This window comes from Lolium rigidum, chromosome 3 (assembly GCF_022539505.1).
Source record: "Lolium rigidum isolate FL_2022 chromosome 3, APGP_CSIRO_Lrig_0.1, whole genome shotgun sequence".
Classification (NCBI taxonomy): Eukaryota; Viridiplantae; Streptophyta; class Magnoliopsida; order Poales; family Poaceae; genus Lolium; species Lolium rigidum.
In genome coordinates this window covers 239,636,414-239,700,257 of record NC_061510.1, presented here as the reverse complement: position 1 = coordinate 239,700,257, position 63,844 = coordinate 239,636,414, and the positions used below count along the sequence as shown (strand labels likewise).

General features: G+C 44.2%; 1 protein-coding gene, 1 long non-coding RNA gene and 1 pseudogene across 2 annotated transcripts; 1 reads left to right on the top strand and 2 right to left on the bottom strand.

Annotated features, from left to right (window-relative positions):
- Positions 1–13,591: 13,591 nt before the first annotated feature.
- On the bottom strand, positions 13,592–15,898 carry LOC124696238 (annotated as a pseudogene).
- A 13,646-nt stretch (positions 15,899–29,544) lies between these two features.
- Positions 29,545–30,286, bottom strand: LOC124703188. The gene is made up of 3 exons (XR_007002976.1): positions 30,224–30,286; positions 30,029–30,153; positions 29,545–29,872 (listed from the first exon to the last, which is right to left on the bottom strand). It is a non-coding gene; the product is annotated as an uncharacterized LOC124703188 (long non-coding RNA).
- Positions 30,287–30,415: 129 nt separating this feature from the next.
- LOC124696237 (protein DETOXIFICATION 44, chloroplastic-like) lies at positions 30,416–38,555 on the top strand. Its single transcript, XM_047228993.1, has 14 exons — positions 30,416–30,815; positions 30,995–31,141; positions 31,229–31,389; positions 32,315–32,450; positions 32,570–32,666; positions 32,773–32,873; positions 33,068–33,231; positions 33,315–33,386; positions 33,477–33,593; positions 33,687–33,782; positions 33,869–33,990; positions 34,129–34,179; positions 34,266–34,339; positions 37,552–38,555. The coding sequence occupies exons 1-14, from the start codon at positions 30,416–30,418 to the stop codon at positions 38,271–38,273; spliced, it is 2,460 nt and encodes an 819-aa protein (XP_047084949.1). The 3' UTR covers positions 38,274–38,555.
- Positions 38,556–63,844: the final 25,289 nt, after the last annotated feature.

Here is a 63,844-nt window from a genome sequence, read left to right as displayed (position 1 = left end):
AAGTGAGTCTCCTATGCTGGTCAAATTTGTATATAGCTTATAGTTTGTCAATTGTGGCTAATTAATTTGGCAGTCGTGGCTAATTAACCCGATAACCGTGGCTAACTAATCTGATATTTGCTTTGTGGAATGAAATGATAATTGTTACATAGAATATTAATCTCTGGGAATCATGGCTAATTAATTTGGTATTGCTTTCTCAAAAGAATATGGTATTTTTTTACGTTGATAATTAGTTGATAATTAATCTAGCAGTCGTGACTAATGAATCTTGTAATTGCTTTGTCATAAAAATGTTCACATAGATAATTAATCTGGAAATTGTGGCTAACTAATCCGACAGCTATTACTAGTTAATCTAGTAGTGTTGCTACCAGGATAACCTCGAGAATTTCTACTTCGATGATTTTTGTAATTATTTCTTATAAAAAGTAAGGTAACAATTTACATTGAGAATCTGGTGATCATGCCTAGTTAATCCGGTAGCTCCTCTATGATAACCTAGTAAGTGTAGGTAATGTCATTATTCATAGCATGGTGATAGCTAGTGACCATGACTGATTAGTCTTGCAACTGTGTAAACTCTTACTCTATTAGCTAAGTTTGGAAATTGCTCTTGGTATTTGTTCAGGGAATGATGTTGGACGAGTGGGCAAAATCAAAGACCAGAAAATTTGATGATGTCCCAAAATGAAGCCATGACTGCATATATCATTCTTGATTATAGCACCACGATTCGCTCTATATCTACCATTGTCAATACAATTTTTTTCTGTAGTGCCTAGTGTAGTACGTGTTTAAGCTGATTACGGGGCTACGGAATAATGACCATGTACTACACGATACACATATATTTGAATTTAGATAGATCGTGAATGTTCGTGTGAGTGAAACAACATGCAAGACACATTCAGCTGTGGGAGAGTGTAACATCTCAAATTTTCAAACAAAGAAGAAAATGATTTTTCCTATTCCCAAAAATGAGAACCAACAAAATTTTTATTAAATATGGTACTATGCATAGTGCTCATACTTAATCTTTGTGTTATTGCCATGTTGAGAGTTTACAATCCTTGACTTGTGCCAAAACCCTAACCCTACCCTTCTCAAAACCAAAGAGGAACTTTTAGAAAGAAAACAAAATAAAATGTGAGGCATATGTGGGCTAATGGCTAATTCTCCAATAATTGGCCTATGCCCTAATTACCTTACCCAAATGGTCGGAAACCATGAGTAAACCCAACCAACCTCATTTGAACCCAAAACAATGATCCTTGGGATCAAAGAGAAAGAAAGAAAAATATTTGAGAATTTGCAAAAACCTTCACATATGGTTTTGGCCATTTTTGAAAATCTTTAACCTAGGCCAATTTGGCTTGTGCCATTGGTTGGAAAAGGTTACTAAACACTTAAGAACAGTATTGGAATCAAAGAAACCAAATTCAAATCAAAGGAAAAATCAAAAACTAGTTACATGTGATAATGGTCACATGTGACACTTTTAATATCTTACCCTCTTTGAGTCCCTGTATTTATAGATTTCTAAACCAAACCCTCACAACTCTTTACACCTCATCCAAGACCTTATCAAGGTGAACAACTTTTGTGTTGACCAGCTTGTCTAATTCTTTCTCCATTTCTTATGGTGATCAAGCAAAGTGGTGACATTGAATCAGATTCTAGATTCTACCCATTTTGGATTTTCAAAAAACAACCCCATTTTGGACACCACCACCACCATTGTATGCCCATGAATATATGAAGCAACTCCACCAATTTTCATTTCAAAATTTACAAATTAAGTTCTTGCGGCCATTTGGCCGAGCACCTTGTGTACATTATGCTGCCAACCCTAGACACACAAAAATCCAGCGGACCAAAGCCTCCCCCATCGACCCTAGGTCATCTCCTGTACTCCCCTGGACCCTCTGCACCTTGCCAAACACCAGAGACAAGAAGTGGTACACCAATTCGTCAGCATTCTGCCAAAACCTAGCCATGCCGTGGCATGCCAACCCCTTGATGTCTACGGGAGCTTCTATTCTTGTAGACAGTGTTGGGCCTCCAAGAGCAGAGGTTTGTAGAACAGCAGCAAGTTTCCCTTAAGTGGATCACCCAAGGTTTATCGAACTCAGGGAGGAAGAGGTCAAAGATATCCCTCTCATGCAACCCTACAACCACAAAGCAAGAAGTCTCTTGCGTCCCCAACACACCTAATAGGTGCACTAGTTCGGCGAAGAGATAGTGAAATACAGGTGGTATGAATGAATATGAGCAGTAGTAACGGCGCCGTGAAAATAGCTTGTCTGGCGTGTAGTTGATGGTGGTAATATGGCAGCAGTAGTAGCATGCAATAGAAACGAGTAAACAAGCAGCGATAGCGATATTTAGGAACAAGGCCTAGGGATTAGACTTTCACTAGTGGACACTCTCAACTTTGATCACATAACAGAATAGATAAATGCATACTCTACACTCTTGTTGGATGATGAACACATTGCGTAGGATTACACGAACCCTCAATGCCGGAGTTAACAAGCTCCACAATTCAATGTTCATATTTAAATAACCTTAGAGTGCATGAAAGATCAACACGACTAAACCAAGTACTAACACAGCATGCACACTCGTCACCTTCACACTATGTAGGAGGAATAGATCACATCAATACCATCATAGCAATAGTTAACTTCATAATCTACAAGAGATCATAATCATAGCCTACGCCAAGTACTAACACGGATGCACACACTTGTCACCATTACACCGTGCGGGAGGAATAAAACTACTTTAATAACATCACTAGAGTAGCACATAGATAAATTGTGATACAAAACACATTGCAATCATAAAGAGATATAAATAAGCACTTCACTATGCCATTCATAACGGTGAATAAGTATTCCGTGAAATATAGCCTAAGAGACCCACACGGTGCACACACTCGTCACCTTTACACACGTGGGACAAGGAGTCTCCGGAGATCACATAAGTAAAATTCACTTGACTAGCACAATGACATCTAGATTACAAGCATCATCATATGAATCTCAATCATGTAAGGAAGCTCATGAGATTATTGTATTGAAGTACATAGGAGAGAGATTAACCACATAGCTACCGGTACAGCCCCGAGCCTCGATGGAGAACTACTCCCTCCTCATGGGAGACAACAGCGTTGATGGAGATGGCGGTGGTGTCGATGGAGGAGCCTTCGGGGGCACTTCCCCGTCCCGGCGGCGTGCCGGAACGGAGACTCCTGTCCCCGGATCTTGGCTTCGCGATGGCGGCGGCTCCGGAAGGTTTCTCGTACCGTGGCTTTTTCGTATCGAGGTTTTAGGTCGAGGGGCTTCTTATAGGCGAAGAGGCGGCGTCAGAGGGTCGAAGAGGCGGCGACACCATAGGGTGGCGCGGGCCACCTCCAGGCCGCGCCGGCCTATGGTCCCGTGGGCATGTGCCCCCTCTCTGGCGGTTCTCGGGTGTTCTGGATGCTTCCGGGCAAAATAGGATGCTGGGTCTTGATTTCGTCCGATTCCGAGAATATTTCCTTACTAGGATTTACGGAACAAAAAACAGCAGAAAACAGAGACTGGCCCTTCGGCATCTCGTCAATAGGTTAGTTCCGGAAAACGCATAAATATGACATATAATGTGCATCAAACATGTAGATATCATCAATAATGTGGCATGGAACACAAGAAATTATCGATACGTCGGAGACGTATCACCCCTCTCCATGCCACTCCCCTCTCTGGTCGTTTCCAACGTGTCCAACCATGTCAAACCCACTCACCTCACCCTCCTGGACGTGCCAGACACGCTACTCGACAAAGTGGTGCACCACACGCGACGGCACGAACGCGCCCAGACACGCACGCGCACGCCAGAGCGTGCACAGACACGCGCCAGAGCGCGCTCGGCCACCACGTCGCCCCACTCACCTGCGTCATCTCGCGCCCTCTCTGCTCGCCACCAGCACCGCCACGACATCAGCAACGCCGTAGACACACCCACTGGTCCGCGGGAATGCTGTGCATGACGCCACCGTCGACGCCATCCGCCGCAGTACCGTGTGTCATCGTTATGCGCCCATCCACATTTCCAAATATCTAACTGATTATGCAGAAATATGATAGGGGTACTGTATATGATCATGAGCTAGAATCAAAAATTGGCTATGTAGTCAATACTAGCCCATTTAATTCATTTTCAAAGTTAAGATTTTAAATCTATGAGGTGTAGCACCTCATTTAAAACATCTTCCCAAGTGTTATGAAGTAATGAGATGACCCTTGTTGCATGGTCTCATACTTGCTCACTTGAGGATCTTAAATCAAAGTAGTATTTAAATTACATGAGATGATGGATCTCATTTAAATCTTTTTTCTCAAATGATAAATGTGAAGTATTGACCTTGGTCAACATGATCTCACATTTAGGAATTGAGGAGATTAAATCTTAAGAAGATTCAATGAGAGGAAATTATTTCTCCAAAGAAGTAAATAGAAACCCTAATCCCTATTTCAATAAGAAGAGTTGTTTTCTAAACCCTAAGGAAGAAACCCTAGTCTAATGTTGAGTAATGTAGATGATGATGCTAGATCCTCTTGAGTGAGCCATTAAGGCTAAAACTAGTCTACTTAAGTATTGTTTGGTGATTGTATCCTTGTATTTCGTTTATAGACGCTAGTATCGGAGACTATCAAGAGGAGGAGGTTTTCTACCAAGAGGAAGAAGAAGAGAACTTTGATCACCACCCCAATCAAGGCAAGCTAATATTCTTGCAAGTTGACCTGGTGCAAATCTCTACAAGAGCAAGGCACCATTACATATTCCTTTATGCATAATGATCCTATCCCAAGTTTTTACCTTACAAGTTTTGACTTTGGTTTATCAAAGTTTATTTGTGATTCATGATTCACTTGGTTTAGTTATGGAGTAGTACAAGAGCATCACACTTAGCCTAGAAAGCTATAAGCTAGTTAGCACCCCTCATGGTCGGTTGCTAGTGCTAAAATTAAAAGTGACTACTCTAGTCGGGAACTTGTGAAAACCAATGACTTTGAAAACCTTGGAATGATGAGTCATTCTATTGAAAGCTTTTGAAGGTGAATATGACTTGTGAATGACTTGGTGAATTTTACCAAAAAACTGATGGTTGGGTTCGGATGCGATACCATTCCAATTTTACAAGTACCCCCACAATACCTGAATCTGGGTAAGGCTTAACTAGAAACTTATGTATTTTAGTATGGGTTCCCTCTGAACAAGCGTCATAGGGGTTATGCCGAGGCTGCCTCCATTGAAAGTGAAATGACGTGAAATGAGGTGAATGTCCTACCCAAGCCATGTGCAGTTCCCGGGTTGGCGGTTAGCTCTCACCGGGAGGCCAAGCTCATGGGGAGAGGTGCCTTTACTAGGGTATATAAATGAAAGGTTAGAATTGGTAGTTCGCGCACTGAGTGCGATAAATCAGGGCCAGTTACCCCTGACGAACTATTGCAATTATTGTGGCACAAGTGTACGACCTCTGCAGAGTGTTAACATATTCGAATAGCCGCGTCCGCGGTCATGGACATTTGGAAAGGCCATACTGTTCCGTCATCAGAATTTTTCCAAAATATGAATGGTGACTTGTGACTTTAGATTGAAAGGTGACTTGGACTTTGAATCACAACAGACTTGTGGGAATGACACTAATGTTCCCACTTTAGTTAAGTTAGGCAAATGAAGAGTCTTGTTTACTAAATACTTATCTAATAAAACTGGCTTTATGCAAATGAACTTAGAGCTTAGCACCCCCTTAACATAGTTGAAAATACTTACACTAGTATTAGTTTGCGAGTACTTCTCATGGCTGTGTCCCTGGCTGTTCAAATGGCCAGACTATGAAGATGAGCCCCAATACCAGGATGAAGGCTAGCAGGACGTCTACGACAACTAGGACCACTCCTGACGTCAACAGTTGCCTGTGGAACAGATGGACCACAGCCGCTACTTCGCTTCCGCTATGTGTTTTGTAATTGATCACTAGATCAACTATTATTGTAAGAAATGATCATGTGATCCTTTGATGTAAGACAATTATGAGTTGTAATGAATGATGTTCTGTGATATCAATCTATTATGTCTCGCAAAAACAATATTCCTGGGATTACGATGTATGGCATAATAGGCATCTGGACTTAAAAATCCGGGTGTTGACAGAGAGCAGTAGTAATTTTTTTTATCTCGAACTGAAGTGCATGGTGCCACCTTTTTTTGTGGTGTAGCAGGGGCCGCACTGATCGAGACTGCACGAGAAGGTACTATTTCTGGACGGGTACGACCGCCGCACGGGATGGGGTCGTGTGCGGCGCCCCCGTGTAGTCTGATCCTTCATTCAATTAGGGGGGGGGGGGGGGGCAAAGAAGGTTTAATGAACTTATTTATCTTTTTTTTAAGGCAAACATAATTTTGATCCTTTTTTTTTGCTTCTGGCCATATGGAGTCTTACATGGACTTGTCCATTTTGTACATTTTTACTACTTCAAAATGATGGATCTGAAATGGAAAGTTGTATTGCCTAGCGTGTACTAAAAATGTGCTGATGTGTAGTAACACACAAACAAATACACTAGTTGCGGAGGATGATATGAACCCGATCGCGTTTCCATCTGCCAGTTTGGGTCTTCCTTGTAAGAATCATGCACCAGTTTATAGTTTTCTTTTTGTTATGGATCATGTTGTATGAAGTTGTGTACTACCGCTTTGCTTTTAATACAGCTTCGAGGTCCTTCAGAACCTCTCATGTGTTCGAAAAAAATACACTAGTTTGACCTTTTTCGGAGAGAAGGCCAACAATAGCTTACAACACATACCCCATAGTAGCTTACAACACACACCACATACAAGTTCCGTTCCCCGTATACAATACATTGTGCCCCGTCCCTTGCCATTCTTGGTGAGTGACAGTGCAAGGCGATCCTTCATAGTCATGTGTCTTGGTGTTGCGTTGTGAGCTGTGTATCGTGTAGCGTTGGGTGGAGTTATAGAATTCTTGGGGAGTATTATCGAAGAAAGAAAAAAGACAAACTAGTTACTTTCTACCTGTCTAAATGCGTTTCTCATTAGCAAGGCTAGTTTTGTGCGGAAAGTCCATTTGGCACATGAGCACCTGTGCTCCCTGTATTTAAAAAAACATATTTCTGTGATTTCAAAAAATCTATCATTAAATGTGCACAACCATATAAACATTCCGAATGTAAGGTCTAAATTTTGGATGAAAATATGTTCTACTTTGAGCTATACAAAAAAACAAATTTCCGAGAAAAATCTAAATTTTCAATCCCTATACACAGCCAAAAAATTTGTTATGTTTCTGTACGAAATTTCTACCAAAAATTTACACGAGTATTCAGAACATGTTTATGCATTTAAAGAATAAAATATATAATCTTTTGAAACTACAATTTTTAAAATTAAAAACATCAGGAGCACTGGTGTACCAAATTTGCTCTCCCTCAGTGTTACCACAAGATCGTAATTGGCACCACCTCTTTTCGCTCCCGACTTCCAGTTCTCTTGCTATTTAAAAAAATAAAGGTATTTTTACAAGTTATCAAAAAATATGAAAATAATTCTGATTGTTGTCAGTGGTACATCCCACAATCATGCAAAATTTCAACCCAAAATTCTTTTTATTTTATGCTAGACAAAAATGATAAAATCTGATATGTTTTGGAGATTTGAAAATGACTACTCAGAATCTTCACTTTTGTCATTTTTTGTAGTTCAAAATATAAAGTGTTTGAAATTGATTTTTTGTACGTTTGTGGGATACATCATTGACTATACGCGATTTTTTTTTCAGAATGTTCTGAAACTTAAAAATATGATTTTTATTTAAAAACGAGAACACTTGTACCCTCTATCCCACGTCTTTTCTCTTTTTGTTATCCCTGACATCCAATCGGTCTATTAACTGATCAAGAATCCAAATCAGCTTGTACTTTAGCTCTCAGTTAACTCAGATTTGGATAGCATCTATATCCAAGGATTTCAATTTAGTTCATTAGACCCAACAAATTATTTAAGATCATTTGGAGGAAGCTTGAGTAGGTTCTAGACAAATGTAGGCGGGGTGCTCTCATCTCCACCCCCCCTCCCTCGAGCGGCTACAATAGCTTGAGACTCCTCCACTGTCGGCCGGGCCGATCCAAGGCCCTCTCCACCGGAATAGCGGGCCAGAGTTGGTCAAGGAGAGGTGATGACCCACAAGTATAGGGGATCGCAACAGTCTTCGAGGGAAGTAAAATCCAATTTATTGATTCGACACAAGGGGAGCCAAAGAATATTTGTAAGCCTTAACCGCGGACTTGTTAATTCAGCTGCACCTGGAAATAGACTTGCTCGCAAGAGTTTATCAGTAGAAACAGTTTTATAGCAGTAGCAGTAGTGAAATATAAGCAGCAGTGTAATAAAGACAGCAGTAGTGATTATAGTAAACAGCAGGATTAAAATAGTGTAGGCACAGGGATGGATGAACGGGCGCTGCATGGATAAGATAACTCATGTAATAATCAAGGCAAGGCATTTGCAGATAATAATAAAACGGTATCCAAGTACTAAATAACCATAGGCATGTGTTCCGTATATAGTCGTACGTGCTCGCAATGAGAAACTTGCACAACATCTATTGTCCTACCAGCCGGTGGCAGCCGGGACTCTAGGGAAACTACTGGTAATTAAGGTACTCCTTTTAATAGAGCACCGGAGCAAAGCATTAACACTCCGTGAACACATGTGATCCTCATATCACAGCCTTCCCCTTCGGTTGTCCCAATTTCTGTCACTTTGGGGCCTCGGGTTCCGGACAGCAATATGTGTATACAACTTGCAGGTAAGATCATAAAATAATGAATATCATCATGAGTTAATAACATGTTCAGATCTGAAATCATGGCACTCGTGCCCTAGTGACAAGCATTAAGCATAACAAGTTGCAACAATATCATAAAAATACCAACAACGAATACTAGGCACTATGCCCTAACAATCTTATGCTATTACATGAACAATCTCATCCAATCCCTACCATCCCTACAACCTACAGCAGGGATTTACTCACACATGGATGGGGGGAAACATGGATGGTCGATGGAGAGGCGTCGGTGGTGATGATGGCGATGATCTCCTCCAATTCCCCGTCCCGGCAGGGTGCCAGAACGGAGTTTCTGATCCCGAGATTGAGTTTCGCGATGGCGGAGGAGTTCTGGATGTCTTCTGGCAAATTGGTCGAACCCCCGTGCGTTTTTAGGTCAAGGGCTTTAAGTAGTCCAGAGGGGAGCGTCGGGGGCTGGCGAGGCGGCGCCACCATAGGGCAGCGCGGCCCAGGGGCCCACCGCGCCGCCATGTGGTGGGCGCCCCTCGTGGCCCCCCTCCGTCTCGTCTTCTGGCTCCGTAAGTCTTCTGTGAAAATAGGCCCATTGCAATTATTTCTGGGGATTTCCTGAAAGTTGATTTTCTGCACAAAAATAAGACACTAGGGCAATTCTGCTGAAAACGGCGTTAATCCCTGTTAGTTGTATCCAAAATACACAAATTAGAGGCAAAACAATAGCAAAAGTGTTCGGGAAAGTAGATACGTTTTGGACGTATCAAGAGGTGCCGAAATATATCGGAGTAGGTTTAGGTCTTGATCTAGTCTAGTTTTAGGTCTTACCCATGTGGAGACTAGCATTATGTCTATGGGGGTTTGGTCGTGGTGGAGCTCTAGCTACTCCCCGTGGCTTGTTGTTTGATGGCTACTGGCCGTGGAGCTCCAATGGAGGGAGCCAGGGGTGGATGGCGGCGGTGCTTCTACAACCCTCTCAATAAAGCACTCTTGCTACTCTCTGGATCTAGGCGGCCCTGCCTTGGTTCTTTCTCTTCCAAGCCACCGTAGTTGTGGAGAAGAAGAGAAGCTCTGATAGGGCAAAGGTGGACGATCTTTCGATGGGACGTGGATAAATCGATTTGTTGGTGGAGTTCATGCTTGACGATCCGACTACACGTGCAAAGCTCGTGCGTCAATGCAATCGCTAGAACAATCTCCGTGAGTTACTGATCTTGCGGAAGCACGATCAGCCTGACCAGCGAGGTTCTTAATTCCTACCTGAAATCGAGAACAAGTAAGAACTAATATTCCAATCAAAATATTGCGGATATAGATGAAGCTTTATTGAAAAGGTGGGATTCCGAATAGTCGGTCTTGTTCTAGGCGTTGGCCTCAAAAGAAATACACGAGAGTTGCAGCAATGACTAACTTTTAATCTAATCAAAATTTGAGTCTAAACGTGACGGCTATGGGGGTATTTAAAGGAGGAAAAGGTGGGGTTTCGGCCAGCCATACGTATGGTGGCCGAACCAAACCCTAGAAGGCCTTTCCCCCTCCAATACGGACTCTAAACGGTGGCTGTCTTAATTCCTGCGAAAATGACATGGGCCTGACCCAAAACTAAAGATGACGCAGCATGTAATCATATGGATGAAAATATGAAGTGGAAAACTCTATATTTCGTCCATATCTTCATCTCTTCTTATGGTGGCTTCAAAGTTCTGAAATCTCCACTTGCGGCGTCCTCTTCAATCCTCACATGCTTGTTGCCATCTCCTCTATGTGCGATCATGCTCCAATGCTTATCCTCCTCATCCATGCTAGGTCCATCATTCCTAAGAATAACAAACACACTTGATTTAGGCAGCATCATATTCTCATGTATATGAGGAATTGTTCCAAGAAACGAAAGTACATGATAGTTGAGTTGTTTGGCACGAGCTCGAGTGATTGGTCCTTGTATTTGTGTGGCTGTAGGTACAGCGGTTGTATCAACAGATGGGATGTCCTCATCAAGCTCACAAGTGATGCGATCTTTGGTGGATCTACGGAGTGGCGATCTACAGATGGGATGTCCTCATCGTTGACCCCGCTTTGTGTTAAAAAAAGATAAATATAGGCTCCAGAAAGCAGCATTCCCAACATCAACAAGTAGAGCTATTAGAACTGGTGCCCTAACTGTCTTTTGCCCTTTTAAGATTCCAAAATATAAAGAACCAATTAGTTGTACTCCCTCCGTTTGGGCAGAAAGTGTCGGAGGCATAGTACAAATACATTTTTGCAAAAAAACCTCAAAAACTTTCCAAACGCTTCAAATTGGCATTTCAAATCAAATTCCAAACACCAATCTTCCATCTCCATCGTCATCAACGTCCACCGTCAATCGGCAAGCACGAAGAGGGCTAGCCAACAAACACAAAGATCGATCTGGAATCACTCGTCCCCGTCCTGATCGATCTTGTCCATGCTATCTTCTCTGCGCGCGGGCCTCGCCGCTGGACTGCTCGCGGAGCCGCGCCCGAGCTCGCCGTCGACCTCCTCCCTACGGCACGGCGCCACTAGTCCTCCTCGCTGCTGCTCCGTGCGCGACTCGCCGCTGCCTAATCACGGCCCCACACCCGAGCTCGCCGTCATCCTAGTCTCTGCGCCCGATCTTATCCTCGTTCTCCTTGCTGCCCCGCTGTTCCACCTCCTCTGCTCCACATGCTTGCCGGCTGCAGCGCAGCTCCGTTGAGTCTCCTCCTCGACAGCGTGCCGCCGCAGGGCCGCTGCTCCTGCTTGACCCGCTCCTCCTTGAACCAGCCGCACGAACCAAGCAAGACCACAAAACAGGGTGATCTGTTGGTCGTCCTTTGACCACAAACCAGTGGTGCCGCCACCACCCTAATCCTGCTTCTCTCCTGCTGCCGGTGAGAACTGCCTGAACTTGAAGCACCACTATGTAGTAAATCAAGCGAAAGGCGAACTGTATAGACAGAGTAACTTACAGGCCAATAGATCAGAGTAACATACATGAAGAACAGATACCACAAGAACTCGGCTACTATCCGTTCGAATCCAATCATTGAATAGACTTGCACGCCATAAATCATAGTCCGAACCATGACATATGAAAATTCAATTGCAACCTAGAAAAGATAATGCGCCATTGTTAGTTGCCGGATTGAAAGAACTTAACAATACTGATGAATAGCCATGATAAACTGCTGGCTCCATTTAATCGCAGCTATGAATTAGCAGCTAACACATAAAAGAATGGTTCGGTGCCCCAAATCGAAAAGGCCAGCACAACTCATAATTGCCATCCCTACAAGTTACTAACATAAAAGGCCAGCACAAATAAGATCCTCATGGTCAAAGTGACTCTGCACTATCACGTATCCCACATGCAGTCCCGGTTTCTTCGATTTGCCCCTTACCATCCCAGTATTTAACATCAAATAACCTGCCTTGGTGATTTGCAACTAGGGCAGATAGTGTTGCAACAAATTTCACCCCGCGTAAAAAAAAAACTATTACAAGCAAAAACTCTCAACATTTTAAAAAGTAATGTTACAAGAAAGGTTAAACAACAATCTTTTCTGCTGCAGATTTTTTTTTTTCGAACCATGCAGGAGAGCTGCATGTATGAATTAAGATAAGGAGAAAGCCCAGAAGGACAGTAGTACAACCAAAAGATACAGGATAACATGACCCGACCAGTACAACGAAGTAAAAGTCAGAGGTAGGAAAGACCAGAAAGATGGAAAAAGTGCTAAATCTAAATGTTCTAGCCTGAAGGTAAAATAAATCTGCCCCTACTGGCAACAGCCCATAGCCTTGCATCCACCTTGATCTGGTCAATAATCTTCTGAATAGGCTTGTGATCATTATCAAAGACACGACCATTTCTTTCACGCCAAATTCTCCACGATGTTAGCATAACCAAAGTGTTGAGTCTTCTGATGCTACCTACATCCTGGATATTAGAGCGAGCCTGGCTCCACCAACTGCATAGGGATTGTCCAATTGATGGAACGACCTGTGATAGATCAGCCCATATGAGAACCGCGCTCCAGATGATATTAACAACAGCACATCCCATAAACAAGTGGTTTGGGTCCTCATCCGCTGAATTGCAATAGACGCAACTATTATTGTGTGGAAGACCTCGTTTAGCAAGTCGATCAGCTGTCCACACCCTCCCTCGAATAAACAGCCACATAGCTAGTTTGCAGCGGAGGGGTGCCCAAGATTTCCAGATCGCCATCGCATAGTCACAACGCGTCGAAGCTGCAAAGTGAGCCCTGTAGACCGATTTGGTAGAAAAGTCTCCATTTGCCTCCCATGACCAGGTCCAAGTATCATCCTCATCTGGCGAGATATGTACAGAAACTACCTCTTCCCAAATTGCTAGCACTTGGAGGAAACTTCGTATTGTTAGCGGTTTCTTGATATCATCGACCCAAGCACTATTATTAAGTGCCTCCGCGACCGTCCTTCTTGCTCTTGTCAACGGATTGATAACTTGAAATATATCAGGAGCAATCTCTTCAACTGTCTTCCCATTAATCCATTTATCAATCCAGAAGTAAACCCTCATACCATTTCCAATATTTACTTTAGCAGCCGCATTAAAAATCATTCTGTCTAGATCCTCAGCAGGAGTTGCAACTGAACTCCAAGCTTTTTTATACCCTGTTCTAAGATTCCAGGACCATTTAACTCGTAGGGCGGCGTGCATGATCTGAAGGTTTAGAAGTCCCAGTCCTCCATTCTCTTTCGGATGACACACAGTCCTCCAATTAACCAAACAGTGCCCACCTCTTGCTGCATCGGTTCCTTTCCAGAGAAAAGCCCTGCGGATTTTATCAATGGCTTTGAAAACCCAAGGAGGTGGGTCTGCTGCAGATTGATTTAGAACAAAATCACCAACAATTTCAACAAAAATCGCAAAACAATACAACAAAAACCCATGTGTTTGCAGCTATCAAAAAATAGTTAAGCAACAAGAAAAATTATGCATATTGATTAACAACTTAGCAAAAGAAAATGACACCTAACTGAGTGGAAGCCAGAAAGAAGTAAAGATAGTAGTACCTCGTCCTGCCAGCTGGGTATTGAGGCATCTCCAATTCCCAGCCTGGTAGTGGAAGTGATTCCTGGAGTTCCTGCAGAAGGAGAAAATGTAGAGATAAGCATTAACCTACAATAATAATCATAGCAAAAAAAAAATAACTATGTGAAAAGAAGAATTATGTTAAGCACACTCCCCGCACCTGATCCAATGATGGTAAGCAGCTGTGCCACATTGTCATTCTGATTCCTCATTTTCCAGAGGAGAGAAGCTTCGGTTTCAAGTTGGGGATCACACGGTCCGCCTATCCATGGCCCTTCACCTGGTACAATCTCCTCGATCGGTCGTGATTGGGACCTAGACCTAGACCTTGTTCCCAGTTTCTTGTCAGAGTACTGGCCATATACCTCCATATCGTCACCATCAGCTCTGCTCCCTGACCTCTCATGCTTAAGTCCTCTTGACTGGCTGCTCATTCTCTTGGTTATAAATTTCCTATCTTTGCCATGCTTCCTTGGAACAATAGGACGGCTATATGCAGTTCTCTTCATGATCCTATGCTCTTGGATGAGCATTGCCTTCTTTATAATCTTGCCCAATATTTCACGCCGCTCTTCAGTTAATTAATCCTGGCCATTGATCATGAAAGCATCTTGGTTAGCTTCCTCTTCAACACGAAGACCCTCTTCCCTTTTCCAGTTCTTCACATCTTTCCAAGATATCTGGATACAGGAAATCTCCATCCAATATCTTAGGGAGAATGTCTTCCTTCCATGCATCATTGGTCAATGCGTAATGCTTTTTAAGACTAGCAAAATATACAACAACACCTCCATTCATTCTCAAGGTGCCTCTCAAGTTTCTTCTTTTCCTGTGAAGCAGCAATTGCTTGAGCTTCCAGGACAGCCTGACATGCAGGTAGGCCTCTCTCTCTTGTCATAAGGCTTGGACAAACAAAAACCTGTTTAAGCAGTCATTGATCTTCTTTGATTTCATCTTGATCTCCACCCTCTGCCCAAGAAACCTCTCACACGTGGCATTTTTAACAGCCATCACACCCTAGTCTAATAAAGCACTCATGGTCAACAGAACACCCTCTTTATTAGGATCTCCACCAGAGAGTCCATCAAGCGGCTGCAAAATCAGTCTTGTTGCACACAGCGACTAGAGGCTTATTCATGAACAAGAATTTTATACTGTGGAAGAGTGCAGCTTGCTGAGCAATAGTGTACCCACAAGACCCAAAGATATCCAAGAAAAACAGCACAGCAGACCTCAAATGGGCAAGAGCAGTGACACTGCACATTTCTCTGTCCTCAAAAGGACGATCAAGGATACCTGGAGTGTCAATCACTTGGTACTGCAGATAGTTGTAATCTGCATGGCCAACAAATAGGGATTTTGCTGTGAAAGCATAAGGCTGTACATCCACATCTGCCCTTGTAACCTTGTTCATGAAAGAGCTCTTCCCAACATTTGGATAGACACAAATCAATATAGTACAGGTGTTGTTTGGGCCTACTAATAGATGCCTAGCCATGTGCTCCAGGTATGCCAAGCTAGGAGTGCTACGCATTAGAACAGTACACATGCGACCTAGTGCGGCTACCTTCAAGCACTTGCACCGGTATCTCCATACTTAAGCAGCCACAGATAGTCCGATCTTTGCAAAGATATTTCTTGCGGTACTGGTCTGACCCAACGCAAGTTTGTAGTGATCATTGTTAAAGGCCAGATGAAGGAGATAACCATAGAAAGGGTGGATGTCATCCAGTCGGGGAAACTCATCAATGATGGACAGCTTTTCATAGACGTTCTGCTGGGTATACCAAACTCTACACATATAGAACTGGCAAATGTGGCTGAAAGCATAACCCTTGTGAACAAAAGTCGGTGTTTTGCCTATGAGTGCGGGACAGGATTATGTCAATGAAGTCCTTCCCATGAGGGACAACGGTAATCTTCTTGAAATTATACTGCACCATCTTGACGATATTAAGCTTGGCTACTTATTCCTGTAATACAAATACAAAATATCATGTGATATCGATACACAAAAGGAAGCAATAGGGAAATTTTCTAATAGAACACAGCCAGGAGGAAATCTAGCAATCACTGGATAACCAAAATAACATCAACCTGTACCGGTTATATTAAGGCACTCTAGATTCATACCCAGAATTCTCAGTTCATCCTTGTTACACATAATCTAAGCTTTGATTCAAGAATATTAGACAAAGGGAAACGCAGTTCTTTTGTTGACAGTTCACCATGCTTTCAGCACAAGTAGAATCAATTGGCATCACAACCACGAGACATCAGGCATGATACACGGCACACAATTATGACAATAAAAAGAAGGCATATAAAACCTAGCTACCAGCAAAACAGAAACATTCTCGCATAGTGCAGCGTGACCAGCAACAGTTACATGCCATACTAGATGCTTCTAAAAAATTTGGAACAAATAAAATTAAGACCAATAGCGCATTCTACGATGGATGTGCGGGCATACAAGAAAGGACCGGATTAGGAACGAGGTAATTCACGATAAGCTAGGGCTGGCACCGATTGACAAGAAGCTAGTCCAACACGATAGGATAGGTGGTTTGGGCATGTCCAACGAAGGCCTCCAGAAGCTCGAGTTAATAGTGGATTCTAAAGAGTATGGAGGAAACTAGAAGGGGTAGAGGACAACCAAAGTTGACTTAGGCGAAGGCGGTAAAAAAAGACTTGAGGGATTGGAATGTACCTAAAGTCTTGGCTCTTGATAGGACTGCATGGAGATCAACAATCCATGTGCCGGAATCTTAGTTTACTCTCTTTTTTCCTTTCTATCTCCTTGTTTTGGTTTCCTTTTATTTCTGTTGGGTTTCATATCTAGCCTACCCCAACTTGCTTGGGAAAAAGGTTTTGATGTTGTTGTTGTAGGGCATGGGCAACGGTAGCAGTGCCAACCTGCTTCCCCAAGCCTAACACGTAGGTGTTTGTCAGTAAGGCTATGGTAGAAAAAGAAAACCACCCAACGCACGTGTAGCTCCAGCAGCCTCCTTTTACATATTCCCTCTTGTTTCTCTTTTCCTACTTTTATTTCCAAATTCCAGACGCAGTGGTGTTGGTTCTTCTTGCTTTCACACCTTTTTCCTTCTCTCTCCTGGCTTTCTCGACCGAAGATCATGCCTCCTCTGCAAGCATCACCTGTCACCTGCAAAAAATTGGCACAAATAAAATTAAGACCACACTGACAGAAATAGTTCCAACTCCGATAGCATGGTATTTTTGAAACAAACCAAAACAACTGCAGATGGGCTATGAGATCAGTTGCATCAGCGGCGAGTACCTCATCTTGCTATCCAACGTCCTCATGTCCACCTAGTGAGCTGTAAGAAATGGTTAAACGGTACAAACAGAAAAATAGCAGCCAGATTCTATTCCAAAGATGTGTGAACATCAAACTCACCAACTAACCAGCCAGGTGGATAGCAGAGCATAAGATTCAACAAGAACACGAGCAATTTCGCCAACCAAGTCTTGTGCCACACCAACAAAAAATACCATCTCAACAATGAAAACCCTCACCCACTGTTATGAATAATAACACCACAAATCTACTACAAAATAGCCAACTGCTGGAAAGGTTGACAATTCTGGCAGGCACATTTCTTTTCAAATACATCTTCAAACAAAGTTTACAAACTAGAGAAATGTCGCTATGTTACGCAGCCATTAGTAACTTCATGAGCTCAAAGCTAAGATGAAATTTTTTCAATCCTTCACAACTGCACAAAAATATATTGAAGGACTCCTAATGAGACAAAGGTTTCATGAATAATACTTCATCAGGTCATGATGAATTGTGCGGCATCATTCCAGTACTTGACATGTAGAGAATCTAGTAATGATATTAGTACACAAGAACAGAACAGCTAGAACGATAATGGAAACTAGACCGTGTCAAAATTCTGATAACTAACAACGTAGGGCAAATGTACAACCAAATTTCCACAGGCTTGGTACATATCCAAGCCAGAACGGCCGAATTCAACAACAAAGATGCACCAACCTGTGATTGCTAACCAAAGTAGTTACAGATTAGTTTATAGTGAACTGCAATTACACAATCATTTCATTTCCCACATTCAAATACCACTACTATCAGAGGATATTCTAATGGTACATAAACCACTTGCTAAATTTCATGAGCATCATCCTACCTCTGAGACAACATAAACATGTCTTAACTTGTCTTGCATAAGTCGCAGACAACCTAAACTTAAGCTTGTCTTGCACAGTCATAGACAACATAAACTTAACATGTCTCTTGAGTCAGAGACAACTACATGGGAAAAACACCTTAGACATACTTGGTCAACCACAGCATCTGGGCCTTGATACTCATGGAACTCAGATCATGCTCCTCAATCTTGCGCCCATCAAGATCATCATAGAGGCTATCTTCTTTCGCACCGTGATAAATGCTCTCTGCCAAGCTAAACCTATTGTTGATGATATCCATGTTGTCAAAGTCATCATCATAGGGGTATTTTCGGCAGGCCATCTTAGCAAACTCCAACTCACCCCCATGGAAGTCCATCTCGACTGGATGCACAATTCTAGTACCCATAAACTCGCAGTGAAGACACCGAATTTGTGCTGTCAACACATGATGTAATTAATAAGAATTAGTGGTTGGCGCATAAATTGTATGTGAGTAAAGAAATGTAAAGAATGAAGGAACTGCGACTTTCTAGTTTCACCATGCAAGGAGCCATATAGAATATAAATGAGTATGGTGGTTCTATCACACTCGCTATCACTAATGCCGGTTTACACTTCAAGGGGTATGGAAAACTAGCGCTCATGTAACCAGGGAGTAGCAGGAAGCCAGGAACAGCCATGCATCATGCTTGATGTTCCTCAGTGCATAAGAATGTGAGGCAAATCATTTTGAGTTGTTGCACTGACATAATTGCTTTACCTAGTACTCCCTCCATTCACTAATATAAGATGTTTTAGCTTTTAGTGGATTCACATCTATTTTGGTAGGTATCTCGTCTACTCTTAGTGTGTAGATTCACTTATTATGATGTGTATCTAGCTCACTTTAAAATGTGTAAAACGTCTTATATTTGTGAACAGAGGGAGTAGTATATAAACAACGTAACCAAAATGCCATGGGCTAGCATACAAGAAGCATAGTGGACAACAGAATAAGCAATGAACTGTCACATCGTTCTGTACAGTCTGTCACAATATATGATGCACATAATATTTTCTGAAATGCCAGCACAACCATAGAGTCCAGGTGTTCTTCACACTGAGTTTTTGAATACAGGTATAGCTTCTACGATGAATGCTTACGGAAGTATGGAAATGCAGATGTTTGGAAGTACTTCACGGATTTGTTGGATTATTTGCTCTCACGGCTCTTTGATTATTTGCCTCTCACAGCACTTGTAGAAAACTAGGTCTATTCTTTTCCCCAGATGGTTGGTTTGCTCTGTTAATATAGACATAGAATTTCTTTCCATGTATGTCTGGTCAAAGAGGAAAATGCATTTTGTAGGTATATTGCCTCCATGGTGGTCTCTCTGTCATTGGATATGTTGGACAACACTGTTCTCTTGACCGCGTACAACAGGTATGTATGGTTTTATCATGAACTTTGAGCTGGTGCCTAATGGTGAATCATTTTATACTTGCAGTTTGTTGATTTAAAACTACTTCATAGAAAATGCTTGCCGTTTCTGGGAGTTAATTATGGCTCTTGAACAGAACCATATGTCTTAGATTTTTGAAGCAAATATGTAGAGATCACAATCGATCATCACGCTCGAGCAAAGGAGAACGTTTGCGGTTTCCCTTTTCTGTCATTGAATGTGAGTTCACAATTTTATCTTGCATATATGCAGGGCAAACATGGCATTCAAGAACAATCATCTGACAGGGTTAACTTTCATTAATGTACAGTCAATATCCCGAGAAATACTAACTATACAGAATGGGTGTTCTAAGAAGGTACGATATTTCACCAAGATGCAATATGTACTGTGGGAAATCGACTAAGAAATTAAGAAAACCAGAAAAATCTGGATTTAAGAATGAGTTATGTTGTTCTCAACTAGTTGCAGTTATGTAGTCTTAAGCTAAACTAGTTGTAGTTATGTAGTCCAGTTTTTGCAGACAGTGACTGAAAACTGAAACCTGCAAACGTAAGTAACTTAATATTAAAACCAGCAGTATGTTTGCAGGTTGCTACACAATTTGTTTGTATATATTGTTTATAGTCCATCAAGTTGACCTTATTGCTCCTTCAGTTTTAAGAATTAATGAATTCTTGTCCTGTGCAGAACATAGGTTCTATATTCAGCAATTTCGTCAACTCTTAATTAATGTTTTTCTTCAAAATGGATATAGGTCCCACACGAAGGACCCATGTGTGATCTTTCGTGGTCTGACCTGGAATCCCGGATGACTGATGTGGATGGATGAGGGATATCGCCAAGAGGAGCAGTGTACACATTTGGGCAAGATATTGCTCAACAATTCAACCATACAAATGAACTTAGCCTTATTTCAAGGGCCCATCAACTTCTGATGGAATAGTTCAATTGGATTCTGGTTGGTATCCACTGTATTTGATTTCAGCTCGTCTAATCATTTACGCGCCATGGTTTTATACCAGTTTTTTGTTAGCATTTTACAATGAGGACAACCATTTGAAAAAAAAAACTCCTAATCATAAAACAAGAACTCATATTGTTATAAACATATAACTATAACTAAGGGATAAACGCTTGAATCGTTTATGTATAAAAATGATGCATGGGCTTGAGATTAAAAAAAAAGGTGCAGTGCAACATGATGTGCCGGTGGACCATCTAGCTATATGTTGATCACTTTGTCACGTGCTTTACTGAAATGTTTGACTTCACTAACCTATAAACATGGAAGTAAAGGCATTCATTTCTTATCTTTGAAAGAAAAAAATTCTCGAACAATTTTATTTCTAGTAAGGACTGGCGGAGTAATAAAACCCAATGAAGTGTTTACTTGTGGTTAAGATGCATCATGGTGGTTGAGATGCTGTATAGCTAGTTACATGCAACAAGATATAATGAGTACTCTAGATGAGAGTCGAGAGAATATATATTGGCATAGGGTTGGTTATAGCAAACCAGCACATGGCATAGGAAGAGATATTCAAGTAACAGCATTCATTTCTTATCTTTGGCAGTGAATTTTTATCGAACAATTTTATTTTTTAGTAAGGACTGATGGAGTAATAAAACGCAATCAAGTGTTTACTTGTGGTAAAGATGCATCATGGTGGTCGAGACGTTGTATACAACAGCTAGTTACATGCAACAAGATATAATGAGTAGATGAGAGTCAAGACAATATTGGCATAGGGTTGGTTATAGCAAACCAGCACATGGCAGAGGAAGAGATATTCAAGTAACGGGATTCATTTCTTATCTTTGACAGTGAATTTTTATCGAACAATTTTATTTTTAGTAAGGACTGACAGAATAATAAAGCACAATCAAGTGTTTACTTGTGGTAAAGATATGCATCATGGTGGTTGAGACGCTGTATATAACAGCTAGTTACATGCAACAAGATAAAATGAGTAGATGAGAGTCAAATATTGGCCTAGGGTTGGTTATAGCATACCAGCACATGGCAGAGGAAAAGGCAGAGGCCAACAGAAGGATGTGTCTTCATAACCATAGCTAATTTCAGCAAAGAACAAAATTGGAACTCCATCACCACATGGGCTTTTGGGAGTAGCCATGAAGTTGACATGAGAGCGGTGAGTGGGGTAACAACCACGATGAGGAGGACCGGAGGAAGAGCAGGAGACCCGGTCATTCACGCCACAAATCATATGAAGCTCGAATTTGGGATCCTGAAATAGAACAACTGGTGAGCATAGGCCAGCAATACAGGAAGAGATGTTAGCAATAACCAACAACAAGCAAACCAAACCTACCCCATTTGGCATCTGTTCATATGCATTCAACAGGGCATTGACCTTTTTGGAGATTCTAGTGTGCACATCTGCTAGGTGTGCATGGCGGTAACCTTTTAGGGTGGGTAGGGTAAGTGCCGTCGTCTCACCAGAGGGGGGTTCAGGACATAGCAACACCGCAAGCCGTTGAACATCTTGAGAGGAGAGCTTCTTAGAGCCCTGCAGCAGAGACATGGCAGACCCGAGCATAGCCTTACACGAAGTGAGAAGCTTTACTTGGGCGTCTGGGTTGGGGTGACAGGCTGCCTTGGCGGCGGCAAGGAAGCCATCCTTGACACTGGTGTTGGGTCCGCACCCTAGTAAGGAGACGGCAGAATCGAAGTTGATATCAGCAACCACAAGGTTGGCATCTGCCTCGAGCAGGCAGCGAACAGCTTGTTGGAAAGTGAATAAATGATAACGTGTGCAGAGGAAGGAGGCCAAGCCATAGACAGAGCGGTTCTCCATCCGGTGGAGGCTCTCTGTGCCGATGATATCCAGGTCGAGTGTCTTGGCAGGTGGGAACGCAGCGTCGTACCAGATGGTGTTGACGATGATGTTGGAGACAGGATCAAACGGGCCATAGCAGTAGCCTGCCCTGAGAAGGCTACGGTGCAAGCGAGAGCGCAGCTCACCTACGGGCAGGCAGGCGAGGGCCTGCAGGTAGAAGGCGTGGATGGCGTCATGGAGCGTCCGACTCAACAATCTGGTGTGCTGGTACGGCACACTGCAGGGACGATGACGATCAGCTGCAAGCTGCCACGCCCATGACATAGGTTCCTCACAGTAGACGCGGGGTCCCTCGTTGAGCAACCTGCGGAGCATGACGATGCTACTATCGAAGCAGTGGTGGGATGATGATGGGTTGCCCGACAAGTCGTTGAGCAGGGGTAGGACTATGTCCATGCGGCTGGAGATGTTGCGCCAGGCCCAGACAAGACTGTCGGGATCGGGGTGCCCAGCAGCCAGCGCGGCGCAGTTGAGGAGGGCCATCTCCATGACGGCTAGGCCGGAGTCGAAGAACCTCTTCATGCCAATGTCCGACACGATGATGCCGGCGGCGACGAGGGCATCACCATCCGCGAGCGACAGGTAGCGCATGGCCTGGCCCTCGGCGAGGTCGGGGAAGAGGCGGGTGAGGAAGGCCACCATACCGTCAAGCGACCGGCGCTGCAGGTCTTGTTCTTCTTCGCCCACCTCGCAAACCTTAGATGGTTCACGGTCGCGCTTGCGCTTGCGCCTGTAGGAGATGAGACTGTTGATCACGATATTGGAGACCGGGTCGAGGAGGCCGAGGCAGAGGGAGGCAGGAGTCTCGCCGCCCGTGCCCTTGAGCAATTCCCGCGCCTCGCAATAGGCGGACTGGATCTTCTTCAGCACATGATCTATGGCCGTGGACAGTTCATCGGTCTGGGGAACGCCAGGAATGCCAGTTGGCTTGTAGATCCGGAGATTCGATGATGCAGGGCTGGACACGAGCGACATCGCCGGAGGAGAGAGGGAGGGAGGTTCTGATTTGGTTGGTCCGGTGGCGACACGCACAAAAACCTCCTCGATTTTTTTATTCTCCTCCTCCCCGAACCGACTCGAGGTTTGGGTCGGTCGGACCTCCAAATACCTCCTCCTCTGTTCCGATCCAATCCAGAGTTGTGGCCCGGCTCAGGTCGTACGGTGAGCAAATCAACATGCAGGTAAATTTTGGCTTGCCGGCCTTCACCTGATGGAGTAGCAAAGCTTTTGATTGATGAGTACTTTATTAAACATAAGGCTCGACGAGCCCAGCTTTGAATTAACAAAGCCATCAACCGGCCAGGAGTACAAGGTAGCATGCAACAAAGAAAAAAAGAAAAGAAAAGAAAAAACTGGGGATGCCAGCTCTAGATACAAGCCCAGGTGGTGAAGAGCTAAAGCCTACTACAAAGGAACACGCAGACCAGGGCTATGCCCTAAACTACAGGATCAAGAGCGCCCAAGACTTCAGCAAAACACCGGCGGCTCAGCTTGAGACCCCAAGCCCCGAGCCGCCACTTCGCGGATCTGAACCATGCAGGATTAGCACACTGAGCATCCTGTCAAAACAGAGGATCACCAACACCCCGAGATCTGGCTAACTACGCTAGTGAAGCCGGCGAAACTCCAGAGCTCGAAGGGGAAGCTTCATGACGAGCGCCTCCGGGAAGGAAAATGGCGCTCGCGAGCGTCATCGTTGTCGGCACAGGCCAGCTGTGCAATGCTTTCGCGGAGGCTTCGGCACCCACCCCAAGAGAACGCCTAAGTCTCAGCGCATGCCAATCACGACAAACCACCAGCTGTTGAAGAACATCGGGGTGCCTCCAGCCACGACGCACCACAGACAGCCACCCTAGGCTCGGGAATGGTCGCGCAAAGGGGAGACACACCGTCTATATGGAGCCGGAGTGCTGCTCGACGCATGGCCTCAACGAAAGGGGTTTCGAGGAGGAGCTCGGATGGATCACTAGTAACTAGGGTAGCATACAGAGTCCAGGGGCAGGCAACCGGCGACAAATTGTGTGTCGTGGCCACGCCTCCAAGAAGGTGAACGGCGTCCAAGGACGTCGCCGGCGCCGGCAATGGCAAACGCCTTGCTTTGCTTTCGCAAACACCCCAACGAGCCCGCCAGCGTCCCACGAAGGTCGGGGAGTCCGGTGGTGCCACACTAGACCTGCGGAACAAAAATCCGAGACACACCGTCCCCCGGTGGTCAAGGGTGGGCAACGAGGAAGGCGATGTCGGCGACCGCCACCGCACCAATGGAGCACCCCTCCCAACCACCAAACCCCACCATCCTCCGGCCGGAGCAAGCCGGAGATGGCATCTTGGTCCCTACCAAGAACGAATTCAGAGGAGGCACGAGCACTGCCAGCCCGGCCATACTCCATCGACGGCCTCGACCCGCACCAACCTCTGTCGTCGGGGGCACTGGGCAACACCCGGCTGCCCAGGGACGAGACCCCTCAGGCCAACCTAGCCCGAGCCAGTCCACGCCTGGCCCAGATCTAAGCCCACCGGCCCAGATCCAGGCCCGCCGCCGCCACCCATGGCCACGGACGCGCCGGCGTTGGGACGCGCCAGCAAGGAGCCAGCCGCGCCGCCACCTCGCCGGAACCACGCAGGCCTCGCACCGTCCGGGCGCCGTCGCCTCCTGCGCAGAGACGCCGCCCCTGCTGACTGCGCCGGCCTGCGCCGCCACCGCCAGAGCTTTGCCCGGAGACGCCCTCCGGCGGCGGCGAGGGAGGGAGGAGGCGGAGGAGGGGGTGGTCGCCGGGTGGAGGCTAGGGTTCCGCCCTGCCGCTCGCGGGAGCACGCAGGACGAAACGTTTTTCTTGGAGCTCAACTGATTGATGAGTACTCTTGATTGATTAATCCTTTCCCTTGGAACATGATCTGCTTCTATTCTTGGTCGGGTGATGTGCGTGTCCGTGTGAGATTTTCCCTTGGACTTGACCCGATTCCATTATTAATTTGTTTAGTGCTCGAACTCGCAAGTATCCTCGATCCCTGGTGCTCATTTCCCCTCTTCTTTCTCTCTCGTGAGTGAACAGTAGTTTGAGAGGCTCCTCTAGCAATCCGGGACAATTCCAATCCTTCTTCGGTGGCGCTGCCGGTCGGAGATGGCGAGGGAAAGACGCCGGAGTAGGTGTAGGTAGGTTTAGTGGTCCCGTAGTGGCGTCTAGGAGTAGGCCACCAGATCTTCTCCGTCAGATCTGGTGCATCCTAAGGTTGGGTGGTGCGGTGGCGTGGCTACGGTGGCGTGGGCGGTGGCTGCTGCCCGACCTCAACTCAGGCATCTCGGAAAATAAGGCAGATTGGAGCTCGAGCTTCCCGATGTGGCGGCACAGCATCGGGGAGCAGACCATGGTGGTTCTTCGCTCGCGTCCGTGGTGGGCGACGAGCAGAGCGACCGCGGCGAGCTCGGTCAATAAGCGCTGGCTCCGACGGCTACAACTCCTTCTTCTCTCTGGTGTCCTCACGGTCGGCCGTGGCGGCGAGGGACAGGGCACCGACGGTGACTAGGAGTTCGTGGCGGCCGGCGAGACTCCTGCTGCTTCCTCGAGCTATCACACGGTGACCACTGGTTGGTCACCGATCTTGGATGCCCAAGATTGGCATCAATCGACGCAAGAGATGTGTCGTAGCAACCTCCTTCAGAGGCCTATCTCTGATGATGCGGCGGTGACGCCTGGCACCGGTCTCCTCCCAAGTGGCCATGTCCCCGATGAGGAAGTTGGTGGTCGCCAGCGCAGCTCATCCCCCTGCAGTGGTGAAAGTCAGTTTGCTGTAGTGGTGAAAGTCAGTTTGCTCCAGGAGCGAGAGGGGGGTTGCGGAAATCTGAACTACACGTGAAGCGGCTGTGGAAAAATGAGTGTAGCTCTCACTTTCAAGGAGGCGTCTTCCTGTAGCTGTAGGCTTAACTTTTTTTGTTTCTGCCAGTTCAGCTTTTATGTAGTAGTATTAAAAAAAAAAAAACATGGTGGTATACTCTGCTATGTTGCTAGGGTTTGTAGCAAAACATCTATGGTTTCTATTAATGAAAATCGGGGGAAACCCTGTTAATCAAAAAAAGAAAAACAGAGCTGTCAAGGTGAAATTTCTCTCTCGTCCTGCCACTTTTGTTCAAGTTGAGATGTTCCTCCATTTATCTGCCTTTTGATGGCGTGGGATAAATGCTGCCTGCTATATTCACCATTCCCACTGATATCTCATCCACTCAACTTGGCAATATTTCTTTTTCGTGCAGTAATTAAATATTCAGTTAACATCTCAAGCATTGTTTTTTCAGTAGAATGACAATTATTATTACTCATTTAACAACGCGAGCATTCCTACACTGATATATACCACTAAGCCACATCATTCAAAAACTATAGCCTATTAACTATATTGTCAATTTATCATTTCATTATTCGTCTCACTTCATGTGCTTATGATGTTAACTTTCAGCAATATACAAGAGTGTATTTGACAAATTCTGGTCGTCACCAAGCTTTAGTTCTAGTTAAATAGGTAAAACGATGGTATAATTTCAGCAGATGTTTTTTTTTCAAAAATTTATGTACTGTTATCAGCTTTATACTTATATTTTATTTTAAGATGTAACATGAAAAACATAAATGCTTTCTCATTCTCCAGCCATGGTCGCCGTTTCTCCATGGCAATAATGTTGCTTGTGGCAAGATTGGGTGAAACACCAGTCGCATGGATCGCCTCTTTGATTCTTTTGTAAGCTGGTTAATGTGTTGCATATTATTTACTAATATCATTACAGATATTCTGATTGTATACTTGAATATCATACGTGTGCTTTCACAATATACATTTTTCAACTTATACAATAAATCACAATATAAACTAATAATCAAAGTTGTAGTTTGAAGACCATGTCAGTGCCTCACAATATACATTTTTTGAATTGCCAATAAATCATAATATGAACTAATGATCAAAGTTGTATTTTGAAGACTGTTAATGCCCAAAATGATAGCTTTTAAAGGACTTCAGGGAGTATCTTTTGGATAAAGACTAATTGACAATATCTTTCATACTATTTGTCTTCCTGTTTTTTCTGACTTGTGAAGTATGTAATTCAATTTTACCCTCCTGAAGAGATTTTCGTTGTTGATCGAGGTCATGGTTGAAGCAGCTAATGATTTAAGTATTAATAATCAACTTAAGGTATTGCTGATGGTCTCTAACTTCTGAGAAGTGAGAACAGTGAAGAACTCCACTTTTCAATCTGAACTCCCATATAAGTCCTGCTTTTCAGCCACAAACTTTAAAAGTGTCTGAGTTGGCAACCGTTCATTTTTCATCTGAGGTGGCTTCTGACTGGCGTAGATGTCACATACCTACAGTGTCATTGAACAGATAAGTTCACGTTGACCGGATAAATATACTTTGGATTGAAACCACACTGCGCTCTCACTACTCACTCTGTTCCCCGCCCAAACTCTGTTCTGTCTGTTTGCTCTTTTGTTTTATGGTGTGGTGGTGATATGGCTAAACTTCATTCGAGCCGAAAACACATGTGAAACCGCCCAAGGTCAGTGTCAGTTCCAGGTCAGTGTCATTTCCTTGAAGATGTGACCTTCGTCGGTGTCTTACATTCCATTTCTCTCTTTGTAGGAATCCTATTTCGGAAGTTATTTTAGATAGCTGCCTTAAAACACAATCTACTTATCCCCATTTTTACAAGACTGCAAATCAAATCACACCTTATAAATATGAACTAAGCGAATACCTCGAACTAGAAAGAATTACACAGTGTTTGTGTGTTCTATTATTCCATTCCATGGCAGTACTACAGAAAGAAAATATACATTTATAATTTTTTTTTCTTTCTTTGAGATTTGAAGTTTGCTCTTTCTGTAATTTAGCGTATAGAGAACATGGTGATGTTTTATTATCTCATTAGCACACTCGAAGCTGATTTTTTACATCTTGGGGCAGATTGTGCAATCACTGCACCGGCAATTGGAGCTCACCATGCTTATTGCCGTCTACTCCTCCTGCTCCTTCTTCGGTCGCCTTCTCTCTGCGCTTCCTGAATTCCTCCCCAGGTTTCCCTCTTTTACTTTATACATGCAGGTATCTAACTTCTCGTTGAAATAGCCTCCTAACTGACTGTACTATGAATGAAATCTGCATGCAGGAAGGTGTCATTTGCTCGGACAGGGTGGCTCGCGGCCGCATTGGTGCCTATGCCAATGGCCTTCTTCCTATTGTGGAATTCGGAAGGCGAGAAAACTCTGGTAGCAGGAATGGCTCTGATTGGCCTAAGCTCAGGGTTCATCTTCGCTGCGGCAGTGTCAGTCACAGCCGAGCTCTTTGGACCGAATAGCATTGGCATGAACCACAACATCCTCATCACCAATATCCCTCTTGAGTCACTTTTCTACGGGCAGATTGCCGCCCTGGTCTACGACACGAACAGGCTAAGGAAGATGGTACAAGATAACGGCACTGGCAGAGTTGAGACCATGATAGTGTGCATGGGGGCAAGGTGCTACTCAACCACGTTCCTCATGTGGGGTTGCATCACACTGCTGGTGTTGGCATCAAGCATAGCCCTCTTCTTCAGAACAAGACAAGCTTACGCTGCTGGTCAGTCTAGTTTTAAGCACCGTAGCCAGGTTTCCAGCTGACAGAGGAACTATGTTGATCTGTTCCTTACTGGTCTCGGAGCATGGCTAGCTTGTATAAGTTTCGGTTCTGTCCTAGGTGGACCGAGCTAGATGCAACATATGTTGTGAATACCATGAAGAGATTTGTCAAGAGGGCAGAAAAGTAGCTTTGCAGCTTGTGTATATAAAAGATAGATCAGACTGTTTACAGGACATTGATTTAACTAGGGGGGCGAAAAGGTTGAATTAACTTACTTCTGATTTTTTTTTCTTTGGCCTGGAGTCTGGCATGAACTCTTCCGTTTTCTACATTTTTATTACTTTACAAATGACAGTTATGAAAATGAAAGTTTGAATCTGCTTAACATGTTAGGTTTGAGCATAAAAGTGGTGCTGATATGCAACTCCAGCAATACACAATCGCAAAAATGTAAGCTTCACTTCTTCAGTACCGACAACCCATGCAAGCCAGTACTAGTCACACACAAACAAATTCGCTGGTTTGATATGGAGTATCCCAATATGAACATGCTCTTTTAAGCATTGTGTTCAGTTATAAACACTAAAATGTTTCAAACATTTGCAAAGATGCGATATCCCTATTAATACGTCACTAAAATGGGGTTACCAATTTACCATACAATCGAAAGGATGAGAATGCAATTACCCATGAGCATATGAGTGACTATCGTCTCTCTGGTTCATCATTCTTGTGCCATGGATTCAAGGCTTCTCTCATGGCTTGGGCCTCTGGGCTGCTCTCCCAAGCTCTTTTCTCTGACTCCAGCATAGTTACTTGTCATCTGCGGCAGATAACAAAACATAAAGCAGCAATGGCGTTGTTAATTCGGTATGTACCAAAGAAAATGGCAAGATGAATGGCACAAGGCAATCCAAATTTGCACAGGCCGTTGGGTACCAAGCAACAGAAGTTGGTGGTGAATGGGTGAGGGACGCACAGAAGCCGGTGTGGATCATGAAGAGCTCCATGGCGGCGCCTATGGCCGCGCCGCCGCCGGCGATCTTCAGGTACCACCCCACGAACCTCATACGATGCAAACTCTCGCGCTAAATTCTGATACAACTGCAAGCCGCGGGTTCGTCAAAGTCCGATCAACCTCCCATCGGATGAGTGAGACAGAGTAATCCGGTACCTTCCAGTCGTCAGATGCAGCGGCGGCCGGAGCGCGGCGCCGGTAGCGGATCGTGGCGCAAGCAGAGCCGACGGGGAAGAAGAGGGAGTGGGTCGTTATTCCTTACGGCCCAAACCAGGCCCAGCAAACTCTGCATCTGAACACTCCGCACGTGCACCGTATCCACCCACACGCTCCCGCGCGCCCACACACATGGCGGCGACCTCGCCGGCGCCGATGAGGGCTGTCGGCGTCGCCGGCTCCGCGTTTAGCTTAGCCCCTTCACCCTCGAGGCTCGGCCGTGTCTCCACCGTGCCTTCCGGCCGCCTTCGTCGGTGCCGTGCCGCTCACCGGCGGCACCCTCCTCGATGCCGCGGGAAGCCGACCGTCGGTGGCGTGGTCGAGGAGGACGAGGAGAGGGAGGCTTCACGGGAGGATTTGAAGCCCGAGAGGAAGGAGGAGGAGGCTGTGGACACAGTGCGCGCTGTCCTGGGGCGGTTCAGCCTTGACGAGGTTGGGATGGACATCCTTGGCATCGCCTTGCCCGCTGTGCTTGCCCTCGCCGCCGACCCCATTACTGCGCTCGTTGATACTGCCTTCGTCGGCCATATCGGTAAGTAATTATCTCGTGAGCTCTCATACTAGTGGAATTTGGTAAACTACTAGGAAAGTACTTGGCAAGTTTCAGTGCAAAATTCACAAGCAGCATATAGTTCACCCATTTATTGTTTCGTACCGTATGTTGAGGAAAATAATACGTGTTCATGTCACGCTCTTTATTTCTGTCACCAGGCTCGGTTGAACTTGCTGCTGTTGGCGTATCCATATCTGTCTTTAACCTGGTCTCCAAGCTGTTTAATGTGCCACTGCTCAATGTCACTACATCCTTTGTTGCTGAGCAGCAAGCGATGGATGCAAATTCTAGCAGTGTAGGACAAAGTAAGCAAGTTGGAAGTTCTGTTTGTCTTGTTAGAAGCAGCAATCTGGTTTTGTGTTTCACTGATTATTGTGATAGTTCTCACCTAGGAGACGAAGTGCCAATCACCCGAGAGAAGGCAAGTGAAAAAAGGAAGTTTCTCCCGGCCGTGTCAACGTCCTTGGCTCTGGCTGCTGGCATTGGGTTGATGGAAATGGTGGGACTCATTGTTGGATGTGGGACACTGATGGACATCGTTGGTATACCTGTCGTACGTAAGACTAATTTATTGCCATACTCAAATTTCTTGGATCTGAAGTTTTTTAGGTGTTGCCTGGGTGGTTCACTGCCAATTTTTATTCTATTGTGTTTGTGGTCTGATGCAGACCTGAAATTTCAAAACTTAATTCTTAAACCTATGTTTTGTGCTTTGTTAGTTGTATGTTTAACAGCTAATTTTGGAGCAAGATAAAGCATCCTTTTATCATCATGGGAAGATGAAACCAATTAACAATAGAATTACGCCATTATCCCATTTGGACAGATGAGTTATGGTACTATCAAAATATGGGTATCTACTTGCTATAAGCCTATAACAGATCAACTTTTGGATATTGTCATATCCAGAGCTCGATTGTTATTTGTGTAATGAGAAACTTGCACTGTACCATTGAGCACAAACCAGTTTTCTAAAACATACCATTAAACCTTACAAATATATGTTAGGTGTTAGACTGTTAGCTCAGTAGCCTTCCCTCCTTCGTTCACCCTAGGAAGATGAAACCAAATAACCATGGAATTACACCATTCTCACATTTGGACACCTGAGTTGTTGACTTGTGGTACTATCAGAATATGGGTGTTACTTGATATAATAATATTTGAGTGTTTGGACATTTTCGTATCCAGAACCCGATTGTTATTTGTTTAATGTAAAAATCTCCCATGTACTATTGAGTACAAACCATTTTCCCAAGCATACCATTATAACTTACGGTTGTATATTAGGCGTTAGACTGGCAGCTCAGTAGCCAACCGCGGACTTAATTTTCCTGCTACACTAGTGTTTTATGGTTTATTCTTTAATTCTCTTGAATGTAGGGCATGTAACACGGCACTATCATAATGTCATGAACTGTAAATAGTTCGTAATATTATGGATCAAACATAACTTTTACTATTTACAATGTACATAGGATTCACCGATGCGAGTGCCGGCAGAGCAATTTCTTACTTTAAGGGCATATGGTGCTCCGCCAGTCGTGGTAGCACTTGCAGCACAAGGTGCATTTCGTGGATTCATGGATACAAAAACACCTCTGTATGCTGTGGGTAAGATTGCATAAACAGAGTTTGTTGTTATGTTCGGCTTCCTATTTAAGATATCAAAAGCTGTTGACTTGAAATTGTTGAAGTGAGAAACTAACTATAGGGATGTGTGATGCATACAGTTGCTGGCAACCTCGTAAATGCAGTACTGGATGCCATATTTATTTTTCCACTTGGTCTAGGAGTAAGTGGTGCTGCATTGGCAACTGTGACTTCTGAGTATGTTGAAGCTACCATGAGATCTCTCACTCTTTCTGCTTTACTCGTGTTATCTATATTTACAGAACATCCTAAACTCTTTGCATTTTCACCTGCATGTATTCAGGTACTTGGCAGCGTTTATCCTCTTATGGAAGCTGAATAACGAACTAGTCCTCTTCTCATGGAACATCATCGGTGGCGACATCATCCGCTACCTAAAATCTGGTTGGTCTATATCCCTATGTTCATTTCTAAGGACTCTTTACACTTGATGATTTTGCTTCCTTGTCGGGATTTTTTTATCTTACATAAAAGTACAGAAAAATATCAATTATCCGACTCCAATTATTTCTCTATTAAGCATCATGTTACTGAAATATACCTATATGGTACTCAATTTAACTAGAGCAATTCTCCAGGTGCACTGCTAATTGGCAGAACCATCGCAGTAATCCTGCCATTGTGGCTGTCTACATCATTGGCTGCAAGGCAAGGGCCTGTTCCAATGGCTGGCTATGAGATAAGCTTGCAAGTCTGGTTAACAATTTCTCTGCTTAATGATGCTCTCGCTCTTGCTGGTCAGGTCTGCACTTACATGAACTGACCTTTAATGTCTAGCCTGATATCTTTATACATGCATTTGAAGTATCTGTAACTTAAATGCAGGCTCTACTTGCAAGTGAATATGCGAAAGGGAACTACAAGCAAGCCCGCACAGTTTTGTATAGAGTTCTGCAGGTTATGACATTATTCGCAATCATATATGATGAAGTATCTCGTCTTCCTTAGCTCTATTTATAAGCTGATGGTGTATCTTCTTTCCTGCAGATTGGAGGTGTAACTGGTGTTGCACTTGCTGGAACCTTGTTCCTTGGGTTCGGATCTTTGTCCTTGTTGTTTACAGATGATCCAGCAGTGCTAGATATTGCACGGTCTGGGGTCTGGGTAATGATAATTCTGAGGAATCAGCTCTTTGTTTCTCAAGCACTTAACACATGATGGATCTTATGTTCATTTCGTGAATGTTACTTTTTGCAGTTTGTCACTATTTCCCAGCCGATAAATGCTATTGCTTTTGTGTTCGATGGGCTCTACTATGGTGTTTCTGACTTTGCATACGCCGCATACTCCACGGTTCAGTTTCTGTCATCACATTACCGCTTATCGGTTATAGCTGCAACTTTGTGATCATAACCATGTCGGCATATTCTTCGTTTCAGCTCTTCGCGGGGGTTGTCTCATCAGCATTCCTCCTTGCCGTTGCTCCCAAGTTTGGTCTCGGTGGTGTCTGGGCTGGTCTTATTCTGTTTATGGGACTGCGAGCAATTGCCGGGTTTTGGAGGTAGTTTTTTTTTTTTACCATCGCACTTTACCAGCTTTGACCGATATCAATTTCCACACTCAGAAAGAATGAAAGCAACGGTTCTTGTTTTGGACAAGAATATATATAAGTGGCTTGACTGAAATCTGGCCATTTCAGGTTAGGGAGCAAAGGAGGACCTTGGAAAATAGTTTGGTCAGAGACTGATTAGTAGACCAAGGAGATGCATGGCCATGCATAATTCAATTATTTGATCTCTAACAGTGCAACATTTTAACCAATCGTACAAGGATCAGCAGCAACAAACTTAAGCTGGAGTCATCGCGTGTAAGTTGTAACACAACACGAGCAGAGGAGCTGTCTGAGCCAGGTAGGTAGGTGTTCCATCTTGTGTTGCCTGCTGTGAATGTTGTTTCAGCCTTGGAATGCACAAGAAAGCTGGAGAATCTAAACAAATGTGCAAGCGAGGTTTATAAAAATAAAAAGCCCCCATGTATTTTATTATTTTTGCTTTGTGGGAGATTCACCATGTAGGACTGAAAATGTTGAGTTTTCTGCGAATTTTTACAAATGTACGCATAATGCCATGCTGTGCATTCATGATGCTCTTATGTACCGATTTTTGCCAGTTCTGAAGGCATAAACTATTGGGACTTGTAGATATGATATTACTAGTAATGATTATGAGCAAAACCTACGAGTCTGAGGCAGCACTTTAACTTTCTTGTCCAGGATTCTCATTGCAATGGCATGCTGATTGGTATGAGCAACCTTACTCTTCTTCAATCTAGCTCACTAACATAGGAATATGATATTGAATAAGGATGTGTGCTGTTTGTGTGTACAGAGAAGGAATACTAATATTACAATTTACAAGAAGTAACTGTTGATGGTCTACGCATATTGTTTTTCTTTATCTGTTTTTATTTGTTTTGCTTCTGTTGGGAATTCTCTTCTCTCTTTCTGAACTGTTCTTCATAATGTAGCATGCTTGGTATTAAATCAGGGTCTAAACTTAGGTGCACGAGAATTTCCCTGAACTGGTAGCCTGTTGCCACCACATGGATATTTTAAAAGGTCGAAGTGTTGTTCAAATATAGCACTTCGTAAATGTGTAAGCAACAGAAAAGTTAGCTGGGAGAGATTAAAGGTTTAAAGCTCTTCTCCAGAAGCGAAAGTCTGAATGACTTTTTTGTGAGTCATTTATGTAATTTCCAAAATCTGTAAGCAGTGAACTCAATCAGAACAATTGGGGACAGGACCTGGCCTTGCTCCACTAACGTAATTGGGCCTACTTGTGTCTTCTTTACGTGTGGTGTGGATGTGGCTTTATCAATATATCATTCTTTCTTTTCGGAGATATCATATGAAGTTTTCCTGAACCAAAGGAGGCTAAACCTCCTCTCCGGACGCCAAAGTGTGCATGCTTTTTTCTCTGACTCCAAGACGACAACTGGAAGAAACCTGTAAAGGCAATGAAGGATTGTAATCATGGCAAAGCTAAACGTTGTGTATGAAGTCATGCTATCATGCTGGCAAGTTTGGAGGTGTCGGGGAGCCTCATCTTATTGTTTTACGTGGTTGGTAGGGCGATTGTGTCAGGTAGAGCACTTCATTTTTCATGTACTGACACTAGAAATTTCAAAGACGGCAATCTATCAAAGATGATGTGCATTTCTGTGGTCATGTGTGCTGGATTGCTGGTGGCTTAATTAAACAGGTGTAGAATTTTGAAGCTCCATTTTCGAGCGACAAAAAATGTTGGTGAAATGTTTGTTTCTGCCCACCTAATTGTGACTATATAAATAAAAGAAGGATGGATGCATCGGAGCTAATGGTGGCGTACCTGGTTTAACAATGGAAGGTCGGTCAATTGTCAAAAAAAAAAAGGTGGAGGAAATGTCGATCTGCATCTTGTTTGGTGTTGCATTTCCTTCTCGTACCACACATCACAACAGCACCGTGTCTTCAGTCTTCAACAATATATGCCTAACTATTAATGTACACATCACGACAACATTGTGTCTTCATCTATACCTAACTATCCTGTGGAGTTGATCTAGGCGCAGTTTTGGGCTTGCGATTAATACACGCGCGTATAGCCAGAGAGGTAAGGTATATTGAACGAAAATGTTGGTCCTGTAAAGCAATAATGGGCAGCTAGCCTAGTGTTGGTGCTGAGGGCTGTTCTGTTCTTCGCACCGACAGGTTTTGGCGGTGGTGTAAGACCTGTTTGCAATGCAGGTTTTTTATAACAAGCAAAACAATGTAATTCCCTAAAATCAAGTGGAAAGATCCTTCCAAATGGACCTGATTTCTTCTTACTTTTGCGGGTAAATGGAACTGATATCAAGGTTGAATGCACTGCTCTTCTTCATGTCTATGGGAGAGCGGCGTGATGGAGTACTTCTTTGGTAATTTCATACCTGTTAATGTAGTTAAGTAAAATTAGTACTAAGTTACCCTCACAAATGAGGTACGGAGTAATAAACAGTTTCTTGTTTCCATTAACAAAACATTTTTTTTCTTCGCTCTTTTGGAACCGGTACAAAATTAGTGCCTTTCTACTTGGTTTACGTTAGCGACTGAAGTTTTGGTTTACATTACAAACATTGAACGAATATAACTAATTCATCTTTTTTTTATCAAATCTTGCCAATAATTCAAAAAGGAAGGTTCATTCCAGCATGTCATAGTTTTGGTCACTTCTAGCTTTCTGAGTACTACATTGACCCCTTATATTTGCGACTCATTTCATGAGAGAGCACACTGCACCGGACTCCCGTGCATGAAAATAATAGGTTTTGTTGCTTTTTAAAGTGTTTTTAGATTGTTGAAACTTGATGAAACTGGATGAAACATGATAACACCAATCTTAAAGCATAAAATATGTTAAATCTAACGGCACAAAAAGTGCACGGAACCATTTCACACCTCTATTGGCTATGTAGGCAATGGAAGCTTGCTCGTGTTGGGAGTGAATGATGTGCGCCCACCGGCACGTTTCCTTTCATTAGCATGTTGGCGCTTGTGTGATACTGTTTGTATGTACACTTGAAATCGAGAAGAATCCTAAAAGAATGATGCTTATTGAAGTGTTCAAAATAGATAGTATCCCCGCTAGTTGAGTTTACAAGTACAACGTGTATTCCTGAGTTATGAATTTGATCCATGATTTGAGTTATATAAACATAGAAATGATACCATTCAAGACTTTAACATCTAAAGTTTTTGATGATATATTTTTAATCACATATACTACCTTATAGTATTAAGTTGATAAAATTGATAAGGTTGAACCATGTGGTAGACGTGGTGAGCAACTTAAACAATTCTTATAAAAAAGATTGATAAGGTTGAAATACGAGTAAGACTTGTAAAGCTCACCGGAGGGAGTACGCTAATCTAGATGAAAAATAATAAGGGAGGAAAATACTGTACATGAGTAAATCAAAACTGGTGCGCGTGTCCCTAACCGTTGACCCGTCGCATCCCCCGGTACGGTGCGTCGGTGCTAAGAAACCCACCGGCAACAACCATTTTTCCGCAATACTACAAAACCATCCCATTTCCCGTTCCCAGCTTCCTCAGATCCAAATCGCGCGCGAGAAACACACACAGATCTCGCCATGGCCTCCGCTGCTCCTCCCCTCCTCCCCACCTCCGTCCCGGCCGCCGCCCCCGCCACCGTCCTCTCCGCCGCTCCCGACGCCGCCACCTCCATCGCCTCCCCGGACCCTGCCGCCACGCGCGCCTTCCTGGGCCGCGTCTACGACTCCGCCAAGCGCTCCCTCTCGGGCGCCCGCCCCTGGCCGGAGCTCCTGGACCGCGCCGCGCTCTCCCGCCCGGACTCCCTCTCCGACGCCACCGCGCGCCTCCGCAAGAACCTCGCCTACTTCCGCGTCAACTACGCCGCGCTCGTCGCGCTCTCGCTCGCCGTGGCGCTCCTCGCCCACCCCTTCTCCCTCGCCGCCCTCCTCGCGCTCCTCGCCGCCTGGTGCTTCCTCTACCTGCTCCGCCCCAGCGACGCCGCCCCGCTCGTCGCCTTCGGACGCACCTTCTCCGACAGGGAGACGCTGGGGGGCCTCATCGCCGCCTCCGTCTTCATCGTCTTCCTCACCTCCGTCGGCGGGATCATCTTCTCCGCGCTCGCCCTCGGCGCGGCCATCGTCTGCGCGCACGGGGCATTCCGCGTGCCAGAGGACCTCTTCCTCGACGAGGTGCCCGACCAGGGCCTCGGAGGAGGCGGCGCCACCCTCAACCTGCTCTCCTTCATCAACGGCGCCACCGGAGGACGCGTCTGAGTCCACCTCTCCGCTCTGCTCTGCTCTGCTCTGCTCCTCCGAAGAGACGAGTCCTCGTTGGCTTGTTTCAGATCGTCACATGTACTACAAGGAGAAGAAGATTAGGAGAGGATGAATTCATGTTATACAACAGATACAGTATTATACACATAAGAAACGAACCCTGCCTGCTGGATCTAGTTTTGTTTCATTTTTTTGCATTTCATATTGCTGTATGGTGACAAGGTTGAGCTTATTACTAGTATTGAGATTCTTATGATAAATCTCGAAAACAAATTTTCATATGATACGCGTCTCATCGTTGCCACCACACAAATCAAAAATAAATTGCAGCTGATTTCTTCTAAGCATCAAATGAAATGTATGATCATTAAATTACACCATTTCTTTTCAAGAGATCGGTCGATGTGGTTGTCATAGATAGATGATCTGGACCCATGGAATCTCTAAGAGCATCTCCAGCCAAAAAATCGTCTCAGTCGCATGCCCCAAAGGCCGCTTCCCTCCGAACGTCCCTTAAATATTGTCCGGCGTCCCTAGCCCATCCCCTGTGTATAGAGGCTCCATCGGGGACGCCGGACACGATTTTTACACTTGTTTTTTGTTTGGAGGTCGCGTTTAGGGGACGTGGCTAGGAAAGAGACCTCCTCCAAACGAAAATGTCGTCCGGACGTCCCCAAAACGAAAATTCGGCGCTATTGCCGGACGTCGTTTGGGGATGCGACTGGAGATGCTCTAAAGAACTGGGCAACGCAAGGTCCATTGGTCAACGGCTTGCCGTCCCAAGAACCTTGGTGTCCTCCACATGGAGCAGTTTGCTAGAGCTCTCCGGTTGAGATGACCATGACTTAAATGGAAGGATCGAGAAAAAAAAATGGGTGGGAATCAGGAATGGGCAACATTTGCTCCAGTTTGGATTTGGAAATTATTCTATAGCAAAACCTTCGTTAAGAGCATCTCCAGTCGCGTCCCCAAACCGCGCCGGATCGAGCATTTGGGGGACGTGTTTTGTTCGTGCCGCGTTTGGGGGACGTCGCTCCCCAGCCGCGTCCCCCAAACGCCGCCCCAATCGAAATTCAAATAGATGCATTCAAAAGAGATCGTTTCCGCCGATTCGTCGCGATCGGAGTAGCGGAGATCGATCAAAGTACTGGGTGCGCGATCATATTACGGACCGGTGGTGCATGCAAATTAGAAGAAGGGGAAGGGGTTGGGCGACGGCGTCGTATCTCGAGTCGACGCAGGCCCGTCGAGCACGATGACCTCGTCGCGATCTGCCCGTTGCTGTGCATGGTGCGTCCGCTCCGTCGCCGACGCGGAGGCCGACGCAGTGTAGCGGTAGAAGACGCGTCGGCCTGCTCTTGCTGCGTTGCGCTGCCGCCGCCGATGCCGCTGCCAGGGCCGCCGCGTCCGCCGCCGCCATTTTGGCTTCGATGTCGTCGAGGATCTGGCCTTTGAAGAAGTTGTGCGCCCTCCGTCCTTTCCGCTCCGCCGTCGATAGCTTCCGGCGCAGGCAATCTTGCTTCCATTGATCGTCGGTCCATCCTTCAGGCTTCTTCTTCAAAGCCGGCGCCTTCCGCGGCCTCGCGAACGGCGATGTCGCCCCTTTCATCCCATTGCCCGGCGTCTTCTTGGCCGCTTTCTTCGCCATCTTTTTGGGGGCTGTCGGCGGCGCCATGTGGAGAGGGTAGCGCCGGTGTCAACACCCGGATTTTTAAGTCCAGATGCCTGTTATGCCATACATCGCAATCCCAGGAATATTGTTGTTGCGAGACATAACAGTTGAATATCATAAGTCATCATTCATTACATACCATAGTCGTCTTACAAATAGAGATCACATGATCTAATATTACACAAATAGTTGATCTATTGATCAACGGACACAAAGTTCATAGTATCATAGCGGAAGCGTGATACGTCTCCAACGTATCGACAATTTCTTATGTTCCATGCCACATTATTGATGATATCTACATGTTTTATGCACACTTTATGTCATATTCGTGCATTTTCTGGAACTAACCTATTAACAAGATGCCAAAGTGTCAGTTCCTGTTTCTGTCTGTTTTTGGTTTCGTAAATCCTAGTAAAGAAATATTCTCGGAATTGGACGAAATCAACGCCCGGGTTCCTATTTTGCCCGGAAGCATCCGGAACACACGAGAACCGCCGGAGAGGGGGCACGAGGCCCACCAAACCCTAGGCCGGCGCGGCCGGGGGGCCGCGCCCCCTATGGTGTGGCCACCACTGTCGGCCCTCTCGCGCCGCCTCTTCGCCTATTTAAAGCCTCCGTCGCGAAAACCCCGAGACGTTCGACGAAACCCACGGAAACCTTCCGGAGCCGCCGCCATCGCGAGACCAAGATGCGGGGGACGGGAGTCTCGTTCCGGCACGCCGCCGGAACGGGGAAGTGCCCCCGGAAGGCTTCTCCATCGACACCGCTGCCATCTCCACCGCCATCTTCATCACCGCTGCTGCTCCCATGAGGAGGGAGTAGTTCTCCATCGAGGCTTGGGGCTGTACCGGTATGTAACATCCCAAGAATTTCAAAATAAAACAAATGAATTTCACTAGTTCCAAATTTTGGAACCAACAAAAACTTTTATTAAATGAAGTATGATACATAGTGATCTTGTTTAATTCTTGTGCTATTGCGATGATTGATTGTTATAGTAGTTTGAAATAAACTTAAACCCTAAACCTCACCCCTCTTTTCATCATCCTAGTTAAAATGAAATAAAAAGAAATTAAATAAGAAAAAGGCATATGTGCCTATGACTATAATTATAAATCTTTACCCTAAACCTTTCCACTTTGCATAGAGGTTTGGAAAACCTTCATACACCTTACCAAAGGCTTATCAAATCAAATCCAAGTGTTTTCCAAAGAAATTAAAAAGAAACTAAAAATGCCATAGAGGCATATGAGAGCAAAAGTGCAAATTTGTGAATTGGAGAAGATTGACCCTAGGACTTGTTGTGAATGGTTGGATCACTTCCATATACCATTTCAACACTCAACAACACCATTTGGGTCAAGCCAAGTCAAATTTAAAATCAAATGCAACATATGCATAGAGGCATATGTGACACATAGCCATTTCACCAAATTTTGCCCTATGACTTTAAACCTTGACCAAATGATGTGAAACCTTTTCTAAACCTAATCTAATGCTAAATGGACCCTAACCCATGTTGTAGTAAAGCAAGATCAACAATTTACAAGTTTAATAAAAATTGACACATCACCTCTTATGTGTTGTGGCCATTTTTGCAAATCTTTGAACAAGACCTTTTGAATTGGGTTCAATGATCTTAAAATGTTTCTAAACTAATAAGAACCACATTAGAGTCAACCAAAGTCAAATCAAATGGAGAGAAATCACATAGTGAGAGAATCCCCAAAATTCCCTCACATACACCATATGCCAAAATGCAAATCCTTCACCAAAGCCATAATTGCTTGCTCCCTTGCTTCTAAAATGCTTCAATTTGATAAACCAAAACAAATGCATCTTTGGATCAAGAATCAAACCCAAGAAAATCAAGAATCTTGCATACATGTGATAATGGTCATATGACCCATTTATAAAATCTTCACTACTTTACACCCCTGCATTTGACTTTTCTTCAACCAAACTTGGTCAACCAAAGCCATGTCATCCAAGACCAGGTCAAGGTAAGTAACTTTCATGTTGACCACTATGGCTAGAGTTGACTAGGTTGACCAGTATAAATGTGACAATTAGGGTATGTGAAGCAAAGTGAAGATCAACCTCAATTTTGAAACTTTGCAAAACCTCTCCAAATTTCAAACCAATGTCACATGTAGTTGCCCAACATCATATAGAGCACATCCATGCAGCCATTTGTCCAAATTTACACACAAGAAAGAATTTTTGCTTTGGAGTAAGAAGTACACATAGAGGAGAATAAAGGTACAACCCCTTTACCCCTCACTTTATCACTTTTCTCTCTCCCTCTCTTTCCATCCTTGATAGTACACAATGGTACTCTGAAAGCACCTCAATGAGTGACCCCTCCTTGGCCATGAGCATCCTCTCAAGCATGCCTCATCATTTCATGTACCTCATGTACTTTTTGAAATTAATCCAAAGTGCACCCAATTAGCCTCTCCACCTTGTGCCTCTGGCCATACACACTCCACTCATCACAACCAAACTTGCAGCACATTTGTTACACAAGAAATCATGCACATAAGACCTATGCCAAACCATGCCATTGAAAAGGACACCACCATGCCAACCCCTGCCTTTCCACTTCTTTGGTCACTCTCCCCTTGTCCCTTAGTCATGCCTGCTCCCACTGAACCTAACCCTGCACAAATGGACCAGAGAAGATGCCCAAAGGACCTCCATGCCACCACATGCCATCATGGTGCTCACCACCACGCTCCACCCTACCCTGGTCCTCTCCTCTCTACAAAACCTTGCCAAACTAGCTCCCCTCTCAGCACTGAGCATACTTGGACATGATCTAATATCAAAAGGAACACGACACGCACGAGAACGCATCGTGATCACCACGCACGGACGCGCCAGAGCGTGCACCAGCACGACCCTGGACGCCGCAGTACGCCGCTCGCCTGGTCGCCCTCGTCCTCCTCTCCCTTTTCCTCTCGAGCATGCGCGATCACCACCACACCCGTACCCTCCTGGACACGCCTACTGGCTCGCGGAAGCACTGACGCCCACGCCATGATCAACATCTGCCGCCGCGGTACCGCAAGGACACCTCCGTCGCCAGCTCGCCACAGACCATCATTAGGCTTGCGATCAAGCGCTCTAGCACCGCCTAGCCGTCGCCTACACGCCGCGCATCGTAGCTTGCCTCTTCGCGCCGCAGAACGCCGTCGCCATGATCGACTTCTTCCGCACCCCTCGGTCACCTCGCGTTCATATAAATAGAGCCCCTCCCCGAGCTAACCGAGCACACCATCGGCCTCCCCTCTTCTCACTCGCTCTCCTCGACCCCTTCTCCACCTCAATTACGCCCACCATCGCCGGAATTTGGACGGAGTCCGCCGCCACAGAAGCTCAGCGCCGCCGTTGATTTCCTCCACCCCAAGCTCTGCCGCGACCACCCTCTGCCTCCTCGTCCTCGACAACGCCACCGCGAACCCTCGCTGTGCCTCGCCGGAGCTCCGGTAAGCCGCCAGCACCAAACCCTTGCCGTGCCTGTGCCGCCGCTCGTCGACGTAGACGACGACTCTGCGTCGTTAGATCCTCTTTTGATCCTACGGTCCACAACAAAGCATACCGTTTCGGAGAATTAAACCACTGACGCCTGGGCCCCATCTGGTCAGGCGGCCCGCTAGCGCCAGACGCCTAGCTGGGCCAGCCCAACTCCCCTCCCTCTCTCTGGGCCGTTAGGTTTTCCCGCGTGGCCCAGTAATTTAATTTTGGTTTAATCCATTTAGTTCAAATCCAATACTGCTGCCCACTTCAAATTTGAATAGTTCAAATTCTACAAACTCAAATTTAGCAAATTTTATATTTTCGGAAAGCTCATGAAATTATCTAAACAATGCCACTGGCCTCACTTGCAAATTATCTGTAGAATTTAAATGATAAAAATAACAAAACAGATACTTTTCTAACTTCAAATAAATACTAAAAATTATCTATAAATGATTTTGAGTTGATTCCAACTCTAATAATTCACATTTGACATAATCTAATTGTTTATGCAAAAATATAGCATAGTTGTTTTGCATGATCATGGGCTAGAATCAAAATATTGGCTATGTAGTCAATACTAGCCCATTTAAACTATATCCAAATTTTAGAATTTAAATCTATGAGGTGTAGCACCTCATTTAAATCATTCTCACAAGTGTTATGAAGTAGTTTGTTGACCTCTACTGCATAGGTTCATACTTGCTCACTTGTAGAATTTAAATCAACATAGTATTTAAATTGCATTAGTTATTTAAATCACATGAGATGATGAATCTCATTTAAATCACTTTTCTCAAATACTAAGTGTGAAGTGTTGACCTTGGTCAACATGGGATCATCACTGGTTATTTGAGAAGATTAAATCTTAAGAAGAATTCAATGAGAGGAAATTAATTCTCCCCAAACTAAATAAAAACCCTAATTCCAATTTTTAATGAGAGGAAATTATTTTTTCCTAACATTAAATAATGAAACCCTAGAATAATTGTTGGATAAATGTTAAGTAGTGATGCTAGATCATTTGTGTGGGCCATTAAGGCTAACTAAGTTTACTTAAGTGTTGTTTGGTGATTATATCCTCGTATTCGTTTTTAGACGCTAGTACCGGAGACTATCAAGAGGAGGAGGTATTCTACCAGGAGGAAGAGCCAGAAAACTTTGATCACCTCACCAATCAAGGCAAGCTAGACTAATGCAAGCTAATATTCTTGCAAGCTAACACTCTTGCAAGGTTCCCTTGTGCAAAGCTCTACAAGAGCAAGGCACCATTATTTTTATTTTATGCTTAATGCTCCTATCCCAAGTTTTTTCTTTACAAGCTTTACTAAATGTTGTTTATCAAAGTATCTTTTTGATTCCTGATTCACCTGGTAGATATAGAGTAGAACAAGAGCATCAAAGTTAGCTTAGAGCAAGACAAGCTAGTTAGCACCCCTCATGACTAGTTGCTAGTGCTAAACAAATAGAATTGACTACTCTAGATGGGATCATGTGAAATGAAATGACTTTGAAAACCTTGGAATGATGATTCATTCTATTGAAAGATTTTGAAGGTGAATATGACTGGTGAATGACTTGGTGAATTTTACAAAAACCGATGGTTGGGTTCGGATGCGATACCATTCCAATTTGAAAGTACCCCCACAATACCCAATATGGGTAAGGGCTTAACTAGAAATTTATGTGCTTTAGTATGGGTTCCCTCTAAACAAGCGTCATCGGGGTTAGGCCGAGGGCTGCCTCCACAACAAACAAAACGATGCGATATGACGTGGAATGAGGTGAATGTCCGGCCCAAGCCCTGTGCGGTTCCCGGGTTGATCGCGGTTTTCACCGGGAGGCCAAGCTCATGGGGAGAGGTGCCTATACTAGAGTATGTAAGTGAAAGGTTATGGTTGGTAGTCCGCATACGGAGTATGGTAAATCAGGGCCGATTAACCCCGACGGATTATTGCAAATATTGTGGCACAAGTGTACGACCTCTGCGAGTGTAGAACTATTCGAATAGCCGTGTCCACGGTTATGGACGGTTGGGAAGGCCATACTGTTCCGTCATCAGACCATTTTCAAAAATGTGACATATGACTTGGGACTTGAATTTGAAAGGTGAATGGTGACTTTAAATGGAATCACAATAGAGTTGTGGGAATGACACTAATGTTCCCACTTGAGTTAGTTAGCAAATGAAGAGTCTTTTCTAAATGTTTACGAAATAAACTTGGCTTTATGCAAATAAACTTAGAGCTTAGCACCCCCTTACTATAATTGATAGGGCTTACACTAGTATTAGTTTGCGAGTACTTTAAAGTACTCATGGCTTTGTCCCTGGCTATTCAAATGGCCAGACTATGAAGGTGAACAGCAGTACGAGGAAGATGGACAGCGGGACGTCTACGACAACTAGGACCGCTCCTGACGTCAAGCGTTGGCCTGTGGATTAGATAGCCACTACTATTTCGCTTCCGCTATTTGTGATGTTCGTTGATCGATAGATCAACTACTATTGTAATATTGGATCATGTGATCTACCTTTGTAAGACGCTTATGTGTTGTAATAAATGATGACTCTATGATATTCAACTATTATGTCTCGCAACAACAATATTCCTGGGATTGCGATGTACGGCATAATAGGCATCTGGACTTAAAAATCCGGGTGTTGACAAGTTGGTATCAGAGCCATTGTTTGACCTTAGGAGACTCTAGTTAGAATGGACGTCCGAAAAACTTAGTTTCAAAACCAATGAAGTGAATATTTGTGAAAACATATTCTCACTCTTACCCTTGAGATCTTTTCAAAATAATAAATCCATGCTCTACTTTTATTTGAAATGGTACATAAAATTTTGCACACTTGATCACTTCATTAACTTACTTATCCTAATTGCTCACAGATGGAGTACCAATGGGAGTCCTATCAGCTTGGTTCCGGAGGCGACCTAAGGTTCGAAAAGGAGTTGAAGCAAGCTGGTTGACCATCTAGGACACCCGTATCCCGAATTCTTCGGAATACCCCTCAAAGCTCAGTTAGGAGAACCACCTCAGTGGGACGTTTCTACTGATCTACGAAGGAAGCTTGATGCCCCGGTATGGGAAACCATATGGTTTTCTGTAACGGGAAACACTTGGAAGGAAGGGCTAGACAAAGCTATGCAAGAAGCAATTTTCCGTCCGTGTGGACAAAATGAGGACAAGATCAAGAACACTCGTTTCATCTACTACCCAAGACATGACTCCATGGGAAGACCGATGACCATGCCTCCACCACAACCAAAGATGAACCCCTATGAAGCACCTCGGGAGTTCAGGCAGTACAAAACCCTCGGGGATTTGGACAACGCCCTCGCCTCTCGCCAAGCACATTAACCGTGAAGACGCAGAATTCCACCACGAAGAGTAGTATCACCCAAGCACTTAAGTAGGTGTGAGTTGTATCGGGATCCCCTTGTATCGTAGAGCGATGAATGGTTCTTCAAACCAACGGTGTGTTAGCTTTGTAATGTATGATGCTTGGTATGAATGAAAAAAGTGTTGTTGGTTTTTACCCCGCAACACTACTCAAGTTTTCAATATTATGAACTTTTTAAACTTTAACAAAACAAACCATAGAAATTTCCCTCTTATCTTATCATCTACCTCAATGTTCAGATGGCCCCACCAACCCGCAACGCCACCCAGGATGCCATGATGCAACTGCTGCAAACAATGATGGCAGACCGAGAAGCCGAGAGAGCTGAACGCCAAGCAAACATTGCTGCACTGCAACAGATAGCTCAGAACAACCAAGGCCATGGAAACCATGATCACCCTGGATCAAAGCTGAAGAACTTTCAGCACACCAACCCACCGATGTTCAACAAGACTGAAGAGCCCCTAGATGCTGATGACTGGCTCCAGACCATGGAGAACAACCTTGAAGTTGCGGGAGTTGAAGCCGCGAGAAAAGTACTCGTTCGCCACCCACTACCTGTCAGGACCTGCCAGAGCCTGGTGGACAAGTGCCCGTGCAATGAATGCGGGACAAATGATGACATGGGAAGACTTCAAGCTGAAATTTAGCAAGTATCATGTGCCCCAAGGACTGATCAAGAAAATGAGAGACGAGTTCCGTGAACTCAAACAAGGAAGGATGTCCGTGGTGGAATATCGCGACAGGTTTCTCACTCTGTCAAGGTACGCCCCGGATGAGATCGACACCAATGAGAAGAGGAAGGAAAGATTCCCGAACGGACTACACGACGAGATGCGGATCGTGTTAGTGAACATTCCGTTCGCCGACTTCGAAGCCCTCGTAGACTCAGCCATACGAGATGGAAGGAAAGCTGCATCAGGCCAATGAGAACCGCAAGCGCAGAATGATGAATCAGAATGGACCCCACCATACCCAGAAGTACCGCAATAACTCCTCTGGAGGATTCACCCCAAGATACAACAAGCCCCCTGCTCAGAATTATCGCCCCAACTACCCCAACAACAACGGAGGACCCCCGAAGACCGGAGGCAACAACAACAACAACAACAACAACAACAACAACCACCACCACATCAACCACAACAATGGGAACAACAACACCAATACTGCCCCGAGAACTGGAAACAATGCCATCCCCGTCAACCCCAAGGACAAATCCACGATCAACTGCTATGAATGTGGAGTTGTGGGCCACTACTCCAATGAGTGCCCCAAGAAGCTTGCCAAGATTGCCGCCAACACCGCAGCACCTGCTCAACAACAGCGTCGCTTCGCCGGTAGAAGGAACCAGAACAACAACAACGGCCGCCTCTACCACATGACTGCCACTGAAGTCCACGAAGCACCCCAGACCATGACAAGTATGTCTTCCTGTTAATCAAAATGCTCAATCTCTCTTAGGAACCTAACTTTTCTTAAAATCTCGGGACGAGATTTGTTTAAGGGGGAAGGGTTTGTAACATCCCAAGAATTTCAAAATAAAACAAATGAATTTCACTAGTTCCAAATTTTGGAACCAACAAAAACTTTTATTAAATGAAGTATGATACATAGTGATCTTGTTTAATTCTTGTGCTATTGCGATGATTGATTGTTATAGTAGTTTGAAATAAACTTAAACCCTAAACCTCACCCCTCTTTTCATCATCCTAGTTAAAATGAAATAAAAAGAAATTAAATAAGAAAAAGGCATATGTGCCTATGACTATAATTATAAATCTTTACCCTAAACCTTTCCACTTTGCATAGAGGTTTGGAAAACCTTCATACACCTTACCAAAGGCTTATCAAATCAAATCCAAGTGTTTTCCAAAGAAATTAAAAAGAAACTAAAAATGCCATAGAGGCATATGAGAGCAAAAGTGCAAATTTGTGAATTGGAGAAGATTGACCCTAGGACTTGTTGTGAATGGTTGGATCACTTCCATATACCATTTCAACACTCAACAACACCATTTGGGTCAAGCCAAGTCAAATTTAAAATCAAATGCAACATATGCATAGAGGCATATGTGACACATAGCCATTTCACCAAATTTTGCCCTATGACTTTAAACCTTGACCAAATGATGTGAAACCTTTTCTAAACCTAATCTAATGCTAAATGGACCCTAACCCATGTTGTAGTAAAGCAAGATCAACAATTTACAAGTTTAATAAAAATTGACACATCACCTCTTATGTGTTGTGGCCATTTTTGCAAATCTTTGAACAAGACCTTTTGAATTGGGTTCAATGATCTTAAAATGTTTCTAAACTAATAAGAACCACATTAGAGTCAACCAAAGTCAAATCAAATGGAGAGAAATCACATAGTGAGAGAATCCCCAAAATTCCCTCACATACACCATATGCCAAAATGCAAATCCTTCACCAAAGCCATAATTGCTTGCTCCCTTGCTTCTAAAATGCTTCAATTTGATAAACCAAAACAAATGCATCTTTGGATCAAGAATCAAACCCAAGAAAATCAAGAATCTTGCATACATGTGATAATGGTCATATGACCCATTTATAAAATCTTCACTACTTTACACCCCTGCATTTGACTTTTCTTCAACCAAACTTGGTCAACCAAAGCCATGTCATCCAAGACCAGGTCAAGGTAAGTAACTTTCATGTTGACCACTATGGCTAGAGTTGACTAGGTTGACCAGTATAAATGTGACAATTAGGGTATGTGAAGCAAAGTGAAGATCAACCTCAATTTTGAAACTTTGCAAAACCTCTCCAAATTTCAAACCAATGTCACATGTAGTTGCCCAACATCATATAGAGCACATCCATGCAGCCATTTGTCCAAATTTACACACAAGAAAGAATTTTTGCTTTGGAGTAAGAAGTACACATAGAGGAGAATAAAGGTACAACCCCTTTACCCCTCACTTTATCACTTTTTCTCTCTCCCTCTCTTTCCATCCTTGATAGTACACAATGGTACTCTGAAAGCACCTCAATGAGTGACCCCTCCTTGGCCATGAGCATCCTCTCAAGCATGCCTCATCATTTCATGTACCTCATGTACTTTTTGAAATTAATCCAAAGTGCACCCAATTAGCCTCTCCACCTTGTGCCTCTGGCCATACACACTCCACTCATCACAACCAAACTTGCAGCACATTTGTTACACAAGAAATCATGCACATAAGACCTATGCCAAACCATGCCATTGAAAAGGACACCACCATGCCAACCCCTGCCTTTCCACTTCTTTGGTCACTCTCCCCTTGTCCCTTAGTCATGCCTGCTCCCACTCGAACCTAACCCTGCACAAATGGACCAGAGAAGATGCCCAAAGGACCTCCATGCCACCACATGCCATCATGGTGCTCACCACCACGCTCCACCCTACCCTGGTCCTCTCCTCTCTACAAAACCTTGCCAAACTAGCTCCCCTCTCAGCACTGAGCATACTTGGACATGATCTAATATCAAAAGGAACACGACACGCACGAGAACGCATCGTGATCACCACGCACGGACGCGCCGGAGCGTGCACCGGCACGACCACTGGACGCCGCAGTACGCCGCTCGCCTGGTCGCCCTCGTCCTCCTCTCCCTTTTCCTCTCGAGCATGCGCGATCACCACCACACCCGTACCCTCCTGGACACGCCTACTGGCTCGCGGAAGCACTGACGCCCACGCCATGATCAACATCTGCCGCCGCGGTACCGCAAGGACACCTCCGTCGCCAGCTCGCCACAGACCATCATTAGGCTTGCGATCAAGCGCTCTAGCACCGCCTAGCAGTCGCCTACACGCCGCGCATCGTAGCTTGCCTCTTCGCGCCGCAGAACGCCGTCGCCATGATCGACTTCTTCCGCACCCCTCGGTCACCTCGCGTTCATATAAATAGAGCCCCTCCCCGAGCTAACCGAGCACACCATCGGCCTCCCCTCTTCTCACTCGCTCTCCTCGACCCCTTCTCCACCTCAATTACGCCCACCATCGCCGGAATTTGGACGGAGTCCGCCGCCACAGAAGCTCGGCGCCGCCGTTGATTTCCTCCACCCCAAGCTCGCCGCGACCACCCTCTGCCTCCTCGTCCTCGACAACGCCACCGCGAACCCTCGCTGTGCCTCGCCGGAGCTCCGGTAAGCCGCCAGCACCAAACCCTTGCCGTGCCTGTGCCGCCGCTCGTCGACGTAGACGACGACTCTGCGTCGTTAGATCCTCTTTTGATCCTACGGTCCACAACAAAGCATACCGTTTCGGAGAATTAAACCACCGACGCCCGGGCCCCATCCGGTCGGGCGGCCCGCTAGCGCCAGACGCATAGCTGGGCCAGCCCAACTCCCCTCCCTCTCTCTGGGCCGTTAGGTTTTCCCGCGTGGCCCAGTAATTTAATTTTGGTTTAATCCATTTAGTTCAAATCCAATACTGCTGCCCACTTCAAATTTGAATAGTTCAAATTCTACAAACTCAAATTTAGCAAATTTTATATTTTCGGAAAGCTCATGAAATTATCTAAACAATGCCACTGGCCTCACTTGCAAATTATCTGTAGAATTTAAATGATAAAAATAACAAAACAGATACTTTTCTAACTTCAAATAAATACTAAAAATTATCTATAAATGATTTTGAGTTGATTCCAACTCTAATAATTCACATTTGACATAATCTAATTGTTTATGCAAAAATATAGCATAGTTGTTTTGCATGATCATGGGCTAGAATCAAAATATTGGCTATGTAGTCAATACTAGCCCATTTAAACTATATCCAAATTTTAGAATTTAAATCTATGAGGTGTAGCACCTCATTTAAATCATTCTCACAAGTGTTATGAAGTAATTTGTTGACCTCTACTGCATAGGTTCATACTTGCTCACTTGTAGAATTTAAATCAACATAGTATTTAAATTGCATTAGTTATTTAAATCACATGAGATGATGAATCTCATTTAAATCACTTTTCTCAAATACTAAGTGTGAAGTGTTGACCTTGGTCAACTTGGGATCATCACTGGTTATGTGAGAAGATTAAATATTAAGAAGAATTCAATGAGAGGAAATTATTTCTCCCCAAACTAAATAGAAACCCTAACTCACATTTTCAATGAGAGGAAATTATTTTCCTAATATTAAATAAAGAAACCCTAGCATAATTTGTGAATAAATGTTAAGTAGTGGTGCTAGATCATTTGAGTGAGCCATTAAGGCTAATTAAGAGTACTTAAGTATTGTTTGGTGATTGTATCCTCGTTTTCGTTTTTAGACGCTAGTACCAGAGACTATCAAGAGGAGGAGGTATTCTACCAGGAGGAAGAGCAAGAGAACTTTGATCACATCACCAATCAAGGCAAGCTAGACTAATGCATGCTAATATTCTTGCAAGCTAACACTCTTGCAAGGTTCCCTTGTGCAAAGCTCTACAAGAGCAAGGCACCAATATTTTTACTTTATGCTTAATGCTCCTATCCCAAGTTTTTACTTTACAAGCTTTTCTAAATTTTGTTTATCAAAGTTTACCTTTTTGATTCATGATTCACTTGGTTTAGATATAGAGTAGAACAAGAGCATCAAAGTTAGCCTAGAGCAAGACAAGCTAGTTAGCACCCCTCATGACTAGTTGCTAGTGCTAAACAAATAGAATTGACTACTCTAGATGGGATCATGTGAAATGAATGACTTTGAAAAACCTTGGAATGATGATTCATTCTATTGAAAGATTTTGAAGGTGAATATGACTGGTGAATGACTTGGTGAATTTTACAAAAAACTGATGGTTGGGTTCGGATGCGATACCATTCCAATTTGAAAGTACCCCCACAATACCCAATATGGGTAAGGGCTTAACTAGAAATTTATGTGCTTTAGTATGGGTTCCCTCTAAACAAGCGTCATCGGGGTTAGGCCGAGGGCTGCCTCTACAACAAACAAAACAATACGATATGACGTGGAATGAGGTGAATGTCCGGCCCAAGCCCTGTGCAGTTCCCGGGTTGACTGCGGTTTTCACCGGGAGGCCAAGCTCATGGGGAGAGGTGCCTATACTAGAGTATGTAAGTGAAAGGTTATGGTTGGTAGTCCGCATACGGAGTATGGTAAATCAGGGCCAGTTAACCCTGACGGATTATTGCAAATATTGTGGCACAAGTGTACGACCTCTGCAGAGTGTAGAACTATTCGAATAGCCGTGTCCACGGTTATGGACGGTTGGGAAGGCCATACTTGTTCCGTCATCGGACCATTTTCAAAAATGTGACATATGACTTGGGACTTGAATTTGAAAGGTGAATGGTGATTTTGAATTGAATCACAACAGAGTTGTGGGAATGACACTAATGTTCCCACTTGAGTTAGTTTAGCAAATGAAGAGTCTTTTCTAAATGTTTATGAAATAAACTTGGCTTTATGCAAATAAACTTAGAGCTTAGCACCCCCTTACTATAGTTGATAGTGCTTACACTAGTATTAGTTTGCGAGTACTTTAAAAGTACTCATGGCTTTGTCCCTGGCTATTCAAATGGCCGGACTATGAAGGTGAACCGCGAGTACGAGGAAGATGGACAGCGGGACGTCTACGACAACTAGGACCGCTCCCGACGTCAAGCGTTGGCCTGTGGATTAGATAGCCACTACTACTTCGCTTCCGCTATTTGTGATGTTCGTTGATCGATAGATCAACTACTATTGTAATTTTGGATCATGTGATCTACCTTTGTAAGACGATTATGTGTTGTAATAAATGATGACTCTATGATATTCAACTATTATGTCTCGCAACAACAATATTCCTGGGATTGCGATGTATGGCATAATAGGCATCTGGACTTAAAAAATCCGGGTGTTGACACGGTAGCTATGTGGTTCATCTCTCTCCTATGTGCTTCAATACAATAATCTCATGAGCTGCTTTACATGATTGAGATTCATATGATAATGCTTGTAATCTAGATGTCGTTATGCTAGTCAAGTGAATTTTACTTATGTGATCTCCGGAGACTCCTTGTCCCACGTGTGTAAAGGTGACAGTGTGTGCACCGTGTGGGTCTCTTAGGCTATATTTCACAGAATACTTATTCACTGATGAATGGCATAGTGAGGTGCTTATTTATATCTCTTTATGATTGCAATGTGTTTGTATCACAATTTATCTATGTGCTACTCTAGCAATGTTATTAAAGTAGTTTTATTCCTCCTACACGGTGTAATGGTGACAGTGTGTGCATCCGTGTTAGTACTTGGTTTATGCTATGATCATGATCTCTTGTAGATTGCGAAGTTAACTATTGCTATGATAGTATTGATGTGATCTATTCCTCCTTTCTTAGCATGAAGGTGACAGTGTGCATGCTACGTTAGTACTTGGTTTAGTCGTATTGATCTATCTTACACTCTAAGGTTACTTAAATATGAACATTGAATTGTGGAGCTTGTTAACTCCGGCATTGAGGGTTCGTGTAATCCTACGCAATGTGTTCATCATCCAACAAGAGTGTAGAGTATGCATTTATCTATTCTGTTATGTGATCAATGTTGAGAGTGTCCACTAGTGAAAGTATGATCCCTAGGCCTTGTTCCTAAATATCGCTATCGCTGCTTGTTTACTTGTTTTACTGCGTTACTACTCTGCTGCAATACTACTACCATCAACTACACGCCAGGCAAGTTATTTTTCGGCACCGTTGCTACTGCTCATACTTATTCATACCACCTGTATTTCACTATCTCTTCGCCGAACTAGTGCACCTATTAGGTGTGTTGGGGACACAAGAGACTTCTTGCTTTGTGGTTGCGGGGTTGCATGAGAGGGATATCTTTGACCTCTTCCTCCCTGAGTTCGATAAACCTTGGGTGATCCACTTAAGGGAAAACTTGCTGCTGTTCTACAAACCTCTGCTCTTGGAGGCCCAACACTGTCTACAGGAAAAGGAGGGGGAAGTAGACATCAAAGCGCAAATAGAAGGGACTCTCTAGTCCACAGGCCAACGTCTGACGTCAGAAGGTTCCCTAGTTGTCATAGGCGTCCGGCTGGTCGTCATCTTGATAGTTCTGCTCCTCTTCATAGTCCGGCCATTTGAATAGCCGGGGACACAGCCGTGAGTACTTTAAAGTACTCGCAAACTAATACTAATGCAAGTGCTAACAATTCTAGTAAGGGGTGCTAAGCTCTAGTTTATTTTGCATAAAGCCAATTTTAGTTCACAAACATTTTAATAAACAACTCTTCATGTGCTAGCTAACTCAAGTGGGAACATTAGTGTCATTCCCACAACTTTGTTGTGATTCAAAGTCAATGTCACCTTTCAAGTTCAAATTCACAAGTCACCATTCACCATTCATAGTTTTTAGAAAAGTTCTGATGACGGAACAGTATGGCCTTTCCAACTCTCCATGACCGCGGACGCGGCTATTCGAATAGGTTAAACTCTGCAGAGGTTGTACACTTGTGCCACAACAATTGCAATAGCTCGTCAGGGGTAACTGGCCCTGATTTATCGTACGCAGTACGCGAACTACCAATCATAACCTTTCGTTTACATACCCTAGTATAGGCACCTCTCCCCATGAGCTTGGCCTCCCGAGTGAAGACGGACGGTCGGCACGGGAGCTGCACGAGGCTTGGGCCGTACAATTCACCTCAATTCACGTCATTTCACTTTCAACGGAGGCAGCCTCGAGCATAACCCCTATGACGCTTGTTCAGAGGGAACCCATACTAAGACACATAAATTTCCAGCTAAGCCTTACCCAGATTCAGGTATTGTGGGGGTACTTGTAAAATTGGAATGGTATCGCATCCGAACCCAACCATCAGTTTTCGTAAAGTTCACCAAGTCATCCACAGATCATATTCACCTTCAAAATCTTTCAAATAGAATGACTTATCATTCCAAGGTTTTCAAAGTCCTTTCATTTCACAAGTTCCCAACTAAGGTAGTCACTTTTAATTTAGCACTAGCATCTAGTATGAGGGGTGCTAAGTACTTTGCTTTGCTTCTAGGCTAGCCTTGACACTCTTGTACTAATCCAATACTAATCAAGTGAATCATAAATCAAAAGTACTTTGATAAAACAAAAGTAAATAAAGCTTGTAAAGTAAAAGCTGGGAAATAGGATCATAAGCATAAAGTAAATGGGGTAATGCCTTGCTCATGGTGAGCTTTGCACTTTGCAAGAGTATCATCTTGCATTGGTGTTAGCTTGCAACAGTATAACTTGCAATAGGCTAGCTTGCAACATTATAACTTGCAATAGTCTAGCTTGCATTGGTAATAGCTTGCCTTGGCTGTTGAGGTGATCAAAGTCCTCTTCTTCTTCTGGGTAGAATCCTTCCTCTTCCTGGTATTCTCCGGCACTAGCGTCTATATACGAATACGAGGATACAATCACCAAACCACACTTAAGGAACCTAAATTAGCCTTAATGGCTCACTCCAAATGATCTAGCATCATTACTTAACATTGCTACTTGGAATTAATCTAGGGTTTCTTACTTAGTGTTAGAGGATAACTTCTCTCCTTATATATGTAAATGATAGTTTCCATATAGTTTTTGAGAAATAATTTCCTCTCATTGAATCTTCTTAAGATTTAATTTCCTCAAACAATTATACACGAAATCATGTTAACATAAGTCAACCATTCATCATCATCATTTGAGGAATTGATTTAAGTGAGGTAGAATACCTCATACCATTTAATAATGCCTGTTATGATTTAAATTCACCAAGCATTTCATTTGAGAGTATTGGACCAGGGGTCAATACTTCATATGAAAGCATTTGGGACAAGATTTAAATGAAGTGAACACTTCATATAATTTACATAATAGTTTTGGACAATATCAACTAACTAGAATAGCCATATAGTCCTTTAATTAAACTAGGGCATGATCATGCAAAATGACTACATCATTTTCTTGCATAAACAATTAGTGTAAGTCAAATGTGAGCTAGTGGAGTTGGAATTAACTTAATATATATTTTGGTTGATTTTTAATAATTATTCTAAGGCACAAAAGTATCTGCCTTGTTTATTTTGCTACATTAATTCTACAACAGCTATTGGTTTGAATCCAAAGGCATTGTGTAGAGAAAACTCTAAGCTTTCCAACAATATATAATTCGTCAAATTTGGTTGGGTAGATTTGATTCTATTGAATTTCTAAGACAGGATCAGTATTTAAATTTCTCTGAAAAGGATTAAACAAATTTGAAAACGTGGGCTTGGGCGGGAAAGTTAACAGGCCAAAACGTGGAAGAGAGAGGTGGGCCGGACCAGTATCGCTTCACACGCCACGGGCCAACTGATAGGGGGGGCTCCACATGTCATTGGGTTTTAAAACCCGAATCGGTACGGGGGATAGACAGCCGTTGGATTACAACGCGATCGTGCGGCGCATGATCGTCGTCTTCTCCGACGAGAAGGCTTACTGGCGCGGCGAGGCACGGGGGTCGACGGCGAGCTGGGGCTCCGGCGAGCGGCGGCGTTGATGCAGGGTGGCGTTGTCGAGGACGACGGAGCTCCTCGAACAAGTCGCAGGCCCTAGGGTGGCGTCTAGCTTCGGCGTCTTCTGCGGCGGAGCACGGGCGGCGAGGTTGAAATTGGACGGCGGCGCTGGACAATGTTGAGTGGAGAGGGTGCGAGGAGGCTCGAGAGGAGGGAGGAGAGGCGACCGGTGTGCTCGGAGGAGGAGGATGAGCTCTCCTTTTATAGGCGCTCGAGGTGGCCGAGGGTCCGCGGGGAACTCGACCGGGTCGCGGCGATTCCGGCGATGGAGAGGGGTTGTCGAGGGCAGGGCGAGGTAGGCGACCTCAAGGCGGTGCTAGGGCGCTCGCTTGCTAGGTGGGGGACGGCCTGGCGAGTGCGTGCGACGGCGAGGTTCGGCGGCACGGGCGCGGGAGAATGGCGACGATGTCGAAGGCGGCAGGCGACGCGAGGACACGGGTCCGTGTCCGGCGGGTTCCCGGCGAGGTGGCGGAGCTCGACTTGTAGCCGGGGGGTCCGGGGAGGCGTGGAGTGCTGGAGCGGCGCGTGGCCAGTGTGCGCCCACGGTGTGCACGTGCGACGTCCATGGCATGCCGATGCCGTTCTGGGCGCGCGATTTCCGGCTAGCTTCGGCGTCCTCTCCGACCAGGGTTTGCATAGGCTGAAGTAGGGTGGTGATGTGGAGCTAAATGGCAGTAGGGTTGTGGTTGGGGAAGGAGGGGAAGAGGGGACAAGAGTCATGGTGAGACATGGCCGTCATGGCCATGTCATGCATGCTAGGATTGGTCTCCTAGCGTTGCTGTGCTGTGGAGTGAGAGAGAGGGGACCAGGGAGCAAGGTGGAGTGAAATGGGGCAAGTGGAGTTAGGCCAAACACTATACAAATAGTGTTTGAAATTATTCCATATTTGCCCAATTCCATTTTTTGCAAAATTTGGTTGATCTCTAATGGATTCAAAAATTGCAAAAGGTTGGTTTGGTTGAGTTGCAATTGACCAGAGACAACTATGTGTGGTGGTGGAATTTTAAAAATCAAAGAATAGCAAAATTTGACAAAGTGAGATTGTTGTTCATATTAAAAAGTCTCAACTTTGCATGAGCATAGTTTTTGATCCAAGATGAATTTGGAATGGTGGTCTTTACCAAAGTTGTTCACCTTGATGTGCTCTTGGATGAGATGCAAAGAATTAGTATAATTTAGTTTGAAAAACTTGAAATAGAGAGGCTCAAAGTAGTGACCAGATTATAAATGGCAGATTTGACTATTATTGTATGTGGGCCAATTTTGAGTTTGAATTTGATTTGAATTGTGTTTATTTGATTCCAAAAGTTGTAATAAGTGTTTAGTAACATTATTCAACTAATGGTGAAGACCAAAATGGTCTAGGGTCAAAATTTATAAAAATGGCATAAGCCATATGTGAGGGTTTTGTGATTTTCTAACTTTTATTCTTTTATTTCTCTTTGCTTCATTTTGACAAGAGTGAGGTTTATTTGGTGTTAGATTGAGTTAGGTGAAAGGTTCAACCCATTTTGAGGCAATGGAAGTGGCTAGGTCAAGATTTGATAATTTGGCTAAGTGTGTATGTGAGTGCAAATGAGATTTTCTCCCTATTTGTTTTCTCTCTTTTTGATTTGATTTTTCTTGACTCCAAAGTGATTCTTACTAGTTTAGGAACATTTACCAACCATTGAAACCATTCCAAAAGGTCTAGCTCAAAGATTTGTCAACTTGGCCATAACACATGGGAGGTGACATGTCATTTTTTCTTATTCTTGTAATGTGCTCCCCTTGCTTCACTTGGGCAAGGTTGAGGGTCAATTTAGGGTTAGATTAGGTTTAGAGATGGTTTCACACCATTTGGTCAAAGTAGAAGTGCCTAGAACAAGAATTGGTGAAAATGACTATGTGTCACATATGCCTCTATGCATATGTGGCATTTGATTTTAAATTTTACTAGGCTTGACCCAATTTATGTTGTTGAGTGTTGAAATGGTATATTGGAGTGATCCAACCATTTACTACAAGTCTTAGGGTCAAAATCCTTAATTTCACAAATTTGATATTTTGCTCTCATATGCCTCTATGGCATTATTACTTTTCTTTTTAAAATCTTTTGTTTCACTTTGGATTGGGTTTGAGAAGTACTAGATAAGGTTTATGAAGGTTTTCCGAGTCCTCTAAATAAAGTACAAAGGCCTAGGGTAAAGTTTTACAAAACTAGCCATAGGCACATATGCTTCTATGCATATGTTTGATTTTATTTTGTTTCACACTTGAATTGGTGGGTAAGTGCTTTGTTGAGTGTGTTGAGGTATTTCAATTCATCTACTCAAGGTAGACAAGGCAAAGCTCATCATTTTCAACAAGTATCCATAGGCTTGCATATGCCTTTTTCTTAAATTTAGGTTTCTCAAAATAGATCCAAATGATTTTTGAGAAGGTTATGGTTTAGGGTTTTTCTTATTTGATTTCTTTCTCTTTTAATTTCATTTGGTTTGTGATCTTCACTTGATCACTTTAGGGTTTTAGGGTTTATCACATAAGCATAATAACACTCATCATGGCAAAAACACAAGTAATAGGTAGGAGCACTAAGCATAGCACCCTATATAAGAAAAGTTTTTGTTGGTTCTCATTTTTGGAAAAAAGGAAATTTATTTTCTCTTTGTTTTGAAATTTGGGGTGTTACAAACCCTTCCCCCTTAAACAAATCTCGTCCCGAGATTTTAAGAAAAGTTAGGTTCCTAAGAGAGATTGGGCGATATGATTTAGCGGGGAACATACTTGGCATGTTCCGAGGTGCTTCTTGAGCTTCGGTGGCCGTCATGTTGTAGTAGTGGCCGTTGTTGTTCGGTTCTTTCCGGCGGCAAAGCGGCGTTGGTTCCGAGCAGGTGCAGCGGTGTTGCCGGCAATCTTGGCGAGTCTCTTGGGGCACTCATTGGAGTAATGCCCAACCACTCCACACTCATAACAAGTGATGGTGGCCTTGTCCTTGTTGGCGACGGGGATGGTGTTGCTTCCACTCCTAGGGCCAGTGTTGTTGTTGTTGTTGTTCCCGTTGTTGTTGGTGTGATTGGTGTTGTTGTTGTTGCCTCCGGGCTTCGGGAGTCCTCCGTGGTTGTTGGTGTAGTTTGGGCGGTAGTTCTGAGCAGGGGGCTTGTTGTACTTTGGAGTATATCCTCCAGATGAGTTGTTGCGGTACTTCTGGGTATTGCTGGACCCATGCTGGTTCATCATCCGGCGTTTGCGGTTCTCATTGGCTTGGTGAAGCTTCCCTTCCATCTGGATGGCGGAGTCCACCAGAGCTTCTAGGTCAGCAAAGGGAATGTTGACCAGTACGGTCTGCATCTCGTCATGGAGTCCGTTCAGAAATCTTTCTTTCCTCTTCTCATTGGTATCGGTCTCGTCCGGGGCGTACCATGACAGAGTAAGAAATCTGTCGCGGTATTCTACCACGGACATCCTGCCTTGCTTGAGTTCGCGGAACTCGTCTCTCATCATCTTGATCAGTCCTTGGGGCACATGGTATTTGCTAAACATGAGCTTGAAATCCTCCCAAGTCATGAACTGACCTCCGTTCATGGCACGGGTGCTTGTCCACCAAGCGCGGGCTGGTCCGGCAAGATAGTGGGTTGCAAACAACACCTTCTCATTGGCTTCCACTCCAGCTACTTCCAAGTTGTTCTCCATCATCTGGAGCCAGTCATCGGCATCGAGGGGCTCTTCGGTCTTGTTGAAGATAGGTGGGTTGGTGTTCTGAAAGTTCTTCAGTTTTGACCCAGGGTGGTCGTGGTTTCCATGGCCGTTGTTGTTCTGAGCAATCTGCTGCAGTGCAGCAATGTTGGCCTGGCGTTCAGCTCTCTCGGCTTCTCGGTCTGCCATCATCCTCTCTAGCATCTGCCTCATGGCGTCCTGGGTGGCGCTGCGGGTTGGTGGGGCCATCTGAGTATTGGAGTAGATGATAAGATAAGAGGGAAATTTCTACGGTTTGTTTGAATTAAAGTTCACAAGTTCAAAACTTGAAAATTGAGTAGTGTTGAGGGGGTAAAAACCAACAACACTTTTTCATTCATACCAAACATCACACATTACAAATCTAACACACCGTTGGTTTGAAGAACCATTCATTCGCTCTACGATACAAGGGGATCCTGATACAACTCACACCTACTTAAGTGCTGGGGTGATACTACTCTTCCGGGTGGATTCTTCGTCTTCACGGGTGATGTGCTTGGCGAGAGGCGAGGGCGTTGTCCAAATCCCTGCGGGTTTTGTAAAGCCTGAAGTCCTGGTGTGCTACATAGGGGTTCATCTCCGTGTGTGGGGGCATGGTCATCGATCGTCCCATGGAGTCATGTCTTGGGTAGTAGATGAAGCGAGTGTTCTTGATCTTGCTCTCATTTTGTCCACACAGACGGGAAATTGCTTCTTGCATAGCTCTGACTAGTCCTTCCTTCCAAGTGTTTCCCGTTATAGAAATCCGAGATGGTTTCCCATACCGGGGCTCCAAGCTTTCTTCGTAGATCAGTAGAAACTTCCCACCGAGGTGTTTCTCCGGAGTGGTTGTTGAGGGGTATTCCGAAGAACTCGGGATACGGGTGTCCTAGATATTCCACTAGTTGCTTCAAATCCTTTTCGAACCTTAGGTCGCCTCCGGGACCAAGCTGATAGAACTCCCATTGGTACTTCATCTGTGAGCAATTAGGATAAGTAAGTTAAAGAAGTAGTCAAGTGTGCAAAGTTTTAGGTAGTTCTACAAGGAAAAATTAGGGCATGAATTTCTCATTTTTTGAAAAAGAGCTCAAGGATGAGAGGGAGAATAAGTTTTTCCAAGCATTCACTTCTTTGGTTTTGAAACTAAGTTTTTCAGACGTCCATTCTAACTAGGGTCTTCTAAGGTCAAACAATGGCTCTGATACCAACTTGTCAACACCCGGATTTTTAAGTCCAGATGCCCGTTATGCCATACATCGCAATCCCAGGAATATTGTTGTTGCGAGACATAACAGTTGAATATCATAAGTCATCATTCATTACATACCATAGTTGTCTTACAAATAGAGATCACATGATCCAATATTACACAAATAGTTGATCTATTGATCAACGGACACAAAGTTCATACTATCATAGCGGAAGCGTAAATAGAAGGGACTCTCTAGTCCACAGGCCAACGTCTGACGTCAGAAGGTTCCCTAGTTGTCGTAGGCATCCGGCTGGTCGTCATCTTGATAGTTCTCGCTCCTCTTCATAGTCCGGCCATTTGAATAGCCGGGGACACAGCCGTGAGTACTTTAAAGTACTCGCAAACTAATACTAATGCAAGTGCTAACAATTCTAGTAAGGGGTGCTAAGCTCTAGTTTATTTTGCATAAAGCCAATTTTAGTTCACAAACATTTTAATAAACAACTCTTCATGTGCTAGCTAACTCAAGTGGGAACATTAGTGTCATTCCCACAACTTTGTTGTGATTCAAAGTCAATGTCACCTTTCAAGTTCAAATTCACAAGTCACCATTCACCATTCATAGTTTTTAGAAAAGTTCTGATGACGGAACAATATGGCCTTTCCAACTGTCCATGACCGCGGACGCGGCTATTCGAATAGGTTTAACTCTGCAGAGGTTGTACACTTGTGCCACAACAATTGCAATAGCTCGTCGAGGGTAACCGGCCCCGATTTATCGTACGCAGTACGCGAACTACCAATCATAACCTTTCGTTTACATACCCTAGTATAGGCACCTCTCCCCATGAGTTTGGCCTCCCAGTGAAGACAGACAGTCAGCCTGGGAACTGCAGAGGGCTTGGGCCGTACAATTCACCTCAATTCACGTCATTTCACTTTCAACGAAGGCAGCCTCGGCATAACCCCTATGACGCTTGTTCAGAGGGAACCCATACTAAGACACATAAATTTCCAGCTAAGCCTTACCCAGATTCAGGTATTGTGGGGGTACTTGTAAAATTGGAATGGTATCGCATCCGAACCCAACCATCCGTTTTCGTAAAGTTCACCAAGTCATCCACAGATCATATTCACCTTCAAAATCTTTCAAATAGAATGACTTATCATTCCAAGGTTTTCAAAGTCCTTTCATTTCACAAGTTCCCAACTAAGGTAGTCACTTTTAATTTAGCACTAGCATCTAGTATGAGGGGTGCTAAGTACTTTGCTTTGCTTCTAGGCTAGCCTTGACACTCTTGTACTAATCCAATACTAATCAAGTGAATCATAAATCAAAAGTACTTTGATAAAACAAAAGTAAATAAAGCTTGTAAAGTAAAACTGGGAAATAGGGTCATAAGCATAAAGTAAATGGGGTAATGCCTTGCTCATGGTGAGCTTTGCACTTTGCAAGAGTATTATCTTGCATTGGTGTTAGCTTGCAACCTGTATAACTTGCAATAGGCTAGCTTGCAACATTATAACTTGCAATAGTTTAGCTTGCA

Bases quoted from the DNA above. Each gene is read 5' to 3' on its own strand.
- LOC124696237 (XM_047228993.1), top strand. From the start codon at position 30,416: ATGGCGGCGACCTCGCCGGCGCCGATGAGGGCTGTCGGCGTCGCCGGC. The intron at 31,142-31,228 runs GTAAGCAAGTTG...GTTCTCACCTAG, and splicing joins TTCTAGCAGTGTAGGACAAA to GAGACGAAGTGCCAATCACC. The intron at 32,874-33,067 runs GTTGGTCTATAT...GCAATTCTCCAG, and splicing joins CATCCGCTACCTAAAATCTG to GTGCACTGCTAATTGGCAGA.